Source organism: Pituophis catenifer, unplaced genomic scaffold (genome assembly GCF_029215685.1).
Source record: "Pituophis catenifer annectens isolate HBS135680 unplaced genomic scaffold, rPitCat1.0.hap2 SCAF_1, whole genome shotgun sequence".
Taxonomy (NCBI): Eukaryota; Metazoa; Chordata; class Lepidosauria; order Squamata; family Colubridae; genus Pituophis; species Pituophis catenifer.
In genome coordinates, this window is record NW_027256881.1 from 234459130 (window position 1) to 234520747 (window position 61618).

The 61618-nt window shown below is 41.5% G+C and overlaps 3 protein-coding genes across 3 annotated transcripts in view; 2 read left to right on the forward strand and 1 right to left on the reverse strand.

The window, feature by feature from the left end:
- Nucleotides 1-2150: 2150 nt before the first annotated feature.
- On the forward strand, nucleotides 2151-25712 carry TCIRG1 (T cell immune regulator 1, ATPase H+ transporting V0 subunit a3). The gene is made up of 20 exons (XM_070957021.1): nucleotides 2151-2180; nucleotides 5881-6010; nucleotides 6587-6665; nucleotides 8501-8730; nucleotides 9320-9417; nucleotides 9701-9827; nucleotides 11281-11363; nucleotides 12449-12542; nucleotides 14145-14357; nucleotides 15560-15710; nucleotides 16088-16227; nucleotides 16546-16703; nucleotides 16790-16880; nucleotides 18485-18603; nucleotides 18879-19092; nucleotides 20965-21078; nucleotides 21400-21525; nucleotides 22506-22623; nucleotides 23633-23801; nucleotides 24547-25712. Exons 2-20 carry the CDS (start codon nucleotides 5903-5905, stop codon nucleotides 24626-24628), a joined length of 2514 nt encoding a protein of 837 aa, XP_070813122.1. The 5' UTR covers nucleotides 2151-2180; nucleotides 5881-5902; the 3' UTR covers nucleotides 24629-25712.
- Nucleotides 25713-26256: 544 nt separating this feature from the next.
- Nucleotides 26257-45120, reverse strand: TBX10 (T-box transcription factor 10). Its single transcript, XM_070957183.1, has 8 exons — nucleotides 45057-45120; nucleotides 42036-42297; nucleotides 37916-38017; nucleotides 34940-35111; nucleotides 33092-33247; nucleotides 29784-29851; nucleotides 28174-28265; nucleotides 26257-26531 (listed from the first exon to the last, which is right to left on the reverse strand). Exons 1-8 carry the CDS (start codon nucleotides 45118-45120, stop codon nucleotides 26257-26259), a joined length of 1191 nt encoding a protein of 396 aa, XP_070813284.1.
- A 9910-nt stretch (nucleotides 45121-55030) lies between these two features.
- The window catches only part of ACY3 (aminoacylase 3), a 10790-nt gene continuing 4202 nt past the window's right edge, over nucleotides 55031-61618 (forward strand). The window contains exons 1-5 of the mRNA XM_070957184.1: nucleotides 55031-55263; nucleotides 55641-55713; nucleotide 56101; nucleotides 60251-60372; nucleotides 60490-60583. Of these exons, the coding sequence (XP_070813285.1) occupies nucleotides 55031-55263; nucleotides 55641-55713; nucleotide 56101; nucleotides 60251-60372; nucleotides 60490-60583 (523 nt within the window). The remainder of the gene's footprint in view (nucleotides 55264-55640; nucleotides 55714-56100; nucleotides 56102-60250; nucleotides 60373-60489; nucleotides 60584-61618) is intronic.

Below are 61618 nucleotides of genomic sequence, written 5' to 3' on the forward strand. Positions count from 1 at the left end.
AATTGTCCCACTAGAGGCAAGAATAGACCATTGCTACACAACACTAAAAGATGCTTATCGGTCTTTACCACAAGCAGCTGTAGGACACTCTGATCATTGCATGATTCACCTTGTACCTGCTTATAGGCAAATACTTAAAACCACAAAACCAACAATTAAATCAGTGAAGACTTGGACTGAGGAGGCAAAGTTAGAGCTACAGGCTTGCTTTGACTGCACTGATTGGAATATTTTTGAAGATACCTCTGCAGGCCTGGATGAACTTACAGCAGTGGTGGGTTCCTCCCGGTTCTGCCGAGCCAGTAGCGGTGACGATATGACGTCACCGAACCGGTTCTGCCACCCACCCCCCGCGTTATTCTTACCTTTTATTTGGCCCCACCCCCAATCTATTGCTGCCTCCTGAGTCCCAGATGATGGCTAGAGGGAAAAAAACTGTTTAAACTCTTGCCGCGGGGCTTCAAAAGGCTGCCCTACATCTGATCAGTGTTAAAAGAAAACAAATGAGTAGACCAGTGCCTGCAAAAATACATGAGTAGACCAGTGCCTGCAAAAATACATGAGTAGATCAGTACCTGCAAAAATAAATGGGTAGAACAGTGCCTGCAAAAATACATGAGTAGATCACTGCCTGCAAAAATAAATGGGTAGATTGGTACAGCTCTGCAAGCAGTTAAAAGCCTGGTAGACCAGTACCTCTGCTAAATCCTAAATAATTGTCACATGACCATCAAGCCATGCCCACAAAATAAGCCATGCCCACAGAACCGGTAGTAAAAATTTTTAGAACCCACTCGACTCACAGATACTGTAACATCATATGTCAGCTTCTGTGAAGATCTATGTGTACCGACCAGGAACTTGCGAATATACAGTAACAACAAACCTTGGTTCACAGCTAAACTTAAGTAGCTATGTCGTTCCAAAGAGGAAGCCTACAGCCTACTGCACGAGTCAAAAAGAGGGCTGTGAAAATATTTACAGACCCCTCACATCCTGGACATAAACTGTTTCAACTCCTACGCTCAAAACGACACTATAGAGCACTGCACACCAGAACAACTAGACACAAGAATAGTTTTTTCCCAAACGCCATCACTCTGCTAAACAAATAATTCCTCAACACTGTCAAACTATTTACTAAGTCTGCACTATTATTAATCTTCTCATCGTTCCCACCACCCATCTCCTTCCACTTGTGACTGTATGACTGTGGCTTTGTTGCTTGTATCCTTATGATTTATATTGTTTCCTGATTGCTTATTTGTACCCTATGACTACCATTAAGTGTTGTACCTTATGATTCTTGATGAATGTATCTTTTCTTTTATGTACACTGAGAGCATATGCACCAAGACAAATTCCTTGTGTCCAATCACACTTGGCCAATAAAAAATTCTATTCTATTCTAAGGGGGGGGGGGCTTCCCACAATCCCAATGCAAAGTTGTAGAGACTTATTGTTATTGTAGTCTTCCTCAAGATAATCTAGGAAATAACTCATAAAAACAAACATATATAAAGTTGGGGCCACTTTATGTGTTAGATAGTGCAGGCTGGAACCCTTACATGACACTTGTGTTGGGCAGCCATACGCATATAAATGCAGTGTGATAAATAGCATGATGCTGACAAGCACTGCAAGAAATCCACACGTAGTTTTTCCTGCAGATTTTACGACATTGTTTTTCCTCCCTTACGCTGTTGCTCTGGCATCCCCATCACCCAAAAAGCTGATCTACATAAAAATCGATCCAGTCCTGATGATCAGGGCCTGTGAAATAACTAACTAAATCTCAGTATCCTTAATTTATATGCCTTCGCACATTTTGACCATGCCTCTGCGGTATAAGAATATGTCAACAAAGGAAAAGCGGGGAGCGTCTACAACATTGTGCATCTCTCGGGCTGCGCAGAGGACTAAGCTGCAGAAGGAAACAAAATGGTTCGATTTTCTTTGGTTTTTCTCCCACGGTGTTTGAGAACCAGAATTCGCTTTGCTCTCCGAGCTCATGCTCTGTTCCCATAACCAGCAGGAAGTTCGAGCTGCGCACTGGGAGATTTCGCAGGGCGGGACAGATCAGGCTTCCTTTCAGTTGGGGCCTTCATGGTAAAGAGGAAGTAATTGGCGGCCCGGGAGGCGAAGATAACCGGGTGCTGTTCCGGCGGCGGCATCGGAAGGTAAGTGCTTGTTTGGCTTCCCGCCAGCGACTCCCTCCATCAACCCTTGTGTTTCTGAGCCCGATCTCCGGGCTCTGTCTTCTCTCTCTTCTGAAGATCTGCCGTTTGGGTTTGCAGAGTTCAGCCTTTCTTTTCCTTCAGTTGTTGCAAGACCTAACTTCCCTCCACTCCGCTTTCCCTTTGCTGCAATGTGCTTAAAAACTAGCCGCACCTCACTTATTTACATTTACATCGCTTGTGGGGTGGGGATGGAAAATCGCTTTCCTGGCTCTCTATGCAAACAAATCACGGTGCTCAGCTCCAGGGTTGCGGCGGCCACCTGCTTGCCTGGAGGCGCGAGTGTGGTTGGATTAGTGGCTGTTGTGGGGCGAACCGAGAGCCGCTTAATGGTAGCGGCTTCTGCCAGAAGCTATCTCTAGGCTCCGGTGTATCTTTTGGGGAATTAGAACAGAGGAGATCCGCCACTGTGTCTCCCATTTTCCAGTCTCTCCGGGAGATGGGGAAATTAGGACTCTATCTAAGAACTAGGCTTTCTCCGTCGCCCTCGCATCTTTGGACTGTAGAAAAATGCTTCCGGTTTAGACTACGGAATGGTCACTCATTTTTGGCGCCTGAGGCGGGGTTTGTGTGTGTGCGTGTGCCATATATGGAAAATTGGAACAGCTCACGTGAGAGCTGGAAACCCCTTCCACTTCCTTGTAACTAAAAAGACCTTTGCCGCCTTCTCCAAGCTGTGATGTGCTCCAGAGATACAGGATTTCAGCTACCAGATCCTTGCCCAATATAGTCCTGTGGGTTGGGGTTTGTGGGAATGGAAATGCAGGACATCTGCAGAATAATACAGAATCACCTCTACTTCAAGAGTTTACTAGATGATTCAGGAAAGTAATTAATAGCAGCATGCTTCTAGATCAGCTTGGTTCAGATGTAGTTGTTCAGGACAAACGAAAAATTTCTTCCGCTGTTGTAACTGCTTCACGATCCATAAGAGAAGCAATATTATTTATTAAGTTAACTTACACTAATATAAAGCTATATTAGGATTCCATTTTGAGATTCCATTTTGAGAAAGATGACTTTCTCAAAAGCCTCCTTGTTAAAAAAAAGATTGCTGCTGTTCCTTGGCTCCTACCCGTACTTTCACTTCCACATTTGTCTAATAAAAGCTTGTGATTTTTTTTTAAGGGTCTCATATTTTGAGGAGGAATCAACAAAATATTTTTGTAGGGTGTGGTTAGATGTTTGGTTGTAATATATTTTAATTCAGCAGTCCCCAACCTTGTTGGCACCAGGCACCAGTTTCGTGAAAGACATCAAGGAAAGGTGCTTTATTCCCACTGATGTTAATAAAATACCCTCCAAATGTTTTGCATAGTTCTGATACAAAGAAACCTCTCAATAGATGTGGTACCTCTCTCAGACACAGTTCTATCTAGTTACATTCTGAGGTTCAACACAGAATGATGGATGTAATCAAAAATTTGCACCACGCCGACATACTTTTTTTAAAAAAATAAAATAAAATTGCTATGTGTATTATTTAACTATGCCATTTGTGTGTGTGTGTATGCTAAATATAACGTTAGCATGATGACTTAGTCATTTAACTTTGAATGAGTTTAAGGAGAACCATTTTGGTGTAGTGGTGAAGATGCTGGCCTAGAAACTAGGGGACTTGAGTTCTAGTCCTGCTTTAGGCATAAAAACTGGCTGGGTAACTTTGGGAAAGTTACTCTCTTAGCCCAGCTCACTGCACAGGGTTGTTGTGGGGAAAATAGAAGGAGGAAAGAGTATTAGATATCCTTGCCACCTTGGGTTATTTATAAAAGTAATAAAGATGGGGTTAGCAAGCCAAAACCTATTGCAAAGCTCCTTGCAATAATGCCTTATTGATACAAATTCTTTGCATTATTTTTAGTGCAAGATGAAATCCCCAAAATTGCACAGAATATGCAATCCTTGCTTGTTCTCGGGACTCAGTACAAAACTTGTCATAAGGCCATAAGTCTGGGAGTGATCCACTGTTCTGCCATACAATTAATACATCCCTTCTGGAGCAGGATTTTTGTAATTCTGTTATAGAATGATGTGATTTGCAGCATCACGTCCGACAGCCGATCCATGCTCTGTAGTGGCTGCAGATTATTGAGTAGAGAAGCTGCCTCTCTGAAACATCAACTTCCTTAAAAGAAAGCAGTTACTTTTTATGGCCAAATCTGCAGTCTTTTTTTTGGGGGGGGGGTGCAGGTTTATTTCCCCAACCCCATCCCTAGGGATCACAGTATTCTAGCATACAAATGGATGGAACAGTGATTTTCAGCTCCTTTTCTATATAGATGCAGTACTGCAGCTTTTGGTGGTGGAATTTTAGCTTGGTGGTTGGCATTGATGAATGCATGAAAGTAGATGCCCATTTTTGCCTTCACAGAGCAAAAACTCTTTCTCCAATACAGTGATGCAGCCCTTAATAGAAGCCCTATTCTCTTCAGTTGTAGCCCAGGAATCATTCTAAAGTCAGGGTAATTCTCCTAATAAGTTTATGCTCGTAGTGTACCTGCAGGCTTGGCTATGATACTTTGAAAGACTGGCAGTCTTCTTACGTCCATTTTTTGCTGGTGAAAAATGGCTGGAGATGGCCTACAGTAATCTACCGGTAGAATATTTGATGTTATGCAGAAAGGCAATGTTGTAGTCATGCTTGGCTGACTTAATTAATTAATTCATTGTTCTAATTATAACCCACTTGCTTCCAGGCAAACCAGCCTGTGGAATTCCGGGTGTGGTGTCTGCAACTGTTGCCACAATGTGGTTTTCCCAGACTTGTGGACTCCTTTTTGTTATCTCTGTCACCAGAGCAAGCCACCTTCTACCCAGGCCACTTTCTCATTGCAGAGGGCAAACGGCGATCCCTGAGGATGAAATGAAATTTAGAGAAAAATATATTTTTGTTCTTAATAGATTACTTTGCCTTGTCTTTTTCTCCTCGTCTACCCCCCTCCCCCCCCCCACCCTCCTCTCCAAAACAGGCATCGTGCTCTGTCTCCTCCAACAGTTGAAGTTATCTCTTTGCAGTTTTCCTCTGGCCCGGGTCTCAGAACTGCCATCTCAGGGTATTTTAATCCCATTATGAGCAATAGAGAAGCCTGAGTCAGAGGCATGTTGTGAAATGAGTGGTCGTGGCCTGACCTGGAAACTGTGTTGCAATCCCAGAGCTGAAAAAAAAAAAAAAAGGCTCACGTGAGTCAGGAGCAAGTTGGAGCAAGCCATCAGGATGGCAGAGATTTGATTTAGGGCTGTGTCTGGCTGGAGCCCTGACAGAGAAACTCGTTCTCTGCTTTCCTGCATTTGGAGTATCCAGAGGTAAGGCGTTCCCCTTCCCCTTAGGCCACTGCAGCCACTGAATCCTGACTGGTGCAGTCCTAATGGCCAGGCAGTAGATACTTCAGTATTCGTGACCAAACATCTGCCTTAGCTTTCCCTAGGTGATGAGGTCAACATTTTGGTTTTGCCTATTTCTCCTGTTGGTGGCTTCTCTGCTCTTCACCCCTTCCCGGTCTTTGTTCCCCTCCCTTTTTGTCACTATTTCCTATTCTTATTACTTGGTCATCCGTGTTCTAGCCTCCATGAGGAATAGGTAGCGGTTTAGAATAGGAATAGGTAGCGGTTTAATGCCTGCTAATGAAACCGTTTTGTCTTACAGCCTCTTCTGGAAACAGGAGACCATGTTTCGCAGCGAGGAGATGTGCTTGGCCCAGCTCTTCTTGCAGTCGGCTTCATCCTATGCGTGTGTTAGTGAATTAGGAGAGCGAGGCCTCGTGGAGTTCCGTGATGTATGTGCTGGAAGATTTTGGGGACTGCTTGGTGGGAAGACCAAACTAAGGATGTAATAACTGTTGGGGCTTTTCATTGCTCGGTGATTGCAAGACAGGCAGGAATCAGTCCATGGGTGTAGTTGGTTTCCTTACAAGGAAGTTGCTGTTCTTACAAAAGGAGAGGCTCCCTTTACAACTTTTTTTTTTTTTAATACAAAGCTTATGGGGGCCATCAAGTAAAAGCGACAGAAATAGTGTGTGCTTAGATGTCAAACAAGGACACAGTCATAGGCAGGCAATAGAAAGAATAAATGATATTTTCATTTACTTGAGAAGTGGTTGTGCAGAAATGATCAACTACCTCTCCTTATTTATGGAAAAATGTTGGGATTGCTCGTTTGATAAGAGCCTTGCACATAAATAGAAGAGATTGAAGGCAAGACTAATTTGAGGCTAAAAGGAGGGTGTTTTATTGAGCGGATCTTGATGTGGTGCATTAAAAATTTTGGTGCCTGCTTTTGGGGTGGCTAAAGCATCAGCTCTATCTTTAACCAGACCCTCATAAGCTTCTGAATAAGCCTCTTCTATTTCCAGCTGAATCCTCATGTCAGTGCCTTCCAGCGGCGCTTTGTGGGCGAATTGCGGCGTTGTGAAGAAATGGAGAAAACTTTCAGTGAGTGACACCTGCTTTGGGAGCCTTGGTGGGGCTTTCCCTCTGCTGATGGAATTTTCAGAAGGTTGACAGTAAAACCTGGAAAGTAGAGGTGAAGTAAGGCCAGTAACATGCCAGCTGTAGTAGTGAAAACTGTTTTGTTAATTTATGGGCTGGCAGAAATTGTGATAGGCTTCTAGATTTTGGCTGTATGATATCAGGCTGCCTATGATTAAATAAAGCAAATCATAAGACTCTCTTTTTATAATTAGAGGCACATTAAATTAGTACATCATGGGACACTTTCAGCAGAAACTTTTCTAAATTAAATTATAACCACTGGTCCTTGGCAAATGGTAATTAGAATTTCTCATGCAAGCTGTTTTTTACAATTTAATAGCATGCGGTTTTCTTTAATAGCTCACTTAGATGTGTTGAAAAAATATTGAAGGCACCAAGTCTTGATAATAAATATCTATGAATGGTGGCATAAAAATGTTTGAAATTGTCAGGCTATTCATTTATTGTACTTTTTATTTGGGATTGGCGGTCTTTATCCATTTATTATGTTGCTGATTAATTTGGGGGAAATAACCCACTTTTAAAATAGAAAAAAATAAGACATAAAAAGTATAATAAGAAAACAATTTCCTTTTAGGAAAACATTCTGTATCCAGTCTTCATTCTATAGTCACTAGTAGTATCTTGCTAGGGCTCTGGTGATCCAATTCAGAGGTAGACAGAAGAAAGAATTGGGGTTGTATCACATTGTTTGTTCTCAGATTATAAAAACTCGTATCTTCTGCAGGAAAGTGCTCAGAATTTCATAAAAAATATAAACTGCAGAGAGTTTTAGGAAGTGAAACTATACAGGAAACTCCTAAGTTTCATAAATTTTATTGCTGAAAACGAAAGAATGATTGTGGTGGTAACTTTGGTAGGCCACTGCAACTCATCAGCTAGCAGGCTGAATGTAGTCCATTAAACTATTTGGCATAACTTTTTGGGTTCTAAACCTGGGCACCATTTCTGCAGTCAGCAGGACTTGCAATATATTGAGTCTACTCATGGTTTGCTCAACCTAGTGTTCCAATTTGGCAAGTATAAGATGTGTGGACTTCCCTCTCAATTCCCCAGCCAGCATGAATTCTGGGAGTTGAAGTTGTTGCAACTAAAAATTGCCAAATTTGAAAACCGCTGGTTCAGCCTAACGTTGTCAGCCCCACTTTCCCTCAGCTCTCCAGATTTTGGATGAGTTTTTTCCCCCTGCTGGCAGGGATTCATCTTGGGCCCTTCTGCATGTAAAGCACAAACCTTGCTGCTGAGTCCCAGTGCTAGGTGAGCTGCACTGAGCACACTGAAGCCCTTTTCTGAGCTGGGCTTGGGAAAAATCTGAACTAAGACACAGAGTGGATTTGATTTAAATCGAGTTGATTTAAATCACAATTTAAATCATGATTTAAATCACTAGTAAAAAGGCTTGATTTAAATCAACTCGATTTAAATCATAATTTTTAAAGAGCAACTGTCATCTCTGCTACTCCTTTGACCCACTGTTGACTCACCGATAGTCCCAGTGTTGCAGAATATACAGCCTCATGCTACATAACTAAGCTCCATTTCATGCTGAATAAACTAAATTATTTGTGTATCTTAAATAGAAAACTATCTTACGATAGATTTTTACCCCAAAAGTTTTTTATTAAAATAAATTCGATAAAAATAAAAAAAAATCCGATTTAAATCAAAAAAATCTGATTTTTTTGATTTTTTTAAAAAATATATTGATTTTTATCCACCCTGCTAAAACACCAAATCTAGGTCTTGGGCTTCTTTTTATCCCCTTTTTCCTCCAGCTTTTTTGGCCCAGGAAGTGCAGAAAGCTGGACGGTCTTTGAAGCCTCCAGAGGAGAATCTGCCAGCCCCCTTGGCCCGTGAGGCCCTGCGTATCCAGGAGCAGTCTGAGACCCTGTCACAGGAGCTGCGGGAGGTGAGCCACAACCGGGAGGCCCTGCTTGGTCAGCTTCAGGAACTGCGGGAGCATATTCAGGTGCTGCAGGAGGGCCAGCGTTTCACTGGTCAATTGGTAAGTAATCCCTTCCTCTTCCTGTTCCAAATCTACTTCTCTGGCAGTCAGGCAAATTTGGGGACTTGGAGGGAAAGAGGGAGCTGTTGGGGAGGGGTTGTTTGAGGCCTTGGATCCAAGGGTTGAGCAAAAAGCTGAGGATGAAACACCTTTTGCAACAGTGGTGGGTTTCAAATTTTTTTACTAACTGGTTCTGTGGGTGTGGTTTGGTGGGCGTGGCATGGCATGGCTTGGTGGGCGTGGCTTGGTGGGTGTGGCAGGGGAAGGATACTGTAAAATCCCCATTCCCACCCCACCCCAGGGAAAGGATACTGTAAAATCTCCATTCCCTCCCCAATCCAGGGGAAGGTTACTGCAAAATCCCCATTTCCTCCTGATCAGCTGGGACTTGGGAGGCAGAGAATAAATGGGGGCGGGGCCAGTCAGAATTTTTACTACTGGTTCTCTGAACTACTCAAAATTTCCACTACCGGTTCTCCAGAACTGGTCAGAACCTGCTGAAACCCACCTCTGTTTTGCAACCAAATAACCAAAGGAGAGTGGAAGGAAAGCTTCCATGGCTTTAATCCTGGGTTGTCACATCTACCAGCAGGTGCCCCTTGATTCGCCTGTCCTTTCTCGTGCTTTCTCTGAAAGAGATCCTCTGCTTGACCCCACCATGCTACACCGTCCTGACCTCAGAATCAAGTGAGTGAAGGTTGGGTGAGGTTTGCTTGCTCAGATAAGGAATATTGGTAGAAGAGCCTGCCGACTCTTCTCTCACCTACTGTATTTCAAGGGATCGCATTTACTGGTTTGAGGTTGTTTTGACGGATTCCTTTCATGGAAGAGATGAAGTACTCCTGTACTCTGAAGTACACTTAATGTACCTAACTTAATACATGATGTGCACAATGTTGCCTTGGGATACTGAACAATCAGCCTTCAAAATTTAATTTAGGTTTTTTTCCCTTTCACCCTGCCCCTGAAGCTTTGTGGCAGGTGTGATACATCCATGGCGGGTGAATTCCTTTGAACGGCTATTGTGGCGTGCGTGCCGTGGATACCTTGTTCCTCATTTCACAGAGATGACAGAGCCTATTGAAAATCCATCCACGGTAAGATGGAATACAGTAAGAGGAAAAACTGGGCTGGTTGGCTGGGAATGGTAACACCTTACGGCTGCGGCAATTTTTCTTAACCTTGTGTCTTTCAAACGTGTTGGAACTGCAACTCCCCTCTACAATCTATATATATAAAAATGGATGTGTGGTGTGTATGTTCCAGCATAACTCTGGAACACCTTGAGCAATTTCAACCAAACTTGATACACAGATGCCTTATTATCTGGTAAAACATTCTGGGGGGGTAAGACATCCCTAGCACCCCTAGGGGTGTATGTGTGTGTCTGCGTCTGTATGTTCCAGCATAATTCTGGAACGCATCGAGCAATTTCAACCAAGCTTGGTTACTTTCTGGAAAAAAAATACTGTGGGGGTAAGACACCCCTAACACCCCTCAGGATATGTGTGTGTGTGTGTGTGTGTGTAAAAATAAATACAAATAAATAAATACCCTGGCAACATTGGGTTATCAGCTAATTGAAAATAAGAATATCCCTGGCTGGGTTATAGAGTATAGGGTTATAGGCTACAGGCAATCCAGAGAGTCTAGCTCACGGATGTCAAACTCGCGGCATCACGTTGCCATCACGTGACGTTTTGCGACTGTGTTTTCCTTCATGGAGCTGGGATGAGTGTGACCTGTGCATGATTCATTCGGCCTGCGGGCCACCAATTTTACCCCCCTGTTCTAGCTTCATACAGGGGTGACCATAGTGAGGCAGTGCATGTTTGTGAAGTCATCAAAGCCTGTCCTTTCATAATTCCTTCCCTGCCCACAGTTGCATGTGAGATTCAAGATGGGTATGATTAGATTACAACAGCAATTGGTGAACCATTGGAAGACGCGAAGGGCTAGGTCAGGGACAGATCACATAGATCTAATGGAGTCATTAAGAATAGATCCAAAGCTGATAGTACATAATAATGAATTGATGGGCAGGCAGAAATACAGATAGTCCTCAACTTACAACAGTTCATTTAGTGACCGTTCAAAGTTACAGCAGTGCTGAAAAAAGTGATTTATGACCGTTTTTCACACTTACAACCCTTGTAGCCTCCTCATGGTCACATGATCAAAATTCAGATGCACATTTGTGACAGTTGCAATGTCCTGGGGTTATGTGATTGACTTTTGCGAACTTCTGACAAGCAAAGTCAACGGGGAAGCCAGATTCACTTTAACAACCATGTTATTAACTTAACAACGGCAGTGTTAAGTGATTCACTTAACAACTTTGGCAAGAAAGTTCATAAAATGGGGTCTTCTTCTAAGGCAGGCCACAAAAGATATTGACAATCTGAATTGTATAGGGGATCCTCAAGTTACGACCACGATTGAGTCCAAAATTTATGTTGCTAAGTGAAACATTTGTTAAGTGAGTTTTGCCCCATTCTCCTATTCTTCCTATTGCAAATGCTCCTGAACAGCCTGTCTTTTCCTGTGTAGGGGGAAAGCATTACCTGGGTCATCTTCCTCATCTCCTACTGGGGTGATCAGATTGGGCAGAAAATCCGTAAGATCGCCAACTGGTGAGTGCTCTGGATATTGTGTCCTCCCTTCCTATCCCTTGTTTACCAGTGCTTCTACTTTAGTGCAGTCCAACACAATACACAACAGGTGTATCATTCAGAGATACACAGATGCATGTAAATGTGTGTGTTTGTGTATGTATATGTATACGCACACACATATACATATACATACATATGCATACTTTACATGTATCTGTGTATCTCTGATTCATTCCATGATATTGTCACTGTCGTAATTGCGAACAGTGAAGAAATCACTAAATGGGGACTATCCGTATAGACTGTGCTTTGATTAAATTGGAAATTTTGTCGTCCCCCTTGGCACCACTACATCTATTACCAATACTGTCCTCTGGCACCTGTCTACCACCACAATGTCAGGCATGTATGTATAGGTCGTAAATGCAAGGATTGATTGTAAGATTACTTTTCATCCGCATTAACTGCAGTTGTGAAACGAGACAGTTGCTAAATAAGGATTACCTCTAAAGCAGGGCCCCCCCAATCTTTTGGGCACCAGGGACCGGTTTCATGGAGAGAGGTTTTCCCATGATTTCGTAAGCTCCCTGCGCATCCCACAGATGGAGCTTCGCTTGTTTCCACGGCCCGGTTTCTGGCATGCCACAGATAGGTGCTGGTCCGTGGACAGGGTGTTGTGGACCTCTGCTCTAAAGCAAAGGAAAGCTGAAGTAAGATCGTAAGCACTGTTGCATTTTCAGTTAGTGACCACTTTACTTAACAATCCAGTTGCTGGTCTCAATTGTGGTTACTAAACAAGGATGCCTACGGTTAGGTATTGATGTTGTGTGTAAAGTAAATGCAGCCAATATTCCTTACTTACTTAATAGCGAAGCCTTTTCTTCCATTCTAAAGTTGTTTTCATGAGGTGTTCCTTCCTCAGTCTGACGTCATTCAGATATTGCCTCTTTTCCCAAAGCTCTGGAGCTATTCTGAGGATCTCCCCACTAGCCATGCTGCCAGTTCCCCAAGAGCTTCTGCTTTCCCAGCTCAGTCTTCCCATATGCATATCTGGCTTCCCCATAAGCAGTCTGTGACTCATAATGCATTGTGTTTCTCCCCAGCTTTCACTGCCACCTGTACCCGTATCCTGAGAATGAAGCTGAGCGCATGGATACCTTGTGTGGGCTGCGAACTCAAGTGGAAGACCTGAACATAGTAAGGATTCTTTGCAGGATTGAGGCAGTGTACAGGAGGCTGTGGTGGATCGAGTACTTTTTTCCCCAGGGAAAGAAAGAAAACTAAGAAGTCTAATAATGGCACATTTTACATAAATATTATCACTTCAATTTTTCCCTCAAGATTTATCAGCAATGTTTTTTGACTGCTGGGCACAAGTTATATATAGTTGGAATCCTACAAAAATTTGCAAGAGTCCTTTGTTCTTTTCTTTCTTTCTTTCTTTCTTTCTTTCTTTTTTGCAATTTTTTTTAGTTTATTGAAAAAAGGTTAAAATACAAAATGCCAAAATATTAAAAAAAAAAAACCACACACAACAAAAAAGATATTGACAGAAAGGTGTCTTTTAAAAAAAACCCAAACCAACATATATACACATAACATCCTCCCTAGCTGAATGCTGATTGGTATAGTACAGCAATGTTGGTTTCCCCATGCAAAACAGGCCAAAAGAATTTTAAACTGGTAAACTACTAAATCTACTTACAAATTGTTAGCCTGTCATCTGTAAACTATATTAATAATGAAGTAGTTAACAGGAAAAAATAACAAATATATTATGTAAGAATATAAAAATAATAAAAATTGTGAACAGTAATAGAAGAAAGACAAAGCTAAAGTTCCAAAAAATTTCCAGAAATTTACAACGACTTCAGTCCCGAATCATCCCAAATATTAACCTTAATTGGTCCTGGATCAAATATTCAAGTTTGTTTCTATATACTATCTCTCTATCAATTGCTGATTGATTGAATACAATAAGTCCTGTCTCCAAAGCAAAAACTTTGGCTTTGGAAGATTCCTTTGTTCTAGATTAGAATTCTGCAAAGTGGTGGCGTTTGTCCATGAGTTCACCAAATCTTACAAGTTGTGTAATTTTTAAAAATGTTATTTTTGGAAAGCCAGCAGTGCTTCTTAGATATCATATATGCCCACCACTCCTGTAAAATGCTTTTTTCCCCCCTTCAAAGCAAATAAAAGGCATTCCTCTCTTAGTTCTTGAAATGCAGAGGTATTTTCTTTTTCTGTGTTTTGTGTTTTACCCAAGTTTGATTTGGAAGGGTCTGTGTCCTTCTCCTTCCTGTCCCCCCCCCTCATTCTCCTATTTGTTCTCCTCACTTCTTATAATAAATGGTTTCCATTTCTTTCACTAATTTATAAACGTAATCAGAACATTGGGGGAAGATATCAGTTTAAAAAGTATAGATATGGTGAGGTCAGAATGGAAGGAGAATGTTGTGGGATATATTAAGGAAGTTTGGCTGTGGCACCAATATTTTTTACCGTTAGTATATGATGTTTTATTCTTGATTGTGGTCCACCCAGAGTTTTGTTTTAAGACAGGTGGGCATACACATATTTTGAATGAATGAACGAATGATGACTGAATAAACGAATAAATAAATAGGCCTGTGACAGGATGAGGCTTCTGTATTTTCTAGATTTAAAGATCACTTTGACAGTCACTGCTCTGAGCATCTTCTTCCATTGCTAATTAAATAATATTAACTTTAAATCACTCTGCTAATGAAAGCTATGAACTCACTCCATTTTGTGTTGCCCCCAAACTCTTGCAAATAGGTATTGGGCCAGACAGAACAGTACTTGGACCAGGTGCTTCAAAAAGTACTTTCGTTTCTACCTGCATGGCAAATCCAGATCCAGAAGATGAAGGCTATCTACTTCATCCTCAACCAGTGCAGCTTCAGCATCACTGATAAATGCCTCATTGGGGAGGTCTGGTGCCCTGTCCGTGACCTTCCTGCTGTGCAACTGGCCCTGCGCGAAGGATCAGTAAGTGCCACTGGATGTCTGTAGGGATGTCTCTTCTCCTCTTGTCATCCTACTTCTGCACTGCCTGAGATGCTGTAGACCATGAGGAGAAATGTATTGCTTTTTCTCAATAAGATTAATTCATTCCTCTTCACACTAGTATAGGGGTGGGCAACTGTGGCCCTTTTACAACCTGTGGACTGGCTCAGGAATTCTGGGAGTTGAAGTCCACAGGTCATAAAGGGGCCAGATTTGCCCACCCCTGCACTAGTAGCTGAAAGGAAATTGCTTTGGCTTATAGGTTAACCAATAAGAGCTGCCTCCACCCCCGAAATGTTGCAGGATTGGTGCCCCTATTCTCAAATAGCTGATTTACCATTCTGACCATCCCCACTCAAGCTGAGTTTTAATAGGGAAGTATCTCCTCTGAAGATTGTTATTTCTCTCCCCCCACAAAAAAAGTATAATTCATTAAGGCAAGCCTTGTGCTCTTAGAGCATACAAGTACTTCCTGTATGTTTTGGCTACATAACAACCAGTACCTAATGGACTGAGATTGTTACTAATACCAGTATGTAATTAATTTGCTTTGCCATTTCCCCTGTGGAGCAGTAAATTTTAAAAAAATAGGTTTCTAATTCTCATGGGTATAAAGAAATGCTTGGAAATATGTAAATAATGTGTGCTTAAAATCTCAGAAACTAAAGACAAGGCTGAAAACGTCCAGTAGCTGAAATATATGAATTCAGGGACTTGCATAGCTCCTGGATCCTCCTTGGAGGCTGCAGGTAGCTTCCCTGTAACGTTCAGATTTTAAAGCTGTGACTTTTCTCAAAATAATTTAGATTATTTTGAGATAGGACTTCAAGCTTTCCAATTAGTCCACAGAGTTCTGGATTGTGAGAGGAAGCAAAAGGTAATAATGGAAGATAATTAGAATTTGTAACCTGGAGGCTTAATTTTTTTGGAAAGCACTAGCTGAGTAGTTGCCTCTGCAAAGAGGCAATTGCACTTGTCATGGTGCACTTGATTTAGTGCTCCAGATGCTTTTAGGATGGGTTGCAATTTATCTTTGGGTGAGTACTTGGATGACTCATTACTCTGCATTCTAGAGGTTGAGCCACTGCAAACAAGCTCAGAAAGAGAGTGAGGAGGAAAACTGGCCAAGCCCAAGTACATCTGTTACCTAAACTGCCCTGGGTGATCCTTTTTTGTTCCTACAGCAGCGCAGTGGTTCTGGAGTAGAGTCCTTTGTCCACCGGATTATCTGCACTGAGAGCCCCCCAACTCTCATTCGCACCAATAAATTCACTGCAGGCTTCCAGAACATTATTGATGCCTATGGGGTGGCCAGCTATCAAGAGATGAACCCAGGTGAGGAAATGTGCTACATCCCTCATCTCTTCACCCTTGGAGGTTTGGTCCATTGCTTGATACTCATTTCCTTACCAATGACGGGGGACAGTTGCAGTAACAGATATGAATCTCACTTCCAAACAAGGGTAAACCATGTGGAGAATAAGAGGGAGAAGAAATCCATCAGGGACAAGTGTTGGTTCTAGAGATTGCATAAGCCTAACAGGATGGAATATGAGATGATGAGATATGTTGATTACTCTTGATTCTTTTGTGGTTCCAAAAAAACAACCAAGGCGCAGGGATGATGACAGTTTAGACTGACTAAAGCAACAGGGCAAGTAACTGTGGAACTTTCCTTGGGCTTCTCAGCTAATGTCAGCTCTCCTTTGCAGCTCCTTACACCATCATCACTTTCCCTTTCCTCTTTGCCGTCATGTTTGGTGATGTTGGCCATGGACTATTGATGTTCCTCTTTGCCCTTTGGATGGTGCTTTTTGAGAACCGGCCTGGAATGAAGAAGGCGGAAAATGAGGTGAGCCTTGGTTGAAGAGGAATGTGCACTTTAAGTAGATGGTGAAGAAATGATCTATTTGATCTATTTCTCCCAGATATCTGGAAATAATTTTAGAACAAGTTCATCCTCTTTTTTTTTTCCTTAAGGACCACAAGATGGTGCTACCCCTTTTTTAAATCTGTAAAAAACCAAATGTGAATTAGTTTTAGTTGTATCTCTGACTAGTTGGGAAGCTGAACACTTTCAGAAACTAACATAATAACCGTATATGGGCTGCTGAATATGTTCCCTCTATGCATCATATACAGTATACTTAATGTTACCTTCCCTTATCAGATCTGGCAGATGTTCTTTGCGGGCCGCTACCTCATCCTCTTAATGGGTGCCTTCTCTATTTACACTGGTTTCATCTACAATGAATGCTTCAGCAAGGCACTGACTATCTTCCCCTCTGCTTGGAGTGTTGCTGCTATGGCCAACAACTCGGACTGGAGGTACCAAAGGGTCTGTCCTTAAAGCCAATAACCTTCTCCTTTGGGGAGGCCATAGTCATCACTTGAAACTCTTCTTTTCCTTACAGCTCGGAATATATCATAGAAAGCCTTTCTCTAAATCTGGACCCCAATGTCACTGGCGTCTTTAATGGTCCCTACCCTTTTGGGATAGATCCGGTAAGTGAGTGGCAACTTGAAACAAATAGCCATGTGAGTTACTGCCGCTTGATGTGTGCTGGATGAAAAGTAACTAGGTGTATTTAACCATGTTGAACAAATTTGAAGTTCATAGGCTTCCATTGTCTTTCCTTTCTTTGACCTAAAATAGCCGATTGTAAGGATTTCAATGGGAATTCTCAATGCAGTGTGCCTATTTTCCTTAGTTATATCCTGCCTTTCCTTCAGGAGCTTAAGGTGGCATATGTACTGTGCTCCCTCCCAATTTCTTTCCAGAAAGGCTGAAGACTTTCTTGAAAAAAAGACTCCCTTTGTGGTGAGAGCTGGCATCAGATAACTCCACTGACTGCTGAGCATCTTGCTGCAATGTTGTTGCTGCATCAACAATAGGTGGTTATATAGCTGACTAACTAACTAACATGCAAAATGCCATGATGTAGCTAACAAAAGTGGTTCCCCACTTAGTCATTGAGTTCTCTTGGTTTCTTTGGCCCAGTCTGTATGGCAGAGATAAAACGAGGGAAAAATCAGTCTAGTAATAGCAATAGCAATAGCACTTACTTATATACTGCTTCATAGTGCTTTTACAGCCCTCTCCAAGTAGTTTACAGAGTCAGCATATTGCCCCCAACAATCTGGGTCCTCATTTTACCCACCTCGGAAAGATGGAAGGCTGAGTCAACCTTGAGCCTGGTGAGATTTGAACTGCTGAACTGCAGCTAGCAGTCAGCTGAAGTAGCCTGCAGTACTGCACTCTAACCACTATGTCACCTCGGCTCTTTGTATACTATCTTAAGCTTTCATTGGAAAAAAGCAATGTAAATGCATTAAATAAATAAATAAACTATAGTTTGAACAGAAGGATATGATGGGATGTAATAAACTTTTTAAATATAGTTTGAATGTTAATTTCCCAACAGATTTGAATTTCTGTTGCATTTATTATATAAATAATAATGCTTGCTGAATATTTAACCATGGCAGCATGTAGTTTCCTAATATCAAACACCCCTGTGCTGGTATCCAAGTATATTGGGCTACAACGCCAAGCAATTAGTTCCAGCATTCTGACAGGGAATTCTGGGAGATGTATTTCCAACTCAACTAAAGGTCAATAGTGAGGCGAAAACTGACTTAAGACAAAACAAAATTAATATCAGTTTAATATCTCAATGTAGTTCTGAGATTAAATCAGAATTGTAGTTAACTTTAGGCAAATATGTAATCTCAGATTCAGTTTGGGTTATATGCATTTGCAATATACTGTATTTATTTCCATTGCCATCCTTTGTTTAAATGTACAATGATATATTTAAAAAAGGTACCATCTTGGCATCCATATATTGTAACCAATCAGTTATATGAAAGAACAGATTTTCAACCTGTTTTGACGGAAAAACCTTTTCCCACTCCATGTTGCTCTTTTATGTAGAGATGTTACTTTTATATCCAAAGTCCAGCTGTAAATAAGACCGAACCAGAATTAAAATTAATTGGATTTTTCTTTCCTCTGCTTTCCTTTTATTTGTTTCCCCTTCCCAAATCTGAACTGGCTCTTGTCACTGCCATGCGTGGGATTTTTCTCTTCATCTCTTATGAACCAGATCTGGAGTCTGACTATTAATCACCTCACCTTTCTAAACTCCTACAAAATGAAGATGTCTGTGATCTTGGGCATTTTTCACATGACCTTTGGAGTGTTTGTTGGCATCTTCAACCACTTGTGAGTATCCAGATGATGTACCTCTGCTTGGTCAACCAAGGGGGTCTTGGAAAGAGAGGGTTTTAAAAGGGAGTTGGATACATTTATGGAGGGTAAAACTGCTAGTAGCTAGAGATAATGACAGCTATATGCTACCTCCTCTTCCTTAGAGGGGGAGGAACATAATGGGGATTGAGCTGTTGCTTCTCAAGAGGCATCTGGGTAATCAGTGATATTGGGCTGGATGTGTCTCTGATGGTTTTGTTGATGACTTCTCCTGTCTGTCTGGTTTGCAGCCACTTCAAGCAAAGATACAAGCTCCTATTGGTTTTCCTTCCAGAGATCACTTTCCTTCTGCTGCTTTTTGGTTACCTTGTAATCCTGATATTTTACAAATGGTTTATGTATGATGCTTCTAACTCCATGTTCGCCCCTAGCATTCTCATCCAATTCATTAACATGTTCCTGTTTTCAGAGAGTGCTGGAAGTCCTCCGCTCTATAAGCACCAGGTAACTGCTTTTAGCATTGTATCCTATCTTTTGATTACCTATTTAAAAAGTATTCCTCCCTTTAATTCTCCATTGTTTTTCTTCCTTCCAGAATTTGTTATGTTGAATGGGACAAATAACACTTATTTGTTCCAAATGTGCACATTGTCAAATAGTACAGGAATAGAGGAAGCTGTTTGGGGATAAAATGTTCCCTTGAAATCTGTTTTTTTGTTTTTTTTAATGGTTCACATTCCTAAGGCTGCCAAATGTGTCAGTGATTTGATGGCATGCAAAATTAAACATGGGCATATAAAGCAACAAGCAAAAACGGAAATAGAAGATGGTTTCCCCAGTAAAAAATTATTTAGACCCGTCAGATAGGAACCCTGTGTCTCACACTAATCAGAGCCTAGGGAAATATCTGAGTGATGCTATTTGATAGAACAGGGATGACAACAGAAAAAGGGTCCAATTGGATGGCATTGTTTAACAGATGGGATCTTATGGAAGGAGATAAAAACAGTAGGAAAAAGGATTAACCATAACACCCTCTATCTTCATATAACCCTCTCTCGTTCTGATAATTATGTGTACCAATTTGGCCATCTCATCCACAATCAAATTATGAATGAAAGTAGCCTTGTTACATATTAAGATGGCTTTGTTCTATTCAATCATTGATATTCATTTGCATTTGTTTTTTAATGATGGATCTGTGACCAGCTTTTTTGAGAAATGTTATTTGAGATGAATTTTCTGTCCAAATGGTGATGGTGGTTTTACAAATCAATTCATCATTTGGTTTTGTGATGATGAACAATGTGCATACATCAACAAGAGGTACAAAGCCATAAGACCTTTTGAATATAGTTATAGATTGAGAACCAGAACACAAACGTAATTTTAGCTATTGAGAGCTATCCAATGCCTTTGGTACTTGTGGTGGCACAGTGGTTAGAATGCAGTACTGCAGAATGAATGAAGGCTGCCTGCAGTTTGGCAGTTTGAGTCTCACCAGGCTCAAGGTTGACTCAGGTTTCCATCCTTCCGAGGTCAATAAAATGAGGACCCAAATTGTTGGGGGCAATATGCTGACTCTGTAAACCGCTTAGATAGGGCTGTAAAGCACTATGAAGCGGTATATAAGTCCAAGTGCTATTGCTATTGTCAAAAACTTTAAGCTTATCCATATTCACATACAAACTGCCAAATCTTACAAGATACTCTCATCCGAAAATCTTATATGATCTACTGATATTTCAGCCACTGCAATCTCATGAGATTTGGCACTGTCACGAAATTTCTGTCATTTAATTTTTTTAATAATTAGTTTTGGGCTTCCACGGGTGCCACATGGGGCTGCTGCTTGCTATTTTAGACGTTGCCTTCTTATTTTTGCTGCATTTTAAATCTGTCAAGGAAAATACTTAAAATGGAACTGAATAATCAAAATATTATCAATGCCATATTTAATATCGGGAACAAATTCCCTTTACTGGGTAATACACCTTTCAAACTTACCGTGCTGGTAACTATTTTTTAAGACAAACATGTCAACTGTAATACTTCGAGGGAAGCATTGAATGGTTTCCTAATTTTCAGAGTCGTGTTTTGTTTTGCTTTGTTTTGCTTTGTTAATAAGACAATATATGATTAGAGTGTGAAAAAGATCCTGATCAATAAAATTTAACAGGATAAGAATTGAAATAAACTGAGAAAAAGAGGATGAGAGAAGAGGATGCTGAACTTGTCTTTGTTTTGGTATCTTGTTCTGATTGTGAGATCCAACTCAGAAAAGTATTTTTTTAAAAATTCCTGTAACATTATTTTAGTTTTGAAAGCTTGGAGATGGGGCAGCAATAACTACAACTGTCGTCTTGCTCACCACAGAAAACAGTGCAGATGGTATTGATGTTGGTGGCTGTGCTCTCTGTCCCCATCCTGCTGCTGGGGACGCCCTTTTATCTCTGGCACAAACATCACCAGAAGGTTCCTAAATCTCAGGTAAGAATCACTCCCTGGCATTAATGTAGGACTGTTGTCCAAACTGATTCCCTAGTTCAGTTGCCAGCTATATGGAATCTAAGACTTTCATCTCGTGAGCCCACCAATTTAAGGACTGAGCAGAGAAAGGCCTATAATGAACACTGAAGCATCCTCAAAGAAGGTACATGCCATTGAGGAAAATACCAGGTTTGGGATTTAGGTGGGGTGAGGGGAGAATCTTTCGCTTATATAATCTGGGTAATAAATCTGTGGAATGAGGCTGGGTGATATTTGAGCAGCCTCTTCTCTGTTGGTTGATGTGTTCCGGGATGTTTCCAGCGCAATCCTTCCACAGCAGGAGAGCGGCAACCTCTGCTGAACTCTCAGGAACGAAAGAGATCTGTGAACATTGCTGAAGGTGACATGGATCACATGGAAAGCAACCAGGAGGAGGAAGAGGAGAAGGTAACACTTTTACTTTAATTTGGTTGCGATGGCCAGAATTTTGTTCCGTGTCCTCCCTCCTAGCCATTCGACCAGTACTTAGTGCAGATTTGTCATAACATGAAGACTTTATTTTCACTTAATTGATTTTTTTTTAGATGTGGTAGGAGAATAGAAGAAAGGCTGAAATTGATGAAATAACAGAAACAACCAGCATAGATAGATCAGTACTTATGTTTCAAAAAGATGGATATAGGCAGCAAAGACTAGAAAAGCTGCAGTTATGTCAAAATGAAAACGTGTCATGATGGAATTGCATAAAAGAAGCGACTTAATATTGGTGCCCCAAGATCTTAAGTTTATAAGTACATATGCCATGATACAGCTAGTCCTTGAGTTACGACCACAGTTGAGCACAAAATGTATGTTCCTAAGTGAAACGTGTTAAAGTGAGTTTGCCCCATTTTACGGTTTTTCTTGCCACAGTTGTTAAGTGAATCGTTGCATGTGTTAAATTAGGAACACGGTTGTTAAGTGAATCTGGCTTCCCGATTGACTTTGTTTGACAGAAGGTCACAAAAAACGATCCCAGGACACTGTAACTGTCATAAATATGAACCCCTTGCCCAGCATCTGAATGTTGATCATGTGACCATGGAAATGCTGAAACGGTCATAAGTGTGATAAACAGTCATAGGTCACTTTTTTCAGTGCTGTTGCAACTTCGAATGGTTTCTAAATGAACTGTTGTAAGTCAAAGACTATCTGTACTCATATCATTTGCATTCCAACATTATTGATATTTAAAAGCTACCTTCTGATCTGAATGCTCTGTTCACCAGTCTCTATTTGCTGTTTCTCTCCCCCTCTCCCTCCCTCTCATTTCCTTTCATTTTCTTTCTTTGGATTTTGGAAAAAGCTCCAGGGGAGGGGTTGGGCTTAGTTGAGAGTACCTGGCTAGTCCTCACTGCCACCCCAATTCTTTTCCCTCTCGCCCATAGTTTGACTTTGGTGACGTGTTTATGCATCAAGCAATTCACACTATTGAGTTTTGCCTGGGCTGCATCTCGAACACGGCCTCTTATCTGCGTCTCTGGGCTCTCAGCTTGGCCCACGCACGTGAGTTCCTGGGGGTGGGAAGTGAAGGAAATAGAGAAGGCTTTCTTTGGCTGCAAACTTTTGTGCTACGCTGATTGTTTGGTTGGTGAGAATTTTTCCTGAAATTCCTGGGAAAGGTGATGGTGGCTGGGTTCTTGTATTGCAGCAAATCATCATGTGGTTTGTTGGTTTTGGTTTTGTATAGTACGGCATAGGGCAGTGATGGCTAACCTTTTTGCCGTCGCGTGCCAAAAGCGGGGGGAGCATGGGGTTGCGCGCACACGTGCCTACACCCATAATTCAATGGGCTCCGCCCCTGTGCATGTGACAACCCCTCCCCCCGTGCTCCCCACACTTTTGGTACGCGATGGAATGGTGGGCCTGTTTTTCGTCCTCTGGAGGGCCTCCGGGGGCTGAGGAAGGCCGTTTTCGCTCTCCCCAGGCTCCTAGAAAGCATCTGGAGCCTGGGGAGAGCAAAAAAACAGGCCTTCCCCACCCCCCGTAGGCCCCCTGGAGGCTGGAAACAGCCTGTTTCCCAACTTCCGGTGGGCCCTGAAGGTCCGAAAATCAGCTGGCTGGCGCACGATTGCATGCTGGAGCTGAGCTAGGGCAACGCTCGTGTGCCCACCGATATGGCTCCGTGTGCCACCTGTGGCACACGTGCCATAGGTTCGCCATCACGGGCTTAGGGTGTAGCTAGTTATGTGAACCCAAGACAAACATGACTTATTCAACAGCAAGGTTAAACAAACATTTAAGTCTAGGCATCATGTATAATCATTGTGTGTGGGTTTTTATATTACACTACGCCATTATTTGCTTAACTGTGGTCAACAAAGTAATCGACAAGGTTGACTATTTACACACAATATGCCATAAACGATATCACAATGTATATAAAGCCAGTGATTTGGCATCAGAATTAAGTCTAATTAAGATAGTGTATGTCCTATCTGCCGAGATTTCTAGATTTCAGAGAATTTGCCCCTTTGTAATCTTTGCTAACTCTTGCACTTATTCCTGTTCACAGAGCTCTCTGAGGTCCTCTGGACCATGGTGATGAAGAATGGCTTTTTGATGGGCTACTATGGCGGGGTTGTCCTTGTTCCTGTCTTTGCTTTCTTTGCAGTATTGACTGTTGCAATTTTGCTGGTGATGGAGGGACTCTCAGCTTTCCTGCACGCCCTACGTCTTCATTGGTGAGACATGTAGCGATAGACCTATATACTGCTTCACAGTACTTTACAGCTCTCTCTAAGCGGTTGACAGAGTCAGCGTATCCCCCCCTCCCCGCCCCACCAACAATCTGGGTCCTAATTTTACCGACCTCGGAAGGATGGAAGGCTATGTCAACCTTGAACCGGTGAAAATCAAATTGCCAAACTGCAGGCAGCCAGCAGGCAGCAGAATTAGCCTGCAGTATTGCATTCTAACTACTGCGCCACCACAGCTCGCACATGCATGGGAAAGGGAATTCTCCTGGCAAACACAAGAACATTTTGTGTAAATGTTACTGCCCTGTTTGACTTGGATTGCTAAATTCCTCTGTGCTATCATTTAGAAGTCATAGAGGCAATAAATGATTCTCAAAGAGATCAAGTCTATGATGCTAGATGGGTTGTTCAATCCTGGGGTGACACAGCACATCTACCTAGTAGTGGATTTCAAATCCCGGCGCTACCAGTTCGCTATCAGGGGCGCACGCTTTGCGCACGTGCAGCGCTTCTGCGAATGCGCAGAAGGTTCTGTGCATGTGCAGAGCATTTTTGGGGGGTGGGTCTGGGTGGGTGGGCGGAGTCTCCCGCTGCCACCACTACTGGTTCGCCCCAACCGGGGCGAACCAGTAGCAACCCACCACTGCATCTACCATATATTGGAACTAGATAAAATTGGGGATAGAGTTGATCTTGCAAATCCTATACTGACCTGTCCTGTATTTTTCAGGGTGGAATTCCAGAACAAATTCTATTCAGGTGCTGGGTACCAGTTCAACCCCTTCACCTTCACCAGCGACATTTGGATCTAACAAGAAAAGTGACTGCTTCTCTCCAGAAAAGGAATATTTAGTGTGCCGTCCTGAACTAATGGGCAAAGCTACCACCTTATGTTGCTTTTTTTTTTTTTTTTTGCTGATTCTTGCTTACCCATCTACTGGTTGTGACTTCTATCCAAGCAGAACATGCACTAGCCTTTAACAACCTGTTATAATTAAACCGAGATCCTGTGCTGACTCACACATGAAATATCAGTATTTGGGCTGACATTTTGGAACTGAAGGAACAATCTTCCAGATCTGTGTTTTGAATCATGCCACATTGCTTCCAGACCTTTTGATAATGTTGCTTCAATAACCTTCTTATCTATGTCTCTGTAACTTGAAAGCTCTGGTGGAAAAGGAAAATCAGAATATAGGAAATATTGAAAAGTGGTCCAATAAGATTTACTAGAACATTGTCCATTTGTATCACTCATTTGTTTAAAAAGGGACCGGTTTACTTATTTAAGATTAGTTGACAAGAGACCTGGCCTAGGCACTTTTTAAATTGCCTTCTGCAGATCTGCACTAGAATTTTACTGGGTGTTAATGTCCAGGTCAGCCTCAGAAAGTTTTATTTATGACAAAGAATTCAGGTTGATGCTGCATCTGCCAAAATATGAGGTGGACGCTCTGGGAAGTCCAAGCTGTCAAGACAGGCTTGATCTAAAGCAGTGCAGTGGACATGTTGGGGGTTAATACAGGGAAGTGGATTGAGATGACTGTGGCTGTTCTTTCTATCTTTTGAACTCAGTTTACTGGCTGTTAGCAAAACACATCAATGGAACGTGGACCAGAGATGGAGCAAATGAAAACGGCACCTCTCCCATGTGGGCCAACTAAGTTTAATTTTGCCAAAAACAAAAGAGGGATTCTTGGCATGAAGCGCACTACAAGTTTCCTTCACATTGAAGGCAGGGAGGCCTCAAAAATGCATCAAAATCTTGTCACATCCTCCCATTAAGAGAAGGACAGTGCATTCAATAGGCCATGTAGAATTCTGTGCTAAAGACATTGAAATCCTTATCCCTGTGGCACTAACTTGGCAATAAAAATAAAACTCGCTGCATTTTTACTTCTGCCTGGAGAGCATTTTGTAGTTGCAAGATTTACTTGGGATTTCTGCTTTGCAGGTTTGAACATGGGATGGGTATGTTTCAGACAGGTTGTTGTGTTTGGAGATGGGGTTGAATTCCTTAACTGTTGTTAAAGAATTTTGGGCTGATTTCAAAGAGGCAAGGAGCAAAATCAGTTATGAGCAGGTGGCCAGGATCTCAGTGAAATCCACTTTCTGTTCTTGTTTTGAGTTCCATTACGCCTTTTAAAAGAGGTTGGTTTTGTGTTGGACCACATCGTACCTATATATAATATAATTGTTTAATATGTAATTGAGGAAGTTGTGGGAAACTCTGCTATCTAGAGCAGGGGATAAGATGTAAGTATCAGTTGGGCATAAAAAATACCATCCCCAAAATGCCTTCAATGAAGAGGAAGCTGTATAATGGGCAAACTTCCTGGCAGGCGGTATCATAAAAAACACACCGGGAGATGAAAGGGGTTCTTTGGGAAAGTTTGATCTGAACTGGGCCAGGGGATGGGGAACGTCTGCTCCGGCGGTCTCATTGCTCATAGCCACCAGCTGTGTAAATGTTGAGAGTATGGAAGCTGGTTGCCCGGTTGCTAGGTAAGGCATAAGGCGCTGCCCCAGATCGAGCTCCCACGTAGAAGCTGTGATAGGAGAGATGCTTGTAGGGCAGGGCCCCTGAGGCTTCATTCAAGGGTCGTCGTGCGATGCATACATCTGGGAGGCTGGCTGATGTCACCAGAGGTTGATGCTGGAATTGGGAGGCTTCTCTGAGGAGGGCAGGAGGGAGGTGGTGATTGCTGGAAAACCCTAGAAAGAGAGGTAACTATAGAGAATTACCAGAAGCCCTAATCTGTTTCTATACAGTGTGATGTTCTATACCTGTGATGGCGAACCTATGGCACACGTGCCAGAGGTGGCATGCAGCGCCCTCTCTGGGCATGCAAGTCGTCACCCCAGTTCAGCTCCGCCGTGCATTCACTCGCGCCTCCTGCCGGCCAGCTGGTCTCCGAGTCTCTGCCGCACATGCACGGGAGGCGTGGGGGGGGGCTGTGTGCGCATGTGGGGGCACATGCATGTGGGGGGTGGGGGCTGTGCAGGGGTACACACTATCGCCCCATTTCAGCTCTGCCACGCATGCACTCATGCTTCCCAATGGCCAGCTGGTCTTTGGGTCTGCTGTGCATGCATGGTGCATGCAGGGGGGCTGCATGAGGGGGCGGGGTGCATGCACGGTGTGTGCGCATGCATTGCATTTTGGGGGTTGGGCGTGCGCACACGCATTCGCACACGCTTGGGCACTCAGTCCAGAAAAGGTTAGCCATCACTGTTCTATACAGTGTGAAATACACCTTTGCTGTTTTTAATCCAAGTGGGGAAGACAAAACCTCCACTGAAGAATCCACATGCAAGGAATATCTCTATGATTTCACTAAGACCTGGGATCTCAGGAGATAATAGTGTGATTTGCATTTTACTATTTTCAGGTTGTTGAAACCAGCAATTTAAATACCAGTTCATTGTTTGGTCCAATGCATTCTCTTGCTAACAGTTCAGTTTAGTAAAGTTGGAGAACCAGTTTGGTGCAGTGATTAAAGACAAGAATACAATCAAACTGCCTCAAGAAAAAAAAAAACCACATGTATGCAAGTCTTTGTTGATGTTGATTCCTCTCTTGCTTGCTAAATGAGAAGATACCAAGATAACTATTTAAATTGCAGAAGCCATAATATTCAAATTTCAGTAGTTTTCCAGATAGTGCCTAGGCATTTAAACATTTTTGATACCATTATGGTGCAGATCTTTAAAGAACAAAGTTCAAGTTTTCCTCTGAGTTCTTTACTTAATGATAATTTTGTGCTTCAGGAAAAATGTGGATTACATACAATGTGATTATGGCTGACCTGGAGGCAGGCTTAATGGAATGAACAAAAAAAAGGCTCATTTCAGCCTACAGTGAGGGCAGTATGGAAGAAGACAACATTTACTCACAAAACTTTGTAAAACAGTTATGTAGGAAGTTGTATAGCTTCATTACCCTTAGCCCATAAAATTTAAAACTAGCTATAAAATTTCAATGTTATGGGATTGTTGGTTTTTTTTTTTTTTTAAATTTGATTTATATGCCGCCCTTCTCCGGAGACTCAGGGCAGCTTACAATGCGTTAAGCAATAGCCTTCATCCTTTTGTCTATTTATACAAAGTCAGCTTATTGCCCCCACAAACTGGGTCCTCAATTTACCTACCTTAGAAAGGATGGAAGGCTGAGTCAACCTTGAGCCTGGGGAGATTCGAACTTGCAGTAATTGCAGGCAGCTGAATGTTAATAACAGGCTATTAGTCTGCTGCGCCACCAGGCTCTTTTTAGGTTTTCCTATTATGCACTTGGATTTAAGACTGCTTTCCTGTAGATTTTTCCATTCTAAACTGATAAATTATTTTTTCATCTTACCTTTCTCTGGAATCTCTTGAAGTTGGCCTATTAAGGAAGAGGCATTCCCATTCCGTGATAAACAACCCAGTAGTTGCCCCGAGGATCCTGGCCTATACACATACAACATAATCAGTTAAAGTATACATGTGAAATTTCTCTTAAGCACTACTCTACAGGACGTTTTTGAGAATACTCTCAAAACCTGATCCAGTTCTATCTTTGTCCTTAGCCCCCACTGATGTCTTAATTCTTCCCTTTTGTTTGGTTATCAGCATGATGAAGATGTAGCTGATACAATCAATCATCCCCAAAACATTGGTGGAATGATTCTATAGCAGTTCTAGACATTACGGTTGGGGAAAATGCCTCATGAGGTAAAGTGAATTGTAACAGAACTAGCATGACTTGGGACTCGGGTTTTGCTTTTGACAGTGTGTCTCGTAATTCAACCTTTGATCTCTTTGCAACTGTGGAGGCAGGCTAAATTTGTCCTTGGCTGTTCTAGACCCTGATCACATCATTACCAAGATCATGAATTGTAGATCTTTTAAAGGTATTGATATGGCATTGATATAGTCAGTGGCTGACATTTAAAAAGTTGCCTAGTTGAGAATGCTGTGAGCATAATCCCTCCCTACCAGTAACTTCACTCTCATTTTGCTGGGCTATTAAAAAAAAGAAACCAATTGATTTAAACTGGAAAAGAGATGTCCCAAATTAGAGCATTAAAGATTTTCTCTTTTAGCCAAAAAAGGATTCTGCCTGACTGGATTTTTTTTTTTTTGGGGGGGGGGGGGGCGGGGAGAGAATACCATTTTACCTATTTTGGCATCATATTGACATCTGTGCAGAGGTGGGTTTCAGCAGGTTCTGACCAGTTCTGGAGAACCGGTAGTGGAAATTTTGAGTAGTTTGGAGAACCAGTAGTAAAAATTCTGACTCTATTCTCTGCCTCCCATGTCCCAGCTGATCAGGAGGAAATGGGGATTTTGCAGTATCCTTCCCCTGCCACGCCCACCGAGCCACATCCACAGAACCGGTAGTAAAAAAATTTGAAACCCACCACTGCATCTCAATGCTTCTGACTGCATTTACTGCCAGAACTGACATTCCCTTGAAACACTTCTGAATTTGGGGTACTTTAACTGGGGTGAAATTAAACACTTCTTCCAGCATCCTCTTCTAGCCTGAATGACAGCAAAGCCATAAAACTATCCTACCAGCCACCAGTCTTCGGGAAGACTGTCTCAATGAGTTGTGCTCCCTCCTTCATCCACATCTCTCTCCCACTCACCTGTCCTGTCACCTGGTTTATTCTTGGATTCAGGCCCATCATAGGCCTGTGGTCAGAAAGAACCCAAATAACAGCTGCAGAGCACCTCCGCACCAGCAATATGTGTATTTTTAATACATTTATATGTCTATCATTTTTTTTAACCTGCTGTATTCTGTGTAAATGAGTCCTACATTTCATTATACTTGCTTAAACAAAATCTATCTTTATAGGCAACTGGCTCATAAGTGCAAGTGCAAGTGCAACAAGATCTTCAATCCATTTAATAAATGGCTCCATTCATTCGTTTGTCTATCTCTGGTTTAGTAGAATAGTAATCTAGGAAGAGACTTACCAGTCATCTGGCTCACACTCCCGGAAACCTTTAGCAAAAGGGTTACTAGCAATTTTCAGCTGGGTGATCTGTCAAGACAGGGATAGCTTTATTAGGGATTTACTACCTTCCCTGGCAGCCTCATTGTTCAGATACTAGTCCCAGAGAAGGGAATTTCAGTCAAGTAGCATACTGATCTAAATTCCTTCACATACCTCATGAAACTGTTTAGGAGAAGGCCACGGGACACAATGAACATTTGATTTATAATCCTGCCTACCCCTTTTCTGAGGACAGTAGGATGGCATTTAAAAAAGGCAAAGTCTCCTTCAAGTTGAGTTTAACTCCTAGTGGCTTCATTGATACACCAATCTATAAAAAGTCAGGCCTGAGGAGAGGGAGGTGCAGCCGGTACATTGTTCTGGGCCCATGGAGCTTAAAACCCTTCCAAGACTGAGTGGCTGTGGCTCCCGGCATCCCGATATAGTCAGTTGACTCCATCACTGACTATTGGGGGCGAGTCGTTGGCCCCCACAGAGAGGGCTCGCAATCTGGGAGTCCTCCTGGATAGGCAGCTGTCCTTGGAGGAACATCTGACGGCTGTAACCAGGGGGACCTTTTGTCAGGTTCGCCTGATCCGCCAGTTGCGGCCCTTTCTTGATCGGGATTCCCTGTGCACAGTCACTCATGCCCTCGTCACCTCTCGCCTTGACTACTGCAACGCTCTCTACATGGGGCTCCCCTTGAGGAGCACCCGGAGGCTCCAACTGGTCCAGAATGCAGCAGCGCGGGTAGTGACGGGAGCAGCCTGGCGCTCCCATGTAACACCGCTCCTGCGCGAGCTGCACTGGCTCCCAGTGGTCTTCCGGGTGCGCTTCAAGGTGTTGGTTATCACCTTTAAAGCGCTCCATGGCATAGGGCCTAGCTATCTTCGAGACCGCCTGCTGCCACCGACAATCTCCCATCGACCCGTGCGCTCCCACAGAGAGGGCCTCCTCGGGGTGCCATCAGCCAAACAGTGCAGGCTGGTGACCCCCAGGGGGAGGGCCTTCTCTGTGGGGGCACCTACCCTCTGGAATCAATTGCCTCCAGAGATAAGGAGAATCCAAGACCTCGGTGCCTTCCGCCGTGCCCTTAAAACCTTCCTTTTCCAGCAAGCCGGGCTGGCCTAATTTTTTTTTTAAGTGTTTTTAAGTGTTTTGTTTATTGTTTTTAATTAATGGGGCCAAATTTATATATGTATATTTTAACTGTATTTTAATATTTGTACTTGATGTTTTTACTTGGCTGTTCACCGCCCTGAGTCCTCAGGGAGAAGGGCGGTATACAAATTTAAAATAAAATAAATAAATAAAATAAATAAATAAAACGGGGCCAATGAAATTTTTACAAAATCAAATTTTTAAAAAGAAAAACAATATTTTGTGTGTATAGCAAAACCACCTTGCAGCCTTGTTTGACATAACCTTTATTAATCTGAAACTCAGTGAACAGTTATTTATGTAATTTATTGAATTTTAATTTCATTACTTATTTATTTAAGTTTGCAAGTTTAGTTTCATTTCATTTATGAATACATTTTGTATTTCATTTCAGTTTATGAATGGTTATGAAATGTCATCTCAAAAATCTGGAGCTGAAAAACACAAAGAAAAACAGAAATGTGATGAGATTAATAAAAAGGGGCGACAAACGCTTTTTCAATTTGGCGTTAAATGCAAAACAAACGAAACTAACCAAAATGAAACTTTACATTCAGAACAATGTGAGACAAGTGCAGAACTGAAACAAAGGTCGGAATCTCATGAGGCCAGTTTGGATTGTTTATATACTAATGTGTATTATTGTTTTTATTATCTTTTACAGAAGTACCTGTCCTCTTTTTAATATATTTGCAAGTATGTTTGAATGTAATTAATAAATGTACAATTATGACATTATTGATTTATGTGTCTATATGTAGGTGAGTGGGCCCATATTAGTCTTGTTCCAGCACTTAATAATCCTCTCGGCGGCCCTGTAAAAGGTTATCTATCCCATTGGGCTCTAGCAAAAAGAGGTTGAGAGATAAAAATTTCAAGTTATCCAATGAAGTATGTGGTATACTGAGGCTGGGAGCTAGTCCCTTTCATCCATATTGATTGTATCCTCTCAGATTCCTTCTTAAATTGTTGGTTTATGAATTGTTGTTCATAATTAGGTTATCAGTTTAGGATCATGAGCGATGTGTTATGCATACAGGTAGTCCTCACTTACATTTTCTGAACAAAGGCTGTTAATTTAATTTCATTAACAGCCAACAAGCATCCAAAGAATAATAACTCAATTCTGAGGCACAGTATTTCAGATAACCGTAATCTTACTCTGGTTGGCAGAATGTCCAGAAGCAATTTGCAGGAAAACTGACAAGAGAGAAACAAGAGCCAAATCAAACATTTCTGGAAACAAGATGTGAAGGAATATGAACGAAGTTGTTTCCTGCAAATTGCATCAGTCATCGTCCTTCCTTAAATAGGCTAGGGGAGTGGCCAATTAGCCCCAAGCCTTACTCTCGAGGAGACCTCCTCCTGAGGAGCCATTTCTGCCTTTTAACAGCTCTGTGCGCTCGTGCATCGAGAAGAGGCTCCTCCTCTTCTTCCTCTTCACTTATGGGAGCTTCTGGAGGTTCTGAAGGCCCTGGCTGAATCCCCGTCTCTGGCACTACATCTTCTCCAGCCTCCTCATTGTCTGACTCGAGCGCCAGCTGCACAGGCTGCTGGCGCAGCACCATAGCAGCCTCCTCGCTGTCGTAATCAGCTACTAACTGCACAGGCCGCTGACGGGCCACAACACTTAGTGACCATTCAAAGTTACAAAGGCACTGAAAAAAGTGACTTATGACCATTTTTCACACTTACGACCATTGCAGCGTCCCCACGGTCAAATGATTTACATTTGGATGCTTGACAACTGACTTATATTTATGACGGTTGCAGTGTCCCGGGGTCATATGATCACCTTTTGCAACCTTCTGACAAGCAAAGTCAGTGGGGAAACCAGATTCACTTAACAACCGTGTTACTAATGTAACAACTGGAATTATTCACTTAACAAAAGTGGCAAGAAAAGTCATAAAATGGGGGGGGGAAACTCACTTAACAAATTTCTCACTTAGCAACATAAATTTTGGGCTCAATTGTGGTCGTAAGTTGAGGACTGCTTGTATTTACCCAGCAGAAGGGGACCATCCTGATTTATCTGCAAGAACTCAGTGGTATTCTGTCCCACATCAACCCTCTTCCATAAATCAGTTCTCTTGGAGGAGAAACCATGATATACTGCGTTCTTACCCGATGGTTCTGATAGGCGGTCACTGCCATAAATTGTGTCTCTGTAAAGATGAAAGATTTGAAATTCTCTTGGGCATAGCGCTCGCTGTCTGGACGTGGATCCACCACCACCACATGGAAACGGGGCTGGTATCTGTGCATGGAGTTCAGAATGATCTGTTTGATTAAGAAAACAAAGCTTTCAGGTAAGGGTACAAACCTAATTTAAATTCAGGTGAGGGCGTCCATTTTTAAGATCTTCCCATGATGCATATGGCAGCATGCAACTTTCTTTCACTTTCCCAGATGTCAGTAGATCTGTTCCAATTTGAAATATAATGGGGGAAAACCCGAGCCAGAAATGTTATATGCTGTCAACCAAGGGGCTACATTTCACGAAAAGTGCTTTTTATTTATTAAATACTGAAGAAATAATTCACTCAGGTTCTCTTCACTTTCATGACTAAAGTCTCCATGAAAAAAAGCTACATCGGTTTCCCAATCTGGCAATGGCCAGATATATTGGGTTACAAAAATTAATACTCCATTATTATTTATCATATGATGAAAACATGACAAAAGAGAAGTAAACGTATACACACAATCCATATAATTATATAGAAAACCACTATGGAGAAGGGCGGTGGACTCATAACTGGATGTCCAGTTCAGTTATCTAGGCGTTGCTTGGTGCAGATCTTCTAGGGCCGTGATGGCGAACCTATGGCACGCGTGCCACAGGTGGCACACATAGTCATATCAGTGGACACGTGCGCTCAGCTCTGGCACGCATGCGTGCCGGCCAGCTGATTTTTGAGCCTTCTGGGCCCAACAGAAATAGGGAAATAGGCTGTTTCCTGCCTCTGGAGGGCCTCCGGAGGGGTGGGGAAGGCCATTTTCACCCTCCCCAGACTCCTAGAAAGGCTCTAGAGCCAGATGAGAGAGAAAAACGGGCCTACCGGGCCATCATGTGCCAGGAGTGGGGGGGGGGAGCATGGTGGGGGTCGCGCATGCATGCATGGGGGTGGGGCGCATAGAATTATGGGTGTGGGCACGTGCATGCGTGATCCCCCCGCCCCTCCCTCCTGGCATGCGATGGCAAAAAGGTTAGCCATCACTGTTCTAGGGAATCAGAGAACACATATTGTGGGCAATTTGGCAAAATATGTTGCATATCAGCACCACAATGGCAACAAAGGGAATCTTTCCATCCCCACTGATAGAGGGCAGAGGCACTTCCTCCAATATTACACCTAATTGTTACTGTTAATTCTGTTCAGTTTTGTCTAATATGCCATAGCTGGGAGGGAAATAATATATGCTGTCCTATCCCAGTGACTATGGGTGGTTGAAATGGCAATGGTGGAAACAGGAATGCCACACATCTGGAGGGTGGAAATTGGATAAAGCTGGTCGATAGCTATTGGATTGGGTCTTGGGTCAGGGTCATGTTGCCAATCTAGCCATAATTGCTTATTCAGATTTCTTTTGAGCCAGCCCAAATGTGAGATACTGTTATAAAATGAAAAAGAAGTTTCTTCTTTTACGCCAACAGTATTTCTGTTTTCTCTCCACTACTACCACAGCCCTTCTTTTTTTGTAGAATCTTGTTTGAGAAGAATTTTGGAGAAATGTGTGTCCTTTTTTTTTTTTTTTTTTGCTAATAGAGTACTGCCAATGATATGTTTTAAGATTTTTTTAAAAATCTGAATATTATAATGATTGCATTTAAAGAATAAGTTGCCTTTCTTAAAATAAAACAGGAGAAAAACATGAAACAACTGCCTTAAACAGTTGCTATTAAGTCAAGTGCAACCCAGGGAGGAAGCTAAATAGTTATTAATCATGCAACAGTCCAGAGCAACTCACATGGCCATTGTCATCCATCAAGTTGTTGGTAAGCTTGAGCTTGTCAAAAGAGACAATTTGCCTCATCCACTGGCCTCCCTTGGCAGGGGAGTCAGGATGGAAGTGAACCCGGCCAGGTGTAGCAGGATCCGCCTTGCCAGCTACCAGCCAAGCAGAACTGTGGAATGCATACCTGTAGGAAAGAGGTATCCTGCTGGGCCAGGTTGTTACAGTCCTGGCTTGTACTGGATCCATCCATTATGTTTGGTTTGCAAGGAAGTCCCAAGGGAAAAAATGAGCTAGATCAGGCAGGTTCTATCTATGGAATAGTGAAGTACTAGCTATAGGAACCTGCTTCCCTGCTGTGGAACTGAAAAAGTTATCCACCCCAACAACTGGACATCTCAGAGATGAGAATACTGGCCCTATCTATCAGCCTGGAAGAAGGCCAAAGGATGCTATATACATTGTTTAATACATAAACACACACACAAACACACACTCATTTGTATTAGATAAATTTGACAATACCATGATTAAGATAGATTGATTCATGCAGAATTCAAAATCTAAATCAAGACCTTTTATAACTGTAAATGAAATTCTGAACTGAAATATGTTTCAGGAACAAGGCTAGCAAAAGAGAGAAGTGATCGCATGGGTGGGTTAAGTTTTAAGTTCCTGTCAGGTTCTCTTTTTATTTAAATACTTTCTAAAAATAAATAAATGTGATGCTGCAAAGCAAAATATCAGTCTCTAGCATCACTTAAGAATGCCCCTTGATCCCATGTAGACATTCCAAGGTGTCTTATAACATGTTGATGGCCACAAAAAAGGACTTTGTTTTGAGGTATGCCATCCAGCAGGTTTTGACAGGTTCTGAAGAACTGGTAGCGGAAATTTTGAGTAGTTCGGAGAACTGGCAAATACCACCTCTGGCTGGCCCCAGAGTGGGGTGGGAATAGAGATTTTGCAGTATCCTTCCCCTGTTACGCCCACCAAGCCACGTCCACCAAGCAACACCACTCCCACCAAGCCACGCCCACAGAACCGGCAGTAAAAAAGTTTGGATTTCACCACTGATGCCATCTATTTTAGGATGACAAACAGCATCCTGAGGAACTAGAAGGAATGGCAGGGACAGGGTTCAAGATTGTCTTTTGGTAAACAGTTTTTCCTCAGCGTAGCAGCCATCTTAAAATCTGTGCACCTCTAATGAACAGCTTCATTCCAAGGACCAGACATTGACTTGACTATTACTAATTCACTTCCATTGTTGACCAAAAAGCCAGAATGACAGGAAAAGGAGGGGAAGTCAAGGCTATGTGTTTTTCATCTCTGAAGACATGCTAGACAAATGAATAATAATAATGAATCCAACTCTTTGACTCCCTGACCTTCATTGGTGTTGACAAGTGATGTCCAGCAGGATTTGCATCCCAGACTGGTAGCATGTCTGCCGCATGCTAATATAGAAATCTAATACAACTTAAATGCATATTACTTATGTGGCTTTTATCTTGAGTATCAAAGTGTAGAGTTATTATGCCTTAGAGAGTATATCATTATTCAGCAACCCTCTTCTCTTCTGAAGAGACCTGATACAGAATGTGTTTTTTTTTTCCTTCACGGATAATGTTAAATTGGAACAGAAGATACACTCTAGCTGCCTGGAAATGATTCTTTATAGCCTTTTGCTCTTGGTAATAATTCCAGGGGGATGGCCCTGGAGAGAGATTATGGTTTGTCTTGGGTATGAGACAGGGGTGGGTTTCAAATTTTTTTACTACCGGTTCTGTGGGTGTGGCTTGGTGGGCATGGCAGGGGAAGGATACTGTAAAATCTCCATTCCCACCCCACTCCAGGGGAAGGATACTGCAAAATCTCCATTCCGTCTCCAATCCAGGGGAAGGTTACGGCAAAATCCGTATTTCCTCCCGATCAGCTAGGTCTTGGGCCAGTCAGAATTTCCGCTACTGGTTCTCCAGAACTGGTCAGAACCTGCTGAAACCCACCTCTGGTATGAGACATGTAAGTTCAAAGAAGCCATTTCCTTGACAAGCCATACAGATAGTCCTCGACTTACAACAGTTCACATAGTGGCTATTCAAAGGTACTGAAAAAAAATGACTTATGACCATTTTTCACACTTATGACCTTTGCAGCATCCTCATGGTCACATAATTTACATTCGAATGCTTGACAATTGACTCAGATTTATGACAATTGCGGAGTCCCAGGATCATGCAATCCTCTTTTGAGACCTTCTGACAAGCAAAGTCAATGTGGAAACCAGGTTCACTTAACAACCATGTTATTAATTTAACAACAGTAGTGATTCATTTAACAAATGTGGCAAGAAAAGTCAAAAAATGAGGCAAAGCTCACTTAACAAATCTCTCACTTAGCAACATAAATTTTGGCCTCAATTGTAGTTGTAAGTTGAAGACTACCTGTATTACTCTTCCTGATCTTCTAAGTCTGACAATTGAAACGAAATTCATGATCTTGGCTTTCATTAAAGTTACAAAAAAACTTCTTCTGGCAAACATGCCAATATTTTTAGGGCAGCACAGTTCACCATTCATCATATATTTGCGTTCACAATGGCAGGAAAAGTCAATCCTTCTGAGCCACAGTGGCCCAAGACGAGGACCACATCTGCTGACTCAACTGGACCTCAGGTTTTGCAAAAGTAAAACAGCTTTCAAGGGAAAGATTCAAAATCAAAAGCAAACCTTGGTTTCCCGGAAGCCGACAGAAGTGGCAATAGAAGACAGCTGATATTTGAAAGGTTTGGAGGGAGGAATGGAAGAGAATGGAAAGTCTCAAACCTTCTCAAGCTTAGTTTTAAAAAAGAAATAAACAATCCCAGAACCTCTGAACTCTGGTGATAGAAAAGCTTTGGTTATAGACAATGGGTTAAGATCCCATTGGCTGCAATCATTCATTGAGGTTCCCATTGATATCAATAGGTCCAAACTTACGATCCCATACCGATATCTCTTGTCATCCAAAGGGACAAAATCCATTAGAAGCACATAGTCAGCCAATGGGTCCATGCCTGATATCTTCACCTGGAAGGTGGGAAACATCCTCCTGCCACAGAGAAAAAGGACTTTGCAAGATCATTTGTTTAGCCTCCTTGTTGCAGTAGGAAAGGTCTTACCATCAGGCTAATGGTCGTGGGGGATTTCAACCTGCCATTGGTCGGTGCCAATGGCAGCCCAGGAGTTCATGGCTTCCTTGACAGCCTTGGACCTGACCCAGTTAGTTCAAGGCCCTACTCACATGGGGGGACATAATCTGGTTCTGATTTTTGTCTCTGGTCAGTGGCAGAATGATCTAGAAATAGGGGATTTATAGGGGAGCCCTTGTCATAGTCTGATCATTCACTCCTTCAACTGGGCCTTCGAACCGCTACCCCTCGCTGCAGGGAGACGGAACCTGTTAGATGGTTCCGTCCCAGGTGCCTGATGGACCCGGATAGGTTCCGGACAGAGCTTGGGCCATTCCCTGAGGCTCTGGCTCACAACTCAACCGAAGAACTAGTGGCTGCCTGGGATAGGGCGGCCGCTGGGGCTTTGGACCGCGTTTTGCCTTTGCAGCCTCTGACTCGGTGCCGATCTCAATTAGCTCCTTGGTTTTCCGAGGAGCTGAGAGAGTTGAAGCGCCGGAAAAGATGCCTGGAGAGCGGTTGGAGGGCCAGCCGTTCCGAATCTGACCAAACACTGGTGAGGTCTCATATTAAGACCTATCTAGTGGCGATCAAAGCAGCAAAATTTCCGCTCTGATTGCGTCTGCGGATAACCGCCCAGCCGCCTTGTTTAGGATGATCTGTTCCCTACTCCATTCGGGAGTGCGGGAAGACCCCTTGCAGGGTAGGGTTGAGGATTTTGTGCAATAACTGCATGACAAAGTCGCTCAGATTCGAGAGGGCTTGGACTCCGACTGGATGGGTTCAGATGGGGTGATGGAGGTGGGTCTTGAGAGTGTTAGCTGGGAGGAGTTTGACCTTGTGACTCCTGAGGACGTGGACAGGGTCCTGGGTAGGCTAAATGTGACCACATGTTTGTTGGACCCATGTCCCTCCTGATTGGTGCTGGCTTCCCAGGAGGTTACATGAGGTTGGCTCCAGGGGATTATTAACGCTTCTTTGAGTGAGGGTTTCTTTCCTGCTGCTTTGAAAGAGGTGGTGGTGAGGCCCCTCCTCAAGAAGCCTTCTCTGGACCCGGCTGTTTTATCAAATTATTGTTCTGTCTCCAACCTTCGTTTTGTGGCGAAGGTTGTTGAGAGTATGGTGGCATGACAGCTTCCTCAGCACCTGGATGAAGCAGACTATCTAAATCCGTTCCAGTTGGGTTTCAGGCCTGGGTATAGCATGGAAACGGCATTGGTCGCATTGGTTGATGATCTCTGGAGGGCTCAGGACAGGGGTTGTTCCTCTGTCCTGGTCCTGTTAGATCTCTCGGCGGCTTTTGATACCATCGACGATGGTATCATGCTGCGCCAGCTGGAGGGGTTAGGAGTGGGGAGCACCGTTCTACGGTGGTTCGCCTCCTTCCTCTCCAGCCGTACACAGTCTGTGTTGACAGGGGGGCAGAGGTCGACACCAAGGCGTCTAGTTTGTGGGGGCCATAGGGGTCGGTCCTCTCGCCCCTCCTGTTAAACATTTATGTGAAGCCGCTGGGCGAGATCATCCGTGGCTTCGGGGTGGATTTCCATCAGTATGCTGATGATACTCAGCTGTACATTTAGTTAGTTAGTTTATTATATTTGTATACCGCCCTTCTCCTGAAGGACTCAGGGTGGTGAACAGCCATGATAAAAACAATGTACAATAAAAATTAAAAGCTTATTAAAATAATTAAATCATTCGGCCAAATTTAAAACATCCATCTAAGATCATTTTAAAACCCCTATCAAAACCCAATTTAAAAACCTTTATCCTGTCAGTCCAGCTTGCTGGAATAATAGGGTCTTCAGAGCGCGCCGGAAGGCACGGAGGTCAGGGATCCTTTGTATGTCTGGGGGCAGTTCATTCCATAGGGTCGGGGCCCCCACAGAGAAGGCTCTCCCCCTGGGGGTCGCCAGCTTACATTGTTTGGCTGACGGCATCCTGAGGAGGCCCTCTCTGTAGGAGCATATTGGTCGGTGGGAGGCAATCGGTGGCAGAATGCGGTCCTGTAAATAACCAGGTCCTAAGCCATGGAGCGCTTTAAAGGTGGTAACCAACACCCCGGGCCACCCCAATGATGCCCTTGAAGTGATGACCCAGTGCCTGGAAGCCGTACGGATCTGGATGGGGAGGAACAAGCTCAGACTCAACCCCTCCAAGACTGAGTGGCTGTGGTTTCCGGTGTTCCGTCATAGTCAGTTGACTCCATCACTGACTATTGGGGGTGAGATCTTGACCCCCTCAGAGAGGGCTCGCAACTTGGGTGTCCTTCTGGACTCGCAGCTGTCTTTAGAAGACCATCTGATGGGTGTGGCCAAGGGGGCTTTTTATCAGGTTCGCCTGATTTACCAGTTACATCCCTTTCTGGACTGGGACTCCCTACGCACAGTCACTCACGCCCTCGTCACCTCCCGTCTGGACTATTGTAACACTCTCTACATGGGGCTCCCCTTGAAGAGCACCCGGAGGCTCCAACTGGTCCAGAATGCAGCTGCGTGGGTAATTACAGGAGCGACTCGATGCTCCCATGTAACACCGCTCCTGCGCGAGTTGCACTGGCTCCCGGTGGTCTTCCGGGTGCGATTCAAGGTGTTGGTTGCCACCTTTAAAGTGCTTCATGGCTATTTATGAGACCGCCTTCTGCCACCGATAGCCTCCCATCGACCGGTACGCTCCCACAGAGAAGGGCTCCTCCGGGTGCCATCGGCTAGGCAATGTTGGCTGACGACCCCCAGGGGGAGAGCTTTCTCTGCGGGGGCCCCTACCCTCTGGAATGAGCTGCTCCCGGAGATTCGTAGGATTCACGACCTTCGTACCTTCCGTCGTGCCCTAAAAACATTATTATCCCAACAAGCAGGGCTGGCCTAAATAATAATAACATTTTACTATTTTAATGGGTTGTTTTATTAGAGTTTTTTGGCCAATTTATTTAATTGTTTTAAATTGCTTTTAATTTTTATATTGTCATGGTTTTATTTTTGGCTGTACACCGCCCTGAGTCCTTCGGGAGAAGGGCGGTATGGAAATTAAAAAAATAAAAATAAAAAATAAAATAAATCATGGCCTGGAAATGCAAGTAGGCTGCAAGGGTCTTAGGTGACTAGGATTTGCTGGCCACAAAAAGATGAGTTATTGTGGATAATTGATACGACTGAATATGCTGCACTGGACCAGTAGCTTTGGGGTGGGAATATGGAAAATTTCCTAAAGTAAGGTCTTTCTTTCTTTCTTTCTTTCTTTCTTTCTTTCTTTCTTTCTTTCTTTCTTTCTTTCTTTCTTTCTTTCTTTCTTTCCTTTCTTCCTTCCTTCCTTCCTTCCTTCCTTCCTTCCTTCCTTCCTTCCTTCCTTCCTTCCTTTCTTTCTTTCTTTCTTTCTTTCTTTCTTTCTTTCTTTCTTTCTTTCTCCTTCAGTGCTCTGAAGGCCATCACAGAAAGTGGGGAAAATATTTCTGAGCTGAGTCCTTCCCTGACCCAGAGCATACTCTGGGTCAGGCAAGGACAAATATCATGTGCCCAATATGCAGGAAAAGCCATTACAAGTCTTGCCTTAAAGGCCCAAGCCACTTACCAAGTGGCTTCTCACAAATTGCCAAGCTGGGCAACTTCTCCCATGGCACACAGCAAGCTCTGGCAAAACAGTTGAAAGAGAATTAGCTTACACAGTAAACCATATTTTTTGAAGCATTAAAACAGCTGCACTCATTTGGGAAGCTCAGGTGCATGGTATAATCTCCTTAAATTTCTTAATTATCTTTTACTTTGTTCTTATAAATGTAGTATAGGTGCAGTTTTTGTAGCCTCCCTCCTGAAACTTTGCTGAGTGGTGTGCTTTCCTTACATCTGGTTTGTGGGGAGTTGAAGTCTACACATACTAGAGATTCTGTGACAGAGATGCTGCAGATGGTGTCTGCACCTGTGATCCGAAGAGCATCACACTTACCGTCCTGCCTTGGTGACAATCATCTCGGTGCCAAGGCTGTTGAACTCCTCCCATAGGCTCCTCATTTCCAGTTGCACAGTGACACCAGACACACATTGGTTTTTCCTGGCTAACAGGGAGCTGCCACTTTGCTTCCCTGCTCCGTTGGTTCCATATTGCTCAAAGTCTGCTGCTGTGCCCAGCAGACATGATGCAGCCACAGGGCTAGGAGAGAAGGGGCAGCCCTCAGAGGTCAATACACTCAAACTTGCTGCAATGAATGCTGAGAGAGAAGAGAAAGAAAACCACAGGGTCAGCTCCAGATGCCATGGAGACCAGACTTCCATAAGCCTCAGTGGGAGAACCAAGATTCAGGGGGGAAAAAAAATCCCTGCCCATGGAGAAGATCAATGTCAGATTTTGAACATGTCATTGTCTACACCGGCTAAATGTTGGCTTTCATTGAAACATCTACCATGTTTCCCTGAAAATAAGACCCTGTCATATATATTTTTTTAACCCTGAAATAAGCGCTTGGCCTTATTGCCATGTGCTCAAAAGCCCGATTGGGCTTATTATCAGGGGATGTCTTATTTGGGGGGAAACAGGGTACATCTTTGGAAGAATTTCTGATGTCTATGGAGATTCTCAGTCATCCAGGTTATGGAGGTTCCAAAACTTCCTTTTTTCAAAAGGGAGCTGGACTTTGTTTTTCCTTGAAGGCATTTTACTTCTCATCCAAAAACTGAAGAAGCTCTTTGGATGAGAAGCAAAATGTCTTCAAGGAAAAACAAAGCCCAGTTGCCTTTTGAAAAAGCACTTTTGGGAAATTGCGTTTGTGTACAGACCCAGATTAATGGGGACAATCAAAAGAATAATTGCATCCCTCTAAGTATAGTCTGCTTTCTTACAGTTGTGGATTAACTTTGAAGGATGGTGTGGGAATGTATCCTTATGGACAAAATAGACTTCACTAATACTATGACCCAATTATATGTGCGCAATTAATTTTTTCCAAATTTATTAACTCATCCCCCCCTCCCATGTTTATAAAAGTACGTTAGGAAATTAAAGGACAGTATCAGGTCACCTTTTTAGTTAAAGAATAACTCAACCAAACTTTATATTATATATAAGAGGTGGTTACACCATAAATAATTACATGGGTGGGATGTAAACTCTGACTTCATCTTAGACTGTGGTTTGTGAGTTTGGAAAATTTGCAACTGCCTCTCAATGACACTCAGTCTTCAGCCGTGCTGACACAGGGCCTTAAACATATATCTCAGCAATGAGCCACCTCCCACCCCCAAGCTCATTGTGTGCTGAAAAAAATATTTGTCATCAAAAAGCTTGGAGCTTTCTTTTATAAAAATAAACTTCTGTTCCAATGTTCCAAAGGTGCTTTTTTCAAGAAGCAACTGGACTTTCTGATTTTTCTTTGAAGACGTTTTGCTTCTCATCCAAGAAGCTTCTTCAGCTCTGACTGGATGGTGGGGAATGGAAGGATTCCATGACCATGACCTGGATGACTGAGAATCTCCATAGACATTCTGTTCCAATGCATCTGTGGGTTTTTTAATTGAAAAGCAGGGAAAACATGTTTAAATAAATATAAATGTATTTGTTTCAGATGGTGTTTGCTTTTTTCCTGAATTCCATTTCCACTAGAAGGACAATCACATGTTCAAATTGGTAGCTGCTAAACTCACACACTGTTGTTAATTTCTGAAGGTGGAAATTCCAGAACGTAAATATCTGCTTAATATGGAAATGTTGGCCCCTTTTTGCAGATGATTGGAAATTAGGCTTATTCACTAATTATAAGTAATTGTGTCTTTTCAGAAATAAGTTTTTTTAAAAAATATCAGTATATGTTTTCAGACATAAGTTATGAATTTGAAAATGAGTTTGAAAGTTGAGCTGTGTCCTGTATGCTTTTCATAACATTTTCCGTGCAAAACAGGAGAAGACAGTACCAGCATCTTCTTTTTTTTCCAGGTTTTATAAAATATATCAATGCGTGAAATAAAACTAATAAAATTGTTCATAATTATTACATTCAGTCAATTTATGTATTTGTAATAATAATACACATTTATATTAAGCTATAGTCCATCATTATTCAATTCTGTATTATATCTTGTTATTTCTTTTATTATTATCAAGTGTATACACGAATATCCCCGCTTCTCTTATTGCAATCACTTAATCTAGCTTTTAATCATGTCACACTTTATTTATTTTTTTTAAAAAAACTTTTTTTGTTTATCCTATCTAACTTCTAGTCACGTCACCTACCTAAAAAGAAAAGAGAAAAGAGAGAGGGAGAAAGGGAAAAGCAAATCATAACAACAGCAAAAAAAAAAAAAAAAAAGGATCATCCATCCATCGTCTCTTGCCTGCTTCGATATTTTAATTGCTATGCTTTAAAAGAAAGAGAGAGAAAAGGAAAAGCAAATCAGAAGAATAAAAAAATGAATAATCATCTATCCATTGTCTCTTGCCCACTTCAATACTTTGATTGTTTTGCTTTTTCTATTGACTTGCCTCCCCAATTCTTCTCTTAAATCTTTATCTCTATATACTTCTGTTTCCTGGCTATTCAATCTAAGCACTTCTCCTGCCTCTACCCTCTTCCACTGCCCAGTTTCTAAGGTTTCTACCAGACCCTTGTCTCCCTTTCAAACATACCTTCCAATTCTGTTAATACATTTCCCCTCTAGTTTAATTCATCAATCACTATTATTTTTATTGTTGTTTCCTCTTTGTCTTCTTCCTTTGTTTCTTCTGTTGATTCCCCCCTTTCCTGGGGGGCTTGGTCTTTACTCATCATCCCTCATATGGCGTTTTCCATTTTGTCCATAATCTCCTTAAATCCTTTCTCCATGATGTCTTTTGTATTTTGAAAAAGTAACTCCATCTCCTTTGGAATTCTGCTCATTTCTTCCTTATAAAATATCTTATTTTGTTTTAAAAGATTCAAGTTTTATCCAACAGTCCAGAAACTATTTGTTCAGTCCAGAGGTGGGATTCACTTACCTTCCCTACCAGTTCGCAAATGTGAGCATGCGAACACAGTCACTTTTTTTGGCTGTGCCCCCATGACATTGCTTTCATTTGGGTTCTAGTCCATGAGTGAGAAAGGCTTAATTCATTGCAGTATGCTTTCCCCCATTATCTTGACGTTGTGTAAGGCCAGCCTCACAGTATGTAAAATCAGTTTTATCCTGTGTTTCCTGGCAAGGAAATCAGGTGGTTGTAGTGACTTGAAAACAAAATGCAGGAAATCGATTAGCAGTGGGAAAAGCAAATTTTCTGCTGGTAATTTTCTGCTGTGTCAAGGATGGACTGAAAGACCTTTAACTTGGCAACGGGAAAAAGGCCCCTTGAGTCAGGAAAAAAACAGCTATGCTGGTAAAATATCTTGCAAATTTTGTGACAGAGATAGTATGAGAAAAGTTTAATAATTTGTTACACTGTTGACAGTAGATCATGGGAATACATTATTGCCATTGCATTCTTTCACAAGAGAAGCTGATTTTTTGTTTGTTTCTGGCCTTAACTTTTTAGTCATCCATTTATCCACCCAAATCACTAAATTTTAACTGAAAAAGAAGAAAAAATGAAAGGTTGCATTGGCAAGAAAAACTAAAGTACTGGGAGATTAAAAGAGATTGCAGCTCTGTACTGGGGCTCCTCCTTTCTCCTTTATTTATTATTACTTTGAATAGTTTCACTGTTTTGCTTTTTTCAAAGTTCCTTAGGGAAAACTTCTTTAGGCTTTCCTGTTGTAGAAGAATGATTTTCCTGCTGTGAAAATGTCTTCCCTTTTGTGTTATAAGGGTATTCATGACTGTTTTCCTAAGCTAGTTTTCTGAGGTTGGATATTTGGGTCATGAAGAATTTGGCAGTAATTCAGTTTTCTTTCCAATTGTGAAAGGTTTCCCCCCCCCTGTGTTATGAATATATTTATATACAGAGAGAGAGAAAATGAGAAAGATTATTGTAATCTTGTTCACTTCTTGTTGAGATTCAGGTTCTACGACTTTATTTTTAATTCTCCCTCCCCCCTTTAACTTCATTTGGATTACTTTTCTACCAGGACATTCCTGAAGTCTGTACTTTGGATTTTCAACTACAGTTTCAAAGTTTTCACTAGAGCCTACAGGAGTTTGTTGTTTGAATCCCAGCTGTGGACCAGGTAATTATAATTCTTTCTCTCTTTCTTTCTGCTAAATGTCTGGAAAGTCTAGAATTGTATTTAATTAGAGGAAGTTTAGGTTAAGGTGCAATAAAGTGGGACCGGAGAGCAACAAACAAGAAAAACTGCTACTTAAAGTCAACCCCTGGTGCTTCATGGTTTTTATCATAAGAGCTAGGACACCTTTGCAAGCCTTTTCAGCCTGGTGGATCTTTTTAGCTGAAGCCCATACAGCACTTCCTACATTGGAAGTATTAGTGGGATTAGTTTTCTGAACTCCAAGATGGCATGCCTGAGAGGACCAATGAGAAATCTGTCAGAGAAAAGGAACAGTTTTGGACCTAGAACATGGTTTTATCGTTTCTTTAGATTTGTATTGCTGATGGGAACCACCCAAGAGTTTTCTATGAGTGGATCTGGATCATTAGGGCCCACTCCCTAAAGCTGATGCAAAAAATTGTAGCCCCATACAATCCCAGTTAGGAAACTAGTAGTTAAAATTGTTCTGTCCAACAACAAACCAATTATTATCACCAGTTTTTTTTAATCAGTTAATTGTTACTGTGCCTTACTTATATTAATGCTTTAATTCAGCTCCTTTTCATCTTGCTTTTTCCAGTAGAGTCTGGGAAACTTTACATTAAACTTTGCATGTTGTAACTACTCCATCTTGTGGTTTCATTACTCCATTTTCCTTTGTCCTTTTTATATACATAATACATTACATTTTCCCTGAAATGTTTGTTTATGCGTACTACTTAATTTGTCCTTTAATATGCCTTAAAAATATCTACTTTTTGACTCCAAACTTTTTACATGAAATATTCAAAATGATTGCTTTCTGTCCAGATTTAATTAGAACTGCAGTTTCAAACATTCATTTCCTAAATCTGTTTGAAACGGCCATCTAGGTGGCAGCCTAACCAATTTGATTTGATCCTGAAAAGCTAAACAAAGTTGAACATATTTATTGTTTGGATGGGAGACAACCAAGAAATATGAGGGCTGAAGATGTATTGGAATTTTAAAAAACCATACACGTCCACGAATCAAGGTAGACTTTACCTCAAGACTGTTTGATTAGCAATCTATGTTCAGCCATGTATAATTCCCACAAGTATATGGTTAATACCTGGGTATGGAATGTTAGCTTGCTATAGCTCAATCTGGAAGCTGAGGAGATTAATGTCCTGTTCTTTTTATGCAATTCTTTTCTTTTTGTACACCTTGCCTTGTTCTCTTCATCCCTTTCTAGAGCCCTCAGAAAAATTACATGTGAATTATATGTATTTTAAAGCAGTTCTCAAAAATGCAAGGAATGTTTTGTAATGGTATGTGCAAATGACCTCTGAAAGCAGCGTGAAGAGCCACAGCCAGGGAAACAGTAGGATAAAGAGGCAGTTTAGCCCATAGAAGGAATTTGGGAATGATAAGTATCTCAGAAGAGAACCGCCCCAGTTTCTTGAGCTATAAAGGCAACAGGAGAGAAATATACTTTCAGACTCACAAAATTCTGTTAATGTAACCTTATAATAAAGAGTTCTGTTGTGTTGATCCTATACAGCCATCCAAAGATTTCTGGAGAGATGCACTTAATCTCTCCAGCTATCAATTCACCAGCTATCTCTCCAGCTATCAATTCGCAGAACCCCGAAAAATTGTGACTATATTATTCAACCAAAGCTCAAGTCTATTTGCTATTCTTCTACTATTCATCTAAGTGTGAGTTCCTTGTCTAACCTCCTTTCATTTTACTCGTGTCTAAGAACATCAGGGCCACCCATCCCAGCAAATTTCCTTAAAATAAGGATGATCAACTCATGATTCATTGGCTATGTATGGTCCCCAAACTCAGCTTTGCAACCTCCTGGATTTCATTGCCAAAATCCAATAGCAAAATTAGGGATGGGAGTGGCTTGCAACACAGAACAGAACAAACCGAAGCTCCTCAATTATATAGGGAGTTTAATTATCAACTTTGTTTAGCATCTCTCCAATCTAAATGGCTGTTAAAATTGAATCCATCCATCACTGCTCTTAAGCTGTAAATAATAAAAGCTGGGGGTGGGGGGAGAAAGGCTCCAAGCACCATCCAGCAGCTACACCCAATGCCTGCAGTCCTGCAATTCTGCCACAGGAAGAGTCACTGGGTAGAATTGCCAATAGGGGTATGGCTGTTTGGAAGCTGCACGGTAAGCTTCCTAGCCAAGAGACCCAACCATCTCACCTGCCTTGTCTAGAAACCAATGTGTACCTACCTTCCCCTCTAAGAATTCTCTCATTCTCATTATTTCAGGATTCCAACTGAAGTTGTCAGGGCAACCCCACCACTTCCTTCTTAGGCAATCGCCACATGTCATTCTATGGGTGGTGTTTAAAATCATACAAGCGTGTAATTAGATGAATTCATTCTTGTGGCTTAATCATGTGTGCCCCTCCACCCATTGCTACCATAACCCCTTTAGCTTAATCTCCTGATTGTTTTCTAGGTGTAGCACCACCACCAGATGCTCATGGGGACTGAGTCAGATTCTTGCACAGTCAGAACATTTCCTTGAGATGACCTAGACTGCTACTCTTTAGGATTCCCAATTGACCTAGATAAAAGAAATGCTACCTTACTATCTCCAGGATTTTATTGAACAGGCACATGTGGAATTATCACAGGAAAGGCCCAACTCAAGTGTCAAACATGCTGCTTCTCTGCACAGCAATGAAACACAAGAGTAAACTATCTTTAAGGCAGCCTTTCCCAACCTTAAAATTTGGGATGATGGGAGTTGTAGTCAACTTTTCTCAATAGCCCTATAGTCCAATAGTCAAATAACTGCATCCCTATCTGTCATAGCACTAAAGGAACCTATGCCTTAGAAGAATTCAAGATGCTCAAAGAGAAAACCACCAAGATCCAAAACATGGATGAAGTACATTTCTGGGTCCAATTACCTGACATTGTACGTAGCTGGAAGGCCGTGGGAAGACTCTGGCTCATTCAGTTCATTCCCTTCTCAGTCTTGCCATCTCTTGCTCTGCAATGCTCTGAGCTGGATCTCCAGATTGGTGTGAGCGATTTTATTTTCCATCACTGCAGGGCTGGGGGGCTAGTGGTGGATGCGTATCAAGAGAGATTTTTGTTCCCTCCAATGAGCAGCAAAGCAGGGAGGAGAGTAAATCAGATAAAGGCTTGGTTGGATGAAAGCAGCACATGCTAGAATCATCTGGTGCTCACGTCCATGCAGCCAACACCCATCGATTAATGAGCCTGATAAGCAGGTGACCAGGGGCAGTAGTCCTGGGACCACCTCCTGGGCTGAAATAATATTGCTAAAGCCAGAGGGCAAAAAGCTTCCTCTGAGGTACGGTGGCCATGACAGCTCTAATTGTTGTTAGCATTTCTCATAGAAAGAGAAACAGAAGCCAGGATGGAAGAGCTCAAGTCTGTTTCTAGGGTCAAGTGAGCAGGGGGCTCCTGGTCAGCTCCTGGGTGCCTTTCCATGTTGTATCAAAGAGGAGGGTTTCGCAAATGCAGTTTTTTCTGACCCCTGGCAATTTAATAACGGAATACCTTTGCAGATTTTCTTTTCTACATAGGAAATGATTGCAGGTGTAGGAATTGTCTTCTCCCCAACCAAACTTTCTTTGCATGCTATTGTCTGAGCTGCCAGGTGGCTAAGGCCACTCTTTTTTCCAGGAATGTTAACTGGAGAATCTGTGCAATAGGGAATTCAGAGTAACAGTAATTTTGGCTTCCTGAGGTATTTAACAACATGGTGGGCACATAATACTCCCAAAGATCCATCAGAAAAGATCATCAACTCTTTGTAATTAAATGGCTTTTCCTTGATTTTTAAATGATTAGAATCACAGAGAGAGATAACCCAGGGCAAGATGCATAAACCTGCCACACAGATATTATATCTGCTATGAATGCTCTCTGATTCATGTTCATAGACTTGCAAGATTCATTAATTCAAAGGATAATTTAAGAGAGAACTACAGCTACTTTTATAAAAAAGACTAGAAACCTTTTATAGACTTTTTTTCTGAAAATGAGTAAATTTGAAGGCTGATTTCAGGATTTATTGATTAAAAAGTTTTTTTTATGGGAAGAAAGGAATTGTGAAATACAGTATGGGAGGGTAGAGATGGTAATTGCTACATTTATAACTGCTGCAAAGAAGATTTAGATCTCTCTTTTTTCTTCCTTTTTTGTTATTCGCTTTTTGTAACCTATTAATTTTTTTCTATTTCTTCCTCTATTTTTCTGGAGTTTTTAAAATCTTTTATTAAAAAAATATTTATTAAAAACTTAATTCAGCAGAGGACAATGCCTTAATCTTAAGTGGTGCAAAGGTGATACTTTTGGCTACAACTTTCAAAGTACAATTGACCTAGGAAGGTGGCTTTGCAATGATTGAGTTTCTATATTTTGTTAAATTGGTTTATTTAATCCTAGTTTGATGAGTAATCACGGTAGTGCTAAGCCACATAATGGCTTAGTATAATTTTAAAATCCAGCCATGACATTGGCAGATATCTCATATGACAATGCTAAATAGTTCAAGGATAATGCTTACACTGCCATTTCTCTGGAATCATGCTTTTGCTGGGTCCATAAACATTTTGATTCTACCCTTCCATTACCTCCTCAAATACATAAGTTTTAATTCAAAACTCAGTTCCCTGGAGTGGGACTTTCCTAGCCTACACATATTTTACTTAGATCTATGAACTGTACTTGGCTTTCATATTTCACATCTTGAGAAGGATGCAAAGGTACTCTAAAGCCAGATGCAAAATGGCAATTTTAAGAGAAACAATCACCAGCCAAACATTGAGGATGATTGACACATCCAGGTGCCAACAGGAGACCTTGTTCCTCCCTCCCTATTGTTGCCTGGGCAAGGGCATGGAGTGGATCGCAAGGGAGATGGCAAGTGAATGGTCAATATGGACTGTAGTAGCAGGACCTGACGCACTGAGGCCTTCCTGGCCAAGGGGCCTTCAAAATCTGGGTTAGATTTGGGATGAGCCCCAGGAACATATAAAAATCAGGCTGGATTAATAACATATATGTGTGTAATAGCCTTAGCAGATCAAGCCCACTGAAGAAGAAAAGTGGGCTAGTACAGGGGCAGCTGTCTGGTCTTCCTTCCCCTCCTTCTGTTTAGCCTTCAGGCTCCTGGATGTGGCCCTCGTTTTCTCACCATCCATCTTCTCCTGCCAAGCTAGTGACAGTTACGCCTGGTCCTTTCTCACACCTGCTCATTTCATTGCTCAATACCTGCCTAGCAGTTATATTAGAGCTGCCATGGGTGGTGACAGAGGGAGATAAATGGGCAGCCAAGAAGAGGAGAGGGAGAGACAAATTGAGGACAAGAGTGAAGAGCTGGTGCTATGAGAAAGAGGGAGGGGGAAAATCTCTTGCCAGAAAGAAGAAGAGTTCGGGGTAGTCACTGGTTTGAAAACAGGCCTCAGCTAAGGCATTTTGGAAGCAGCCAAGAACAGCAAAGACATGTCCCATTCCCAAAAAGGCATAAAAGGGCTTTATGCGCCACAGTTCCAAAAGCATCAGCGAAAAGAAAGAACATCCCTCTAGTTTCATGTCACACCACTTAGGATAGTGTTTCCCAACCACAGCAGCTTGAAGATACGTGAACTAATTTTTCAGTCAGCAAATTGCTCTAGGCATGGAGGGCAAAATTGCTCATTCTATCCCTTTGTATCATGGGATAGCAGTATTATTGCAGAGGCCACAACTTCTTTTGAGCCCATGGGCATACATGAAATTTAAAAGGCATATTAGCAGCATTCTCACAAAATGGTGGCTGCATTTCACTGCTTGAGCACAATTAACCCAGTTTCCAGAAGGCAAATTGCTAAAGTGGTTTCTCCCAGCCTACTCTGTCATTCCAGAATGTTCTTCACACAGCAGTCTCTTTTCTGGACAGTTAGACAAACTTTGAAACAATAAAGCTCACTATTGTTTTGATTTTCTAAGAATGCCTCTGAGGACTAACGATATATGGAGACTAAAGATACTCTATGGAGTAAACAATGTTTATTTGAAATATTTTAACTTCCCATCTACTCTACTAAGTGGCAATACTGACTGACCTAGGCAAATTTAGAAAAGGCTAAGCAGGGTTCACATGGTTGCTACTTGGAAGGAAGGAAATATCAAAGCTGTATACCTGACCAAAAAATTGGACAAACATCCTGGATGAAAACTATTACAAATTCCTCATGTAGCATTTGCCAAGAAAGTTGTGTGATGTTGTCCATAAAGTCATTAGGGTTTAGGCTTGACTCAAAATTAAAAAGAAGCAGCTGCTATTAAAAAAACAAAGCAGGAACACTATTTCTATGCCTTTCATTACACAGCTCTTAACTGAGGATTCAACTATCCTAAATTTAAACAATTGCCATTGGGAATTCTTTAATCTGAAAGCTGTAATCTACATCAAATACAAAGTAGTGAATTTTCTTGTTGAGTGTGTCATTCAGCCAATGGGTCCTCTTTGTTCTAAAGCTTATAGTTGCCCTTGAATTTGGAAATGATTATTATTCTGTTTGTTTGATGTTGTTATTTTTTATTGTGCTTGCATACCCTGTACTTTTTTTGTTCTTAGATTTAGCCCAGCAAGCTTGGAAGTGTAACTGCTAGTGTTAAGGATGTCCATCTCAATAATAGTGATTACACTTCAGCTGAGTAGTAAAGTTTAATTATAAATAGGGCGTAAAAGTCAACAGAGATCCAGTTTGGTTTAGTAGCTAAAACCAGTTGGGAGAGACCCTCTCTCTCTTAGTTCTGGGAACCATTTCTGAATGTTGCCAGGAAAAAAGCAAGGATTAAAGTCGATCTAAAACTAAGGGGGAGGAGGAGGAAGAGGAAGAGGAAGAGGAGGAAGAGGAAGAAGAAGAAGAAGAAGAAGAAGAAGAAGAAGAAGAAGAAGAAGAAGAAGAAGAAGAAGAAGAGGAGGAGGAGGAGGAGGAGGAGGAGGAGGAGGAGGAGGAGGAGGAGGAGGAGGAGGAGGAGGAGGAGGAGGAGGAGGAAGCCACATTGGATATACTGTACAAACCAGCTGATGTTTTACCAAACCAAAAGAGTGACCTGGATAAATTTGTTTTATTTATTTATTTATTTATTTATTTTTCAAACTTCTATACCGCCCTTCTCCTTTTGGACTCAGGGCGGTGAACAGCCAAGATAAAAACATGTATACATAAAAGTTAAAAATAGATTTAAAATAATTTAATAAATTTGGCCCGTAATTTAAAACTTATCAATTAAAATCCATATCAAATTTTAAAACCAGCCATAAAATCAGGACAGCCTGGCTAACTGAAAAAAATAGGTTTTTAGGGCCCGACGAAAAGTCCGGAGGTCAGAGATCACTCGTATCTCTGGGGGTAGATTGTTCCGAAGGGTAGGTGCCACCACAGAGAAGGCTCTCCCCCTGGGGGTCGCCAGCCGACATTGTCTGGCCGACGGCACCCTGAGGAGGCCCTCTCTGTGGGAGCGAACTGGTCGGTGGGAGGCAATTGGTGGCAGAAGGCGGTCCCTTAAGTACTCCGGCCCTAAGCCATGGAGCACTTTAAAGGTGATCACCAACACCTTGAAGCGCACCCAGAAGTCCACCAGAAGCCAATGCAGCTCACACAGGAGAGGAGTCACATGGGAGCGCCCTGTCGCTCCCATAATCCCCCGCGCGGCCGCATTCTGCACCAGTTGGAGCCTCCGGGTGTACCCCAAGGGGAGCCCCATGTAGAGAGCGTTACAATAGTCCAGACAAGAAGTGACAAGTGCTTGAGTGACCGTGCGTAGGGAGTCCCAATCCAGAAAGGGGCACAACTGGCATATCAGGCGAACCTGATAAAAAGCCCCCCCTGGCCACGGCCGTCATATGCTCTTCTAAAGACAGCCATGCATCCAGGAGGACACCCAAGTTGCGGGCCCTTTCCGTGGGGGCCAATGATTCGCCCCCAATAACCAGCGATGGCGTCAGCTGGCTATACCGGGACGCCGGCAGCCACAGCCACTCGGTCTTGGAAGGGTTGAGTCAGAGCCTGTTTCTCCCCATCCAGACCCGCACGGCCTCCAGACACTGGGACATCACTTCCAAGGCATTGTTGGGATAGTCTGGGGTGGAGATGTACAGCTGAGTATCATCAGCGTACTGATGGAACTCTACCCCAAAACCACGGATGATCTCACCCAGTGGATTCACATAAATGTTGAACAGGAGGGGTGAGAGGACTGGATCTTCAAAAGAGATCTGTTAAAGTTGTGAAAAATTTTGTAAGAAAAGGTGAAGAAAAAAATGCGAAGAAATTATATTCCAGGACTTTGAATGGATTAAGATTCAACATATTTTTATGTTAAAAACAGAGAGGAGAAATATAAAAAGAGCAGGATTGTTAAAAGTAAAAGGAAGAAATATAAAGTTGGTTTATTTGATCAAGGTTAAAATAGATATAGTGTTATATCTGGTAATTCTTAATTGACTTTTGCTGACCTGGACAGAACAACAAGGCTTTAAAGATTTGTTTATAGATTTGAGACCTGGGAAAGAGAGATCATTTGTCGAATTTTAAGAGAAAGTGATGTTACTAACATTATTTATACCTGTTATAAATTGAGTCTCCATTCTTGTATTAAAACATTGCAGAACTGGGTACTGGGGAAGATTTAAAGGTAAGATTAGGGGCTTGGCTCAGTGGGTTGCAGATGAGAATTCTCCAGTATTGCTAAAGGGGGTTGTTGATAATCCCATGTGGTCTTTCTCACAACAGAGTTTGAAACCCAGTCATGTCACATCCACAATACCTTCCTCCCTTGAGACGCATAGCAATATGCGGGGGCACTCATGGGAATGAAATGTCAGGTGTTTACCTAGTCAAGCACTGGCTACAGGATCCATCTGAGTTGCAACGCAGCACCTTTCAGGTCACACCTTTTGTGGGCAACCCCCGTGCAGTCGAGCAGTGTGTGCGCTACATTGGGAGGGATCTTAATCGTACGTTTGCTGCAGCTTTTCTAAAGTAAGTATTATGCTTTACTCCAATCTCTAGAAGTTTTGTAGGGGACACAAAGACTACCCTTTACAGGAGCTATTGGGAAAAGCAACATACTGATGCTCACATTTCTTTGTGTCAAATCTGAAGATGCTTAGATGTCTAAACCCTCACTTAAGGTTTGTTGCCATAAGACTTTAAACTCACCTTCCTCAGTCTGAGGCCCTCCAAAACTGCTAGCATATGTCCATCTCCAACCAATTCCAGCCAAAGTGGCTTTAATCATGCTGGCTAGAACAGTAGAAGTTGGAGCCCAATATATCTGCATAGTACCAGATTAGAAGAAGCATCTGCTCCCTATCAGACCTACCAGACTATCATTGTTTTGAACATCTCTTTCTCAGTACCAAGGCTTCAGATTCAGACCTTCATGAGATTCAACGTGCTCAGGAGATCAACCAGATCTTTGGACCCAAAGTGTTGCAATATTTTCAGGATCAGACTCAATAAAGATAATAGAAGTTATAGGTTTAAATATAATTCTCTTTAATCATAATAGGCATTCTATATTCGCTGAATATTCAAGATAGAAGCAAGGAAAATGGGGAGGATGGCTCCTTTTATATACAAGGGGCGGAGCCAGGAATGGGAGTGGTAAAATATGAATACATTAAAGCTCAAGTAATAAGTTAACCCCTGATGTTCCATATATACATTATTTACACATTAGAGAATAAGGCATTTACATCTGACAAATCCCCCTCTAAATGCCGGTTCGTTATACAACACCAGTTACATTCAGATTCAGGACAATATAATACATATAATTTAGAAGTTAAATATTTGTGTTGTTTAGAAGGTAAGGGTTTTGTTAATATGTCAGCTAATTGTTCAGAAGTATCACAATGTATTGCTTTGATGAATCCGTCTTGAGATAGTTGTCTCACGTGTTTAAATTTTATATCAATATGCCTGGACCTTTGTCCAATTGCATCGGATCTAGAAATTTCAATGGCCGCTTTATTATCTTCATGCATAATAAATGGTAAAGTAGGTTTCTTCCAAACATCTGTGATCAAATCATTGAACCATACAAGGTTATTTGCAGCTTTAGACAAGCAAACATATTCTGCTTCTGTGGTAGAGGTGGCTACCAGTTCTTGTTTACCAGTATACCAGTAAACTGGACAATCGTTCAATAGAAAAACATAACCAGAGGTACTCTTTCTGCATGATGTATCACCAGCCCAATCTGCATCAGCATAACAAGTAATTTTTGGTTCTTTGTCATTATTGGGTTCCAATATTAAACAAAAATCTAATGTACTTTTCAGATATCTTAAAATTCTTTTGACAGCTTCCCAATGATACAAGGTTGGTTTGCTAACATATCTTGACAATAAATTGAGAGGTAATGCAATATCTGGCCTAGTCCAATTAGATATATAAAGGAGTGAACCTATAACTGATCTGTAAAATGTGTTGTCTTTAAACTCAGGGGAAGATTCATCATTGTTTCTAAGAAAATCAGTTTGCATAGGTGTGTCACATGTTTTGGCATTATTTAAGTTACATTTGTTTAGGAGCTCAATGATTTTATCTTTTTGAGTAAGTTTGAATCCCCTTTTTGTTTTGTTAATTTGTACACCAAGGTATTTATTCACTTTACCTAGTGATTTCAATGAGAAGTGTTCGTTTAACTTATTTACAAAGATTTCCCTGCTCTCTTTATGCTTTCCAATATATAAAATATCATCCACATAAATTAATACAAATTCAATATGATCATTACTCTTTTTTACAAAGAAACAGTTATCAGCAGTGGTGGCGTTGAAATCCATGGTCTTTAGTACTTTTACCAAACAATCGTACCATCTTTTGCCAGATTGCTTCAATCCGTACAGACTCTTATTTAGTAACCAAATTTCGTTCTTATTAGTGTATTGACTGTGTGGTGCTCTTACATATATTTCCTTATCTAATTTTGCATGTAAGTATGCAGTCTGTATGTCATATTGAAACACGTCTAGATTGAGTGCAGATGCTACTACAAGAGCTGTTTTGACACTCTCTGTTCTCACTGTGGGTGAATATGTGTCAGTATAGTCTTCTGGATATTTTTGTGCATAACCTTGTGCAACTAGTCTGGCCTTGTATAAGGTATTACCTCCTTCTAAATTCTTAATTTTATAAATCCACCTGGTACCTATAATTGTTTTATCCTTAGGTGCGATCGCAGGTGTGAATACATTTAATCCTTGTAAACTTTTCATTTCTTTTTCCATAGCTAGTTCCCATTTTTCTCTTTCTTCACGGGGAAGTTTCAATACTTCCTCATATGTATTAGGTGTTATTTGTTCTCCATCCATATGCATAATATAATCTTTGTATTTATTTGGTATTTGGTTTCTATTATTTCTAATATTTCTTTCAGGTTTGCTATGGTTGTCATGCAAATATCTGGCTTCCTTTTTTGTTAATGTGTCTGTCTTTATTTTATGCTGACTATTTGTCCAAGTTTTGGTTTTGTTCTTACTTTTGTTAATATTTTGATTTTCTGTTGTTCCTTCCTCGCAAGATATATTATCTTTGCTTTTATTAGGAAAAATTTCATTAAGGTGCAACTTAGACCAATTGGCCTGCTCATGAAACACAGCTGTTCTGGATACTATAAATTTGTTATTATTATCGATGAATCTGTACCCTTTGGTTCCAGTTTCGTATCCCATGAATCTTAATCTCCTGGATACGTTTTCTCCCTTTCTCCTCAATTGTTTAGGTATGTGCACGTCTGCAGTAACTCCAAATATGTGCATGTGTGCTAATTTAGGTTTTCTATTGTACATCACCTCATATGGTGTCTTATTCACAATACTGGACCATGTTCTATTTTGAGTGTAATTTGAATAATGTAAGGCTTCTGACCAAAATTGTTTGCCTAAACCAGCATCCTCTAATGTGCATCTAATCATGGTTTGTAGTGTGGAGTTCTTTCTCTCTGCAATCCCATTTTGAAAGGCAGAAAATGGATTGGACGTGAAATGTAGCATCCCTCTATCCTTTAACCATTGGGAGAATTCTTTAGACATGAATTCACATCCCCTATCTGTCATAATTTGTTTTATTCTGATATTATGTTGTGTTTCTATGCGTTTGTAGAATTCCTTAAATTTCTGAAAAGTTTCATCCTTGTGCTTTAATGTGTAAACAAAACCATAGCGACTGTAATCATCCACTATTGTTAGGAAGTAACGTTTTCTATAGGTAATTGATGGAGTTAATGGACCAACTAAGTCCATATGTACCAAATCAAAAATATTGTTAGTTGATCTGTTAGATTTTTTTGGTCTAGGACTGGTTTTTAGTTTGGTGGATTTACATACTGAGCATTCTAAATAATTTTCACAATTTTTTATTTTTACACCTTCTGCGTGTTCAGTCATTTTTTGTACTACAGGAAAGCTAGCATGTCCTAACTTCCTATGTAAGATATGAGCACACTCATCATGAATTGGTTTACCTATTTTTGGTTTCTTCTCATTGTGTGTATTTTTGTTATCATGAGTTAATTTACATTCATCATTGTCACTGTTACTGACATTTTCATCATCTGCTTCAATACAATCTTCCATATTTGAATCAATGTTATGTAACCATCTTTCTTTGGTTATTAGATAGGGTAGACCCCCTTTTATCATCACAGTGCCTACATTTGTTTTGTTCTTTTCTATAGTTGCTTTCCCCTTTGAGATAACTATATTGATGTCAGATTCTCTGCTTAGTTTTATAGCACTTAGTATGTTGTGAGGTATTTCTGGGATTAATAATACCCCCTCTATTTTCCCTAAACCAGGCAAGGTCACATTTCCTCTGCCTAATACTTGAACCTTTTCTTGATTAGCTACCTTTATCACAAACTTATCTTCTGTAAATGAAGATAATATACTTTTGTTATTAGTGGTGTGATTTGTTGCACCAGAATCAATAAGCCAATTATTGTTCTCATCTTGTTGTGTTTTGGTGCTGTCTTGTTTATTTAGCCCATTTAGTGACCCAGATTTTCTCTCTTTTGAATTTTCTCTACCCCCTCTACTTTCTCTGTAGTTTGGTGGACTTCTATATTTGTGTCTATCTGTGGAAGATTGTCTGTAATTGTATTTGCTCCTATATTCTGGCCTATGTCTCTCCCTTGGGACTTTGGGACAGTCTCTTCTACTGTGTTCCCTGGATCCACAATTGTGGCATCTAAAGGCTTCATTATATTTATCTCGAAAGACTACTTTCCTAAAAGATTTGTGTTCTGTTTGGTTACTGGAACGATTTTTTCTTGAATTGTCTTCTGCTATCAATTTGTTAGATAGACTTTCTATTGATAAATATCCCAAATTAATGGTATCTAAGTGTGACATAAAGCTATCCCATGATGGATCAAGTGAATTGATAATAACACTTTTCATAGTTTGATCTGAAATCACTTCCCCCCTCAATTGCAGCTCAGCTCTTATTTTGTTTAGATTTATCAAATGTTCACTTATAGAAACCCCTGGTTTCACTCTAGAAGAAAAGAAATCCTTAGACATTCTTCGGATTCTCTCGAAATCGCATTAGTGGATTCGTTGATCATCTCTTGATCAGTTTCTATTTCTTTGCTGTAGGCCCTGGTGTTGGGCCTATCTTTCTTGGACATTTTTTAATTACTTATTGAGTCAATTAACCATCCTCTGCTACCAGCTTGTTGCAATATTTTCAGGATCAGACTCAATAAAGATAATAGAAGTTATAGGTTTAAATATAATTCTCTTTAATCATAATAGGCATTCTATATTCGCTGAATATTCAAGATAGAAGCAAGGAAAATGGGGAGGATGGCTCCTTTTATATACAAGGGGCGGAGCCAGGAATGGGAGTGGTAAAATATGAATACATTAAAGCTCAAGTAATAAGTTAACCCCTGATGTTCCATATATACATTATTTACACATTAGAGAATAAGGCATTTACATCTGACACAAAGGTTCATCTCAAGCCTATGATTTTATGTTAGATCTACACAACACCACAGCCAACATGGGTTCCTGCCTCTTACTGAAGTCTGAATTTAGCCTGTTGTCCATACACATGTGTAACTACATACAGGTGAGGTCATGTTCCTGAAATTTCCTAAGAATCTAATTTTTCTCCTCTTCTCAAGAAAAGAAAGCTGAGATTTTTAAAAACAAACCAACCCTATCTTCTTTTCTCCTGCCTTTGCAGAAACACTGTACAGTGAGACACTGTCCCATCTTACTCTGTCAACAATCTGGAGAGGAGACTACTTTCATGATGTCAGTGGCTAAACACGGGCTAGGTGAGGAATAGTTCTCAGCCTGGTGACCCTTCCTAGAAGTGTCCTGGAAAGAAGTATACAGAATGTCTGGAAAAGATGCATATAGCTCATGAATTTAAGTTGCAACAGCAGATGTTTCAAACCAACTCTTACGTACATTGGTCTTTTTTGATATTGGCTTCTTAATCCCATTTCTATGTTGACATCTTTGTATAATACAGTGACAGTATCAAAGAGCTGCTTTCTATGGTGGGAGATTTAAAAATATTCTATTAAAAATATCCAGTTGGTTGCTTTTTGTTGGAAGAGATTGAGAGAGCTCAAATTAAGCAAGATAAGATTGGAATGATGTTTTCTCACATTATTCAGTTTTACACAACTAAAAACCTTGTGTGTCCAATCATACTTGGCCAATAAAAAATTCTGTTCTGTTCTGTTCTGTTTTATTCTAAACTAATGAAGATGTAATTCACATCTTTCCCACCTGTTTCCAAACTCTTACTTTATTCAAATCTTGTTTTCTTTCAGCATAACTTATTTGACTTTCTCTTGAATGCATATTAAGTCAGCTGTTAATAATAGAGGCCCGTGATGGCGAACCTATGGCACCCATGCCACAGGTGGCACGTGGAGCCATATCTGTGGGCATGCGAGTGTTGCCCTAGCTCAGCTCCAGCGTGCATGTGTACCAGTGGTGAAATGTAAAATTTGTTACTACCGGTTCTGTGGGTGTGGCTTGGTGGGGGAATAATGTGACTGGGTAGGCATGGGCAACTTTTTTTTTTTTACTTTTAAAAGCATTTTTTCTACAACCTTAAGAGGTTGCAGAAAAAAATGCTTTCAGGAGCCTCTGGCGATCACAGCTGAGTTGCCTGATCATCAGAGGCTCCTGAAAGCATTTTTTCCTGCAACCTCTTCAGCCGAAGAGGTTGCAGGAAAAAATGCTTTTAAAAGAAAAAAGAAACCAGCCTCTGATGATCGCATGGCTCAGCTGGGTATGGGGGGGGGCAGGGATTTTTGCTACCAGTCTCCGAACCACCCTGCCGCCTTTGCTAC

Excerpts from the sequence above, each read along its gene's own strand:
- TCIRG1 (XM_070957021.1), top strand. The coding sequence starts at position 5,903 with ATGTTTCGCAGCGAGGAGATGTGCTTGGCCCAGCTCTTCTTGCAGTCG. Across the intron at positions 16,881-18,484 it reads ACCCTTTTGGGATAGATCCG|ATCTGGAGTCTGACTATTAA; the intron begins GTAAGTGAGTGG and ends CTTATGAACCAG. Across the intron at positions 19,093-20,964 it reads CTCCGCTCTATAAGCACCAG|AAAACAGTGCAGATGGTATT; the intron begins GTAACTGCTTTT and ends TGCTCACCACAG.
- TBX10 (XM_070957183.1), bottom strand. The coding sequence starts at position 45,120 with ATGGGGGCACAGCCAAAAAAAGTGACTGTGTTCGCATGCTCACATTTG. Across the intron at positions 38,018-42,035 it reads ATTGTCACCAAGGCAGGACG|GAGGATGTTTCCCACCTTCC; the intron begins GTAAGTGTGATG and ends TCTCTGTGGCAG. Across the intron at positions 28,266-29,783 it reads GAGTGTGAGCCAGATGACTG|GCCAGGATCCTCGGGGCAAC; the intron begins GTAAGTCTCTTC and ends GTATGTGTATAG.